This window comes from Cupressus sempervirens, chromosome 1 (assembly GCF_028749045.1).
Source record: "Cupressus sempervirens isolate cs-2001-9-10 chromosome 1, ASM2874904v1, whole genome shotgun sequence".
NCBI lineage: Eukaryota > Viridiplantae > Streptophyta > Pinopsida > Cupressales > Cupressaceae > Cupressus > Cupressus sempervirens.
The window spans coordinates 789,848,232-789,920,320 of NC_143118.1; positions in this window are offsets into that span (position 1 = coordinate 789,848,232).

The following is a 72,089-nucleotide window of genomic DNA, read 5'->3' on the forward strand; positions in this document are numbered from 1 at the left end:
GTTTTCACACACAAACATAAAATTAAATTTTAAAAATTTATGCACACATTATCACTAATATTTTTAACATGGAAACCAAGTTAGGTTGAAAACCAATTGGAAATTTTTAGCCAAAAATTTGTCACTCTTCTCGAGTGAGCTTTGTTAAGAGCCAATCCTGATAAATATTACATGTACATTTTCTAGATGTGACCCTATTAGGGGATTTTCACCAAAGATCTTCTAGACCTTGTCACCTTTCAATTAGTTTATTATTTAAAGGACATACAAAAATTCAATGGAATGTAACCTTACTGAAGGATTTACAAATAGAACTATTAAATTTACTTAGTTAAACAATTTTATGCTATAATTAATAGAAAGTAACATTGAAATAATTTCATTAATATGTAACTATGCTTTCTTTCTTAAATCTCCATTCCACTCATATATTTCCTTACTAACTAACTATTAGACTAACTTCTTTAAACCAATTTACTTTGCACTATAGATCTATTTGATATCAACTCTTTTAGTAACTTCACCACTAATTGGACTATAAAATAGACTGACACCATTTTCCTTCTTGTCCTTTCTTTACATAGATAATTTTTTTCTACTTAATCACATGAATTAGGGTTTCCATAAATTCCCTTCATCCACGTGATCATTTTCCAACTCATCTTTAATGTATCTTGCACTAGGTAAAACATTTTTTGAATCTTGCTAATTATATCTCCACCTTGGAACTTGAACTTTTCTTAGATCTCAAAAAAAATCTCAAATATTCACCATCATAATTTACCTTTCTAATTTCATTCAGTAATCTTGCTAACTAACTTCTTTCTTATCTTAAAATCTTCTAGAATAGTAAAGATCTTTCCTTGATGACATCCTTCACTCGATCTTTCATAAACTATTCTTCTTTACTAAACTATATTCATACTTTCCCAAATGCCTCCATCACTCAATTAACACTAAGCCTGGTTAATATTAAGCTCACTCACTAACTTCTTTTACTCATTAATAATTGACTTACTTAACCTTTGTTTCTCTTTATTTAACAACCATCATTTATAGCTTGGTGCAAATTCTTGATTTCAGACCTTTTTACTTTCTAACTTTATTCCTTTCTTTAATAGACAAAATAACTTGCTTGTGCATCATCTTAACACTTGATCAAATCATATGAAAAAATAAAACAAATATTATCTTTCTATATAGTAATTAATCAATTTCCCAATTAAGTTCACATACTTAACAACACCTCTTCATTTCATCTGATATCTTTACCATCCACTTCTCTTATTCAATACCACATCCTTTAGCTGATTTATAATTTACGTGATTTAATGGTATCAATCAATCTGACATCAATTACAACATAAAATCCAATTTAACTAATATAGATATACTTCATATCTTAGTTATGTGACCTTAGTCCTCATCATCATCACTTTCATTCACCAACATTAGTTGTGTCCATCATAGACATCCTTTTCATAGAACTTAAGAAGTAAAAAATAGAATTAGGTTTAGACACTATTAATTAGGATCATATTTCTTCTCCTCTTGTGTAAAATCAATCCTTGCTAAGGAAAGTTGACTCTACTAGACAATCGCATAGTTTTTGGGTTTTGTAGATCTCACAATTTTTGGTCAAGATTGCTAGATTTAGCACTTTTAAAGGTTGTTTGACAATGCACTATTAGATTTTTATCTTAAAATGTAGATCCTATTCCCTTTTCCATTTGAATACACTTTGAAAATTCTTTGTATTTTCATTTTATGTTGAATATCTACTTTCCTAAAATCCTTTTAATGAGGAGGTGAGAGGGAAGTAAATTGAAGTAATATGTCATTTGGCATTAGGCTATGAATAAATTCTACCTTTTGTGTTGTTTGAACCTATCTTAAGAGGTGAATAATGGTTTTCCCCCTTCATTAATTATTAGGGTGGATGATTCCATTTTCCCCTTAAACATATTTGGTAAAATTGATAGGAACCCAACCCTTCATTACTTGGGACACTCATAGGTAGAGAAGAAATACAAAGGCTTATGATAGGATTAGATGGTTGAATAGAATTATTCATAATAAGATAAATATATGTAGAAATGTTAGAGATAGGTGTGGAAAAAGGAAAGACACTTTCAATAGTAGTGATGGGTGAAGCCCTTCCTATTTTAGATATGGCTTAGGCCAAAGGCCTAATATGAGAACGAACAAGGTGAGTAAGGCCATGCCAAAGATTAAAATTGTGTTCATTATTATGTATCACTTTCTTAAGGTAATCAAAATAAGAAATAATATTGGTATTGTGATTCTGTTGAAGAAGTCAATCATTTTGGAAAATGCAATTGAAATAATTGGTATGTTGTCATTATTGTCAAACGTATTACTAAAATGATTTTCTATATTATCTAAGTGTCATATCTATTTTGATGAAGAGGATTTGTGAAGATTGTCTTAAAAGAACACCAAGAGGAAAGATTGAGTTATGAAGAGGAAACTCCAGAGTATGTGCAAGATCATGGTGTGCTAAAAAGTAGCGATATTCAAAATAATATGTAGTTTTGAAATTCCTTAAAGCATTTCAAAATATATTCCAAATTTGTTCCCTCCCATCTTGATACCAAACCAAAACATTAATATAGTTTTCTAAGGCCTAATATATCTTTGTATACCAACCGTACATGGTCAACTTCAAAAACTCCCCAAAAATGTGTTCTTGCCTTGTTGTTGTGTGTGTTTTTTACTTCAAACATGTACCTAGGGACTTTTTCTTAACCCAAACTAGATGAATTGAAAAGGGTTTCTTAAGAATATTCTTATCTTTCCTTAAATGTAATGTCTATAAAATTATGAGTTTATTAAGTAATTATTACTTATTTTCTAATGGAGTCACATATAAAATGTTGATTGACACACCGATTGAAAAATAACTTTAAGCTTCAAATGGTACAATATTTTTGAAATTGAAAAGATGCATCACATTCTATGCTTCTTCTTCCAGAAGGAAATTTTTTTAATATTTTGTAGAGTTTTTAATTAGTTAAGGTGGTTAGACATGAGTTTTCTTTATTCCAAATATAGTATAGTAGAAATTCATAATTAATTAATTATTTAGAATAAAAATATCTAAAAATATACATCACATTTGGACATGAGCCCACTTCTTATATCTAGAATCCAATTAAAAAATATTATAATTTTATTTTGATTAAGGTGGTCAGACATACATCCACTTCTTATTTTTGTACTATTGCATTAAAATTAAAAATTTTGACCAATCAATTTTTATTTGTTTTTAGATAAGGCACAATAGTTTAGAAACTAAATTAAATTTCCTAGAGATTCTTTTCTCTCAAAATTTTGATAGAAAGTTCATAAAAAGTTGAAAATTGCATGTCAAGTTGACATAACCCTGATTTACTTTCTTTTTATTGTCACTTAAGGGTATAGTTTGGTTGACCAGGATCCTTCACACACCCTACAAATGGATAGTTTATTAGTTGGACTTTGACAAGATGTATTGATTGTTTAAAATTGTGTTACAAGAAGAGAAGATAATAATGTACCAGACTTGAAAGTGTGAACAAAGATAGATCAAATGTATAGGCTTGACCAAGTAAGAAAGTAGAAGACTAAAGAATTATGTTTCACATGCTAGGTGATTCTAGTGCCAACCGAGTCATAGTAAGTGCCAAGCAAAGTTATTTTTGACCAAACATCATTATCAAATGAGTGATAGTTTATGTGTCAAGAATGAATTTTAGTAGCGAGCAAGAATTATAGTAATGACTGAGTGTCAGAACATAGTGTTGGTTGAGGACCACCATTTTGACTATTTGCCGCTAATCTTAATTTCTAGTTGACGAAGTTGATGTCTTGGTGTATGGAAAGCATTTTGAAGATAGGATTGATGAGTTAGATCATTTAATTCAATAAGAGGATTAGGTAAACTACTTAAGAGATGGATTCCAAGAGAAATTTCTAGTAAAGAAGAGATAAATAGAATGGCGATCAGATTCATTATATTTGATGGATCAAATCATAAACCCTAAGAAATATAGTGTCGACTAAGTGAAAAAAGATTAGAATTACCTATTCAAATAGGTAAAAAAGAAAAAAAATTATTTTTGTGTGTATATAGAGAGGCTTTGTAAATGAAGTTCTAAAGAGTTTGAGTTGTTATTGATGTTGTTGACTAGAAAATCTAAGTGAAAGGCTTAATTGGGTTGAAAAGAAGTGAAGGGTGATTTATTAAAGAGTTGCCAAGTGAATTGGAGATTGAAATGACAATGGAGACCTGATAGTGAATCAATACATGTAAGTTGAATATATATTTGTACATTTCAAGTGAGTTATACTTAATATATCAAACCTATTGTTACTTTCTAACCATTGTGAATAGTATTTAAAATCCATTAATTAAGGTTGACTAGATAGTAGTAAGGACCTAGCAATCTATGTAAATACTTTAAAACTAGGTGATACTCTAATGGAATATTCTAAATTCCTTTGACAATGCCACTCCTAATAGGGTGATTAAACCCTTTAACAAGGTCACATTTGACCATGTCTAATAGGGTTGGCTCCAAACAAGACTCACTTTAGAAGAGTGAAAATTGGTGACACGTTGCTGGTGTTTTTTTCCAAATTGGGTTTCCACATTAAATCCTAGTATCAAAATTGTGTTAATGTTATTAAGATGTATTACTAATTAAAGTTTACAATGTGCAAGCCTATTATTTTAAAATAGTGAATAGCCATCTAATGTTACTAAAAGTTTATAGTAGAATTTTATCAATGAAATGATAAGATGAAATTGTTAAGTGTTTGATTGTTCAATTGGTACATCTAGACCTTGGATAACTAATTCTCCAACCCCCCCACAATCCCTCCTTTCTATACTAAATGTTCTTAAAAAAATACATTTTATTGATCTCATTAGGAATCTTATGAGCTTGTTCCAGAGAAATCCTTAAAGAATCATCTTAGGCCACAACTAGTGCTTTCCTTCTAACCTTCTAGACTTTTTCTGTCAATGGCATGGCTTATTCAATGGGTCTGTCTTGTAGGAAATTAGCTCTTGGATCCTACCTCATTTTTGTTGGAGCATATGGAAGGAGAGAAACAATTGGATTTTCAAAGATAGGGAGGAGCCGACTTTAGTTGTTGGGAGAAATATTTTCAGTAACATAAAGGAAAAATTTTCTGTGAGGAAGGGGCGAGAATTTGAGATAGGAGGCATGAAAAAGGACAAGGTAAAAGATAGACCAAGGAAAAGACAAGAAGCCGAGTGGCTCCTCCCCCCTGAAGGCTAGCACAAAGCCAACTTCGACGGAGCCTCCAAGGGCAACCCAGGGTCCTCGGGTAGTGGAGGTATGATAAGGAATGAAAATGGAGATAGTATTGTAGCTTTTTTTCTCCCGCTAGGATTCCAAACCAATCATTTTACGAAAGTGAATGCCGTGTGCAATGTTGTAATATTGGCATTTGAAATTGGTGTTACCAATTTATGGCTTGAAGGGGATTTGAACAACATTATAAAGTGCATCATTGGCAACTCACATCCATCATGGATGATTGAAAATCTAATTGATGAGACACATGAGACCCTCACCAAATTTAATAGAATCCATGTTACTCATATTTTTTGGGAAGCAAACCCGGTTGCCAACAAGTTTGTGAACATTGGGGTCAGCATAGACCAAAAAATGACTTGGCATCCCAGAATTTGTTTGCCAGTGGATGTTAAAAGTTTGATCAACTTGGACAAGATCCAAGGAAGTATGGAGAAAATCAAGATATAATTATGATTATGAAGGTTTTAAGAAATAAGGGTACTTTTCAAAATGGAAGCATGGGAAATTGTAAATGTAGTGATTCATTATTGATTAATCGACACACTTTGTGGGTTGTTTTTTTCACTCACTTTTGGAGCAATAGCAAGGCTATTTTTCTCTATTTATTGCTTACTCTCATAGGTCCCTTTCATTCATAGATTGAGAAACACATGAGTAAAGAGGGTGTGCAGTGTGCAAAAATGGTAGGCGAAAGGTGCAAAAAGGAGACGGTGGGAGATTTTGAGAAATGGAGAAGTAGGGAGAAAGTGTGGGAAAAGCTAGAAGAGGGTGGGGTTACCAATTACATTATGAAGCTGCATGGATTTGATTAGGATGTGACCAAAAGTATGGTGGGGTCCTAGAAGGATGGCAGGGTGAAGGTGAATGGGGTCTACTTCTAGATAACGGAGGAGGTGATTGCAGCTGTCACCGAAATCCCTATCGAGGGTTTTAAATTCTTCAGCGATGAGAAAGATTGACACCTACTATGTCCTCGACTTCATGAAGAAGTGGTGGAGATATGTATTGAGAACTATTATTGAGTACATCATGTTGGACCCTAGGTTTGATAGAGCTTGTACCCATCACTTTGTTATATTGAATCATTTTGGGCATAATGCTAATATTTCCTTTCCATATTATCTGTTAACATCTATGAGCAAGGCAGTGGAAAACTTTAAAAAAAAGCCCACCACAAACTCAACTCTACATGAGGGGCTGTTATGACTTATCCACACGCACTTCAAGGCTCAGACTATAAGCATCACTCCCCCTCAGGTAGAGAATGTGGAGTCTAGTAGTTCTAGCTACTCCTCTGACTTGGATGAAATTTAGAGCCTCATCTCTGAGGAAGGAGGGATCTCTTCTTCAAGGAAATTAGCGACTCACCAAGCTTAAAAATCACCCTCCCCCATAACCCCTAGCAAAAAAAAGCCCTAGGGATCTTGGGAAGAAGCCTCCTGAGAAGGATGAGGAGAGAGACAATGATGATGAGGAGGAGCTGGAGTCTAAGGAGGTGGTTAAGTACACACAAGAGGAAATTAAGGATGAAAGTGGAAGGAATAAATGCAAGAGGGAGAGTTTGGAGGAAGTGCACTCTTAGTTTGAGGAGGCGTCTGTGTTGCCCCTATCTCCTGTCCACCTCCAAGCCCAACCTAAGGAGTAGAAAGAAGAGAATGCAAGGTATGTAGAAGGGGAAGTGTAGGTTAATGATAGGAGGAAAGCTTGGATAAACTTTAATGTCAAGACTTCAAAGATGGGCATCTTCAGGGAGGAAATGAATCCCCACATCCTTGTGGAAAATCAAGAGGAACAATAGCTAGAAGAACTCCTTGACTCGGTGATAGTGGCTATTTTGGATAGAGCCAGGGAGATAGGGATGAACCTCTTGAATAATTCTCATAATAGTATGATTGACAATTTTAGATCAATCAAATGGCTTTTCCATGAGTTGGAGGAGGTCAAAGAATAGGTGAGACATATTGAGGCAACAAGGAATGGGATGGATGCTAATAAGATGATGGATTCAACTAATAGGCTCAATCTAGCAGAAAGAAGGATACACAACTTGGAGAACTACAATCACAACCTTGCGAATTAGATGTTCTCTCTGTTAAGCTTGATTAACAACAACATCATCTCTCTTATAGGTTGGATCAAAGATAGAGAAATGCAGGATGATGAGGAAGGAAAAGATGGGGATGAAGCCAGAATGGAGGATGACTCTACAAAGAACAACACTATTCTTGATCAGGACTAGGGGGATCAAAGGGCGCAATAGCTGGAAGCAGAGGAGAATCAACTAGCCTCTGATGCTACACAAGTTATGCAAGAGATGGAGCGAAAGAGTGAAGAATAACTCTCAGCTGTTCTTTTGTTTTTCTTTTTCTTTTGGCTTTTGTTCTAGCTTTAGGCCATGGTATTACTTGTCTTTTGTCCTAGTCTTTTCTCAGAACTCTACTTTTTTGCTAGGCTTTATGCTTATTATTAGCCTCTAAACTTATACTCTTTTGGCTAGGCTTTCACATTTATTATCAATCTTTTATGTTTTAACAATTGGGTTTCAGGATCCCTATAAAACCTATTTATCTAATCAAAAACATAAGATGAATAAGAAAATCCATATTCTATTAAAAGATTATGATCATAAGAAACAATATTCCATCACTAAGATTCCTAAAGGTTTGAGAAGAGGATTTTGAATCAAAGGTAGCCATGAGTCTATGATTTCTACTAATGGGAACACTATAGGTAGGTCTTATAGTAATGAATCTAATATAGAAAGAAAGGAAATATAACACAAAGGATTATAACCTTAAAAATAAGAAATCATATAATTCAAAATAAATAGATATTTTTAAACACAATCTAACATACAATTGAATGAAATAATCTAACTCCAAAGTAAGTGGGAGAAAAGTTATGGACTATTTATTTCACATTCATTAGACATAATTTGTGAACCTATTCATTTGACATCTCTTATTTGGTTTTGGAGTTAGACTACTACATTTAATTATCTGTTCATCTTCATTAGGTGAATCACTACTTTCATGTTAGATTGTAACTTACTATTTTGTATTATGAATATATTTTACTATATGGTTATCTTTCTCAATATCCTTTCTCTTGCATCTCTTTATAGAACTTATAATTTATATGTGATTTTTTGAATTTTATAGGCCTTGTGGCTTTTTTTTACTCTACTTACTTATGGTATTGTGAGATTAATGAGTATATCTCTCCTCCTTTCAAATTTATTATTAGGTCATTGTGTTGTTAGTGTTGGTGTTTTAAAATGCACTAAAACTACTAAGCGATAAAATGCCTAATACCAGAATGACAGTACATACACAATCTAAAGACTAGCCAATTCTTATTAATAATTGTATATGCAAAGTATTTGGACCCAACTTCAACAAAACCATAGATGGTTTTCTACTCTTTTGGCTCTGCAAAACTAGGATGGGTATACCCAGGGATGATTCAAAATTGGAACAACTATATGAGGATTATTCTTAGTTTCATTCCGATTCTCATTTCAAAATCCTCAAACACATACATAATTCTTACTAACTTGATAAACACATCCCATAAAATAGATATGGCCAAGAAATCTTCTATAGATCTACAGATGTTCTTAACAATAGTGGCTAACTGAAGCTAAAACACTCCATGCGGACAAGTGTTGGCCAGCTTTGAAGTTCTATAGGAAATAAAAGTAAATTTTGATTTGATACTGCATTTTGATAATCATTTATGATATATTTCTCCTTTCGCTATATCAACTTGATCAATGCCTAATCCATTGGGGTTCAGAGTCTATAGAAAGTTCTCAGATCTAGTTTGTTTCCTTACAACGAATTCTATTAGCAATTCTTATTAGAATTCATCATTCAAAACCCTTTCCACTACTAAAGAAACCTTATCACATTCATCAAAGCTTTTATTTAATCCATTGAATTAACAACAGTGATAAATAGATATACAACCTAACTAGATTGCATTCAATTGCACAAGCCTTTACTTATACAATATCAAGACAACCAAGTAATTGAAAGGAGACAAGATTCAAAAAGAACTAATATGGGGACAGTTCACAATTTGTATTAATTTTCTTTGAAAATGGTATATCCTTTACAATAGACTCAGAATGACCTTCAGAAAGAAACACAACTCATTCTATATTCATGTATTCTCAGAGAATTGACAGAAAAAATACATTATAAATTTGTTCTCAAAATTTGGACCAAAAATAGACTAAGCATAGTACTTAGAAAATAGAATTCAGATCGTTCTTTAGCCTTGGGATCTCACTTAAATAGTGTGAGATGCAACAAGCTTCAGGCTAAAGACAATGACAGGTGTCCTTTAAAAGACACTTACATATACTTGTAATAAGATGATAAAAATGTGAGTAATAGAAAAAGTTTTACATCAGACATTCCTTTTGTGGGCCCTTTTGTTACACGCTCCTCTGTTGCTAAGTTGGTTGCTATTCTGATCCTTCCTTGTATGCAGTAGCCAAATTAACCAACAATGAATTTTTTTCTGATGATGGAACGTTAACCTCCACCTGTGGGCTTTCACCATCTTTATCTTGTATGGGGGAAATAACTTTTACCTTTTCCCTTTCTTTAGTTGTATCGGCATCCTGTGGTCCCGGGTCTATAACTAAAGGTAACAGATTATCCTTGTCTTCTTCTTTTGGTTGGTTTTGAGTAGTGATAGGGTCAGTGATTTGGATCTCCTCACCTTGCATTTCATCACTATCATCTTCATCTTCATCAAACTACTCAACATGAGCCATATCTTCCATCCATTTGTCAAATAATGTATCATCTAGCCAATTGAACTGTAAAATATCCCTCTGTCTTTTTAGCACATATTCAGCATCCTTATTAATGGTAAAAAATTCTTGCTTTAAAGAATCAAAGAATATTTGGGCCTTCACCAGTTCTTCTGTTGTGGTGGCCCACCATGCATGCCCTAATTCATTAATGACTTGATTCATTCTTGAACAGAATAAATCATCAAGTTCCTTTGCCCATTCATCTTTGCTTTTCAAATTGTTCTCTTTATCTAAGGCATGAGGAAACAAATTGAATTTTGGGCTTTTGTACTTTTCAAGGTAGCCTACTATTACTTTTTGTAAATGAACCCTTTTATTATTAAAATCAGTGAGATCAAAAACAATATCAAATGTCTTTTCAATTTGATCAAAAGAATTATCTATGATAGAGAAACACAAAAGTGTTATTTCTTTCTCCCTTGTCACCCATTTATTCAAAATAGGCATTAGAGCCTCATCATTAGATTTCAAATCCTCCCAGATACTAATCACCCTGGCCAACTAATCATAAATTAGCGGCCATTCAATCTTGTCCCCCAAATATGTGAGAGCTTTTCTCAATTTATCTTCATATTTGGATTCCAAATCTACATGTAAAGCCCACAGTATTCCTTTTTCTTCTTCAAAATCCTCAATAGTGTAGTATTGTGGCCTTTGGGGTGTATCTGGTATTTCTATGAGGGGTGGATTTAAAAGGTTCAACTGGGGGGCGAGGGTATGTTATTTTTTGCCTAGTGGTTTTTCCCAATAGCTTGTTCTCAAGCTCAATTCTCTTTTTTACTTCTTTATTGTAAGCATCCACCACTATTTCATACTTTCTCTGCAAGTCAATCATTTCCTTTTCTTGCTTTTCTATAGTGGCCAAGGCAAATTTAGAATAGTCCACATTCATGTGGGTTGCCTATACATGTGAAGTATCAGTGACCCTCCTCACAATGATACTCCCTATTAGTCTTGAATCATCAGGTTGTGATGGAGTAGTCCTGGATCCTCTTCTTAATGACCACATAACAAGAGTAGCTTGGTCATTACTGAATGTTGTTCCCAAGAATTTCTCTTTATTTGGATCTTGTAATCCGAAATTATTTGACACATAATTAAAAATTAAGGCATCAGCAATATCCCAATTGGGCAATAATAAAATGTTTGCATCTTTCACCATCTGTCTACCCTCTTCAGGGGTTAAATTTTGGAACTCTTGTATCATTTGTTCCTTTATTTGATTTTGAATAGAGGCTTCATCTATTTTTGGATGCTGTGTTTTCATATTCTTACATCTTTTCTCAAAAATGTGCATGTTTGCCCTCCATGCGAATTGATGGAAAGCCCTAGATTTTACAAAACTATTATCAGACAAAAATTGCTAACTGGCTTGTTCTAAAATAGGATCTAATTCCCTTCCCCTAAAATATGCTATAGTTAATTCAAAACTTGGCACAGGAGGCTCCTAGGGGTTCCCTTCATCAATTTCTGTCTGAGTAACAAAAAATCCTCATTGTGATCCCATTTGTTCAATTTTCTCATTGGTGAGTTGCTGCTCCTCAATTCTCATTGGAGTTTGGGAAGGTGAGTAACCTTCATCATGTGATTCCTCTTCCCTAATTATTTTTCTTCTTTTGGGAGAGGGTTCAGGGGGTCTTTCTTCAAAAACAGTACTAGTAGATTCAATTTTCTGCTTTCCTTTGTTTACAGTGGGCATCTGATCCCGAATGACAGTATATCCTATCCTCTTTTGTACAACCAATGGACCTGTCCCTATGTTATGAGTGAAACCCAATTTCCTCATTACTTCCCTAGCTTTATCTGGAAAAGAATCAATAAAATGTTGTTTATTCTCATTCATTACCTCCATTATTTCATGGAATGTACTAATAAGCTTATTTATTCTATTTGCATTAGTTGCAGCATTACTAAGCGGACTGTAATCCTTGTCAAAACAATTAATAAACTCCAAAACTTTTGAATAGACTCTCCATTTCTCTTTCTTCGTTTCTTGCTCCTAGAGAGAATATTCATTCCTTATTACATCTTTAGGGAAATAGAATTCATGCTGAATTGGACAAAGCTTGATCCTATGTCTAAGAGTAGAATTAAAGAAATCTTCTACATCACAAAAATGAGAGTGAGATACTGCCATCTTATATTGATCCAAAAATTTATGGAGGAAGATCCACCCCTCTTTAGTTATTACAAACTAGTGAGCTACAATGCAAGTAGGAAAAATTGATCCTGTTCCCCTTTTGTGCAAAAAGGTCTCCTCCACTCCTCCAAACTGCCATAAAAATTCATCTACTCCTACCTTTAAAGGCACCTGATAGGGTAGTACATGGGGTGTCCCTTTCAATCCATAAACTCTAATGACAGTTGAGACCGGATATGGGATGATATCTCCCCAATTATGTGAAACTTTTAGACTATGGGGTCTGTGCATAGGCCTAACAAAGTGCATTAGTGCCTTAAGAATTTTGGGATTGTCACTCAATATGAGGCACCTTAGTTTGGAAGCAAAGTGCCTATCAAATCTAACAAAACTAGCATTTTCTACTTCCCCAATCATGTCTGCACTCCATAATTGAACTGGTAGTGCTTCCCCCTCTTGTTCCCTATTTAAAACCATTTCTTTACCGAAATATGTAACCCCTTTAAATAGAAACATATGCATCAATAGGGAGTACTGACCCCAAACCTTCTCCACCTTGCCCTTTGCAATCCCCACCAATCCATTGTGAATCTCATTAGCCAGGTAAGATGCAAAATCAAAAATTATTTCTACACCAAAAGAGGAGATTTGGGTGATCATATACATGAAGCTCATAGGAATAAAATCTTCTTCACCCTCTCCAAAGACTCTGCATAGGGTCCTATATATCTCTACTGCCCTGGCATTAAAGCATGATTTCTTGAAAGGTTCTTTAGAAGATGATGTTATTGCTGGTAGGTTTCCAATTCTGCCTACGTGGGCCTTCAGTGCACCTTGTTTAACTACATCCCTTTTTGACATATATTCTTTTTCTAATTCTATCAAATCAATGGGCACATGATACCTAGTGAGAGGTCCCAAACTGAAAACTTCCCTAATCTCTTTTGGACCAATGGCAATTAAAACTTCACCATCCATTCTTCTCACTACCCTAGTGGCTTGATCATAACTCCTCACCATGGCCTCAAGAAGGTCATAATCCATAAACACACTAGGAATGGCTAGCTTTCCCTGATTAAAATTCCATATATTGGCATGTGGGGCATATAATTTCCTTTCTACAAACCATTTTTTAAACAAACTGAAACTAGTTTGAGAAGTTTGAGCATCCTGGACCCAATTACCCTTATCATACAATCCATCAGCAATCCTTAGCCTAGGGATCAATGAGGTTAACCTTTTAACTTGCACTATCTCTACAATAGACTCAAGGAGCAACTCAAGCAAGTCATCATGCACATTTCTATCCAAATAGTTTATTTGACCTTAAAATCCCTTCTTTGAAGGCATCTTGGATTATTTTTTATAGAACTAAAAAGCCTATAGAGATTATGGTAGTACTACTTACTTGAATTATGTCTTTGTTTTCCTCTGTATTCTTGCAAGCTTTCTACGAACAGACAATTTCACAAATTCTGCCAGACTTCAGCACACTTTCCTTCAGTAATTACTTCTATACAGGAATGACTCAAAATCTTTCCTCACGTAAGATGAAACTGATGAAATATTTCTATATTATACTCTATTTTTCTCACAAATGATGCTTTCATGTCTAATTAATATAGAGAGTGGCATCACATTCTTTTTTTAAAGCTGCACCGTCAATCTTCAAAAATCCTATGATCAAGTGATACAGAGAAAACAACTAGGTGTTGCACTTGACATGTTGGTCAATTTATCCAATGAAAATTTACCACGTACATTACTCTTTCCTTGATGGCACTTATGTTCAGACTCACTGGCAACTGAGGAAACGTGTTAGCAGGTCGCTACTTCATTATGCATAAAGAATGAGCACCTTGCCATAGCGAAGCAGCGACAACCATTTATTTGATCTAAATTCGGCAGGTGATATGTTACTGGGCTTGCTCAAAAAGATGATGGTGGGCCCGTATTCGCTATGTCACTATACGTATCTCCCTAACAACTCTTCATAGTGAGAAGACAATGGTCGTTGATCAAAAACCTAACCAAAGGCGAGGAAACTGCAAGCAGTTTTTTGACTTATACTCACTACATCGCATAGCTTAAATAACATGCAACTTCTCAATGTGAGATAGCGAGGACTATTGATTCTATTCTAATCTGACACTCAAGATCTCTTGCACATTTAATTAGAATGGCATTGATGAAGTATGGAATTTTGCACAGTTGGCACCCTTTAAGATCTTACTTTAGTCCTAGTCATCATCCCACATTAGTAAAGGTCCCATCGGCTCTTGATTTCACAGGGCCTTGCTACTTCGCTAAGGGTGAGATGTCAAATTTTTTTGATAGTGAGGTAGCGAGCTCTGGCAACTTTAATGAATTTTGGCACTGTGAAATGAAAGGGTCCATCAAATTATTATTGCTACTATTAACTGCTTCTAACAACAACAGTTATTACTTATCATGCCACCTGGATTAGTCATGGTACTCATGAATTTCAATGTTACCGACTCTTCAATTTCACGGGCCCTCGCTACTTCGCTAACGGTGAGATGTCAAATTTTTCTGATAGCAAAGTAGCAAAACGTCAAAAAAATCATCATTCTGGCACTGACTTCAGACTACTTCTGCTATTTCCCCTTTTTTTTTTGACGTTAATTGCAATGTGTACTTGACTAATAAATCAGCCAGAAAACAAAGCTCCAACTGTCGTATCTTCATTTTGCGATCCCATTTTATAAAATTTTCAACACTTGCTACCTCGCCATACATAAAAAGTGCCCATGTTTGCATAGCAAGGTAACAATAATGGTGGATCTACTTAGGTTGGATGGTTGGGGAATATGAGAGGAAAGGTATCTCGGGGGCACGGAAGATAAAAAGACAATAGAATATTTGCCCTATTTGAAAATTCAAATATTTTGCACTTGACAATTTATGAATATGAAGAAACATAGGGTTTCCACAAAAGTTTTTCAAAGGCTAGCAAATGGATGAATTATCTAAAAACCCTCTTATCCACTAGAATGAAAAATCTAACTTTTCTACAATTGGACAAAAGACTTCTATCAAACAAAAAGTTAGGCCAACAATTAGCTTGTTTCTTCTTAAAATTATGTGAGAACCTTACTTGATGATCCTCCTAATAACCCTCCTAACCCTCATAATATTTTTCCTAACCCTCCTAACCCTACTTCTTTGTCTTCATTTCCTATCACTTCTCAAATATATATTCAAGCTTGAAGCTTAGTTCATGATGAGGATTTTAAAGACTTATTTGATTACCATTCGTCTCCTCTTCCTACTAGTGATTATATTAAGGGGAAACAAAAAGATACTTTCATCTCTCCTCGTATTATTATTCCTTACACAACATTTTCTCACATAATTTTGGTGAAAATCTCCTACTATTGAAGATTTTAAAAATAGCTATACTAGAGGATGTTTTATGATTACTAAACAAGGTTAAAAGGTCTTAGGATTTGAAATTAATGAACATGGTCTTAAAAACCATATTCATGTTTATCATAAATAAAATAAACATGTTATAACCTATTCTCCTTCTAAAGAATTAGTGAATCATCCTATGTGACCTCCTCTTAATCTTCTATTACCTACTCCTATTCTTAATTATTTGGATACTTTTCAATATTTATCTATACTAAAGGTGTGTATTCAAGTTGTAATTTCTAAACTATATTTTTTTAGCATTACTCTTAAAGAGACACTTATCAAAATTTAATATCCTTTTCATTATGAGTATTCTCACTTGCTTTCTGATTGTATAATTTTTTATTTGCAGTTAAAGGAGAAGGTATTTTAGGAATTACCCCTTCTACATGTGAGGTGTTACAATTTCTTCATAATTTCACTTATCCTTTATTCTCATCTATTAGAATGGAGGTATGTGGAAGATTATGATCAACCAAACTATGCCCTAAAGTAGCAATAAAAAATTAGCAAATCAAGGTTATGCCAACTTAACATGCAATTTTCAACTTTCTATGAACTTTATATCAAAAAGTTGAGAGAAAAGAATCTCTAGGAAATTAAATTTATTTTCTAAATTATTAGGTATTATTTGAAAAAAACTAAAAATTTATTGGTCAAAATTTTGAATATTAATGCAACAATACAAAATCTCAGGACAAAAATAAGTAGATGTATGTGTGACCACCTTATTCAAAATAAAGTATATTTAAAAAAAATAATATTATAGATATAAGAATTAGACTCATGCCTAGATGTGACACATGTTTTTGCATATTTTTTTTCTAAATAATTAATTAAATATGAAATTTTTATTATAATATTTTTAGAATAATAAAATCGTGTGTTTGACCACCTTAACTAATTCAAAACTCTACAATTTTTTATTTTATTTCCTTGTAGTAGAAGAAGCATAGAATGTGATGAATCTTTAGGATTTCAAAAATGTTGTTCCCTTTGAAAGTTATAGTTTTTTTTTTAAATCAGTGTGTCAATCAACACTTTATACATAACTCCATTATAAAATTAGAAGAAAATTAAGTACTGAACTCCTAATTTGAAAAACATTAAATTTTAGGAAAGTTAATAAAATTCTTAACAAACCCTTTTCATTTCATCAAATTTGGGTGGAAAAAAGTTGTCAGTTTGAAGTAAAAAATCACATAAGAATAGGCCAAAGACATGTTTTTAAAGTTAGTCATGTATGATTATTATCCAAATATATACCAAGCCTAATAAAGGTATAAATCTTTTAATTTGGTATGAAGATGTGTAAGAAAAGAGTTGGAATATATTTGTAAATGCTTTTAGCCATTTTAGAACTACAAATTTTTCACATTGCCACTTTTTGACACACCATTATCCTACACATACCCATGGATTCCATATTATTCTACATAATGAACATCAAGAATCTCACGATAGGTTTCTTTTCCTTTTCTTTTTGTTTTCTTTGCGGGGGGGGGTAGGGGGGTAGGGGGGTGGGGGGGAAGGGTTCTTCATTTTCTTTCCTTGAAGGCATATCTCTATCTTCCTATACAAAGGTATTTTTATTTACAAACTCTTTTGTTGAAGAAAGGGTTTTTTATCTCTCCTTTTTTGGAATCATTTTCTTGCCATAGGATTTATGTTTCTTTCTCCTCATTTCTTCTTGTAATTTAATTCTCTTTCTTCCAAGTTTCTCAATAGAACCTCCTTGTTACATGATGACACTTATCTTCCATAGTTTGGGATAATTATCTCTATACATTATATGCTCTTCACATTACATGAGTGTTGATTCATTTCTTCACAATGTTACTTATGTTTTTAATATACTCTTTGGGTGTTATAATGGGATCCTTTCATATCTTTACTTCATTTCTCTATAGGTTTTTATTTTTTTATGATACAATATTATTTATGGCTATAGATTTCATGTTTATATGCATGACCATGTGTTTTTGTCTAGGAAATATCTGTTCATGATGTTTTTTATTTTAGTGCTTCTTATCTAATTAACATCTCCAATTTACTTCATATGCAATATTTGGAATTTATTATCCTATAATTATTTCTTGCTTTAATTTTCTCTGTAGTGAACTACATTTTTTTATACTACTTCTTGGAAATGGAGTGTTTATGTTTTGCACAAGACTATCAATTTTTTCTTACAAATAATCCTTATATATTCCAATATTTTCTCATATAATACACCATAAATTTCCTTTTCTTGAATTATTATTTGTGGTAAATAGGCTTTGTATATTCTTTATCTCTTTTCTGAGGATCTACTTTTATTGGGCTTGAGTAGAACTTGTTTATTATGTGGGTTTTCTTTTGTTATGAAGGATCATGTCCTATCTATGGATTCTCCATTTTTCAAGAAGTTCATCTCATATGTCATAACCTCTTCTTTATAAAGTAAGTCTAATTCCATTATATATACATTAAATTTCTTGGAGTTTAAAAAATTGATCTCTCATCCAAGGATCCTTGTTCCACCAATACATAGGGGGTTGAAGAGGTGCATTCTTGTTGCTCTTCCCCAAATCTTAGAGATTTTATCTTGATCAATCACTCCTTTTAGGAAGATTTATTATCACTAATATTTATCCCTTTTGAGGTCCCTCTTTACTTAAGTGATATATCATTTTCATGATTGTTTGTGTTCTTAGATTGTAAGGGTTAAGGATCTTTTCTATGAATATAATCTATGTTGTTTATTTAAGGATATCTTTTTGTGTGAAGAATCCTCTTTCTCGTTATTCTCATGTATATTATATATACATGATAATAAGGGAGGAATATACATACCCTTCTTGTACATAGTTTCTACTAATACTCATGGGTAGAAAATAAGAATTCTAAGTATGTTTTAAAGTATTTTAGCCTTAGACACTCAATATGCTTTATATGTTATTCTAAAATATATGCATTGTTACTTCATCTCTTTTATGCACACAAGCACATATGCTATACCTTTTATAAGAATAACATAGAATAATTTTTTATATATCATATATGGATAACACATAAAAGCTCACTAAATCTCATATATGGATAATGCATACGTGAAACATATGCTAAATCTTATATATGGGTAACATGTACAATATTTCTAAATGTCATATATAGGTAGCACATTCAAGAACAACATGCTAAGTCCCATGCATGGGTAATGTTTTTTCATAAGACCATGCTATGGTGATATAAAAGACATTTATCTTTGAATGAAACTTTGGTGGGGTGACTATATGATTACAACCCTATTAGACCATTCAATGTCATCTTTTAAAAGATTCTCTTCCTATGATTCATAGTACAGTGGCCACACTACTAGGAAAGTTAATCAATTTTCTCTCCCTTCTCCCTTTTCCTTTCATGCTAGTAGAGATAAGTCCTAAACCTATGATGTTAATGATGTTTCTCTTGCATTTCTTATGTAATCACTTTTTCTCAAGTTATAATAGATATTTAAATCTTATATTAGTGGGTGAGATATTTATTTAGGTGAGGTCTCTGTCACTTCTAAGTTCTTTTAGTTTATTTTTGTAATCACCTCATGCTTTCTGTTTTTCTTTTTTCTTTTCTTATGCAACGTTAAACATGGATTTAGAGTTAGAACCCTTTTCCTTGCAGGGTTAGTCCATTTTACTAAGTAGTCTCCTATCACATTGTGATTTGTTTGATTTTTCTCCTCTCTTCTCTTCTCTTATCTTTTATTCTCTTCTATCTACTTTATTGTGAGAGTGGGTTGACCCACACTCTCACTAAAGTGTGGGATAAATGTACGATGTTAAATTTGATACACATCAATATAATGATGGTTTACTACCCATTTAATGTGATTTCATCATTCCTCCCTTTCCTTCTCCTTTCTTCAAGGTAGAACTATTCTAGTACCTAATAGATCCTCTTTAATTCTCCTATTTACATGGAATAAATCTTTGGGTATGGTATAATCACTTAGGTCATCTCTTTCCTTTATCCAATCAGTTAAAATCCATTTTTTGCACCATAATAGTCATATCTTGAGTTGTGTTCCTGATTTCTAGGATCTATGACCTATTTTAGGTCCATGTGGGATTTGTAAGGGTTATAGTCCCTGATTAGTAGGGACATAGTGTGTCCCTTATCAACTAAATATGTATTGTATCCATGCCTAGATGTTATTTTAGGTCTACTTCTCATATCCCATGTCAAGATTGATCTAGGGTGTTAACTTTGAGGTAAGTTATCAAGTATGAGAGATTTAATTCTAAGGCCTTTATAAACTTATTAATTCACTCAAATTTACATCCATTCATCATATGCATAAAAAAAATCCATTTAATATCCCAAGTAATCAAGCACTCTTCAAGAATTTCATGTATTCAAGAAACCTCTCCATTGAACATAAAGAATTCAAGAATTCAAGTAATTGAAGGATTTAATTCAAGATATATCATTTTCAACATTCAAGATCTCCCTTTATAAATTTCACCTCCTTTCTTGCATCATCTACATTCATCTTTCCAACACCTACATTTATTTCCAAGGAATATTTCAAGTACATTCATTGATGAAGGTTTTGGTTTCATTTTGATATCATTTCCTAAGGTTTTCTAAGTTGATTCAAGGATATTGCATCATCATACTTTATAAGATTCTAAATTCAAGAGCATATTCATAGATTTGCATTGCTTCTATTTAGATTTATCTATATTAATTTCTAACATTCATAATTTTCTATCTCAATTCAAGGCTAACTCCTAAAGTCAGGGTTGGTTGAGGAAAACCACACCCGCACTCCCCCCACCATCATGAAAAAACTAAAAACCCTTTATTTTTTAGGTTACAGGTCTAGAGAAGATGAATAGATTATAGATTCATATACCCTTTGTTGATCTCAATTTGGTTTTGACAAGTGAGTGTCAACACACTTAAGCCTTTTACTTAGTTCATTCCAAACTAGTAATACATGTTGAGAACAACATATAAATATTAGACTATGCAAAGTTGCAATGAGTGTCAAGTCACTCATGTGCTGAGTCACTAAGATGCCAAGCAAATACACCATGCCGAGTGATTCAAGAGCCAAATATATAGTGGACATCAAGAAATGTAGGAGCCAAGTTAGAACAAAGATACAGTGCATGCCACGCATTAGTAACTTCATATGCTGAGTGACATAGTTTTAGCATACTTGTTTGTAATGGCAGAAAAAGACTATGCAAACCATTTTCAAGCTGACCTAAGGATAGATTACAATCTTTTGGAGATAAGGATGAATCTATATGTGGATTCCCTAGGTAATTGCATGTAGGTAATCAAAAAATGGGAAGGATTAAGTGGAAAAATGGACGAATCTCAACTGTAGATTTATACCTAACTCTAAGCCACCTAAGCTTCTTAAGGAGGATGAAGCCCTAAAATCTTTATGGGTGAGCGATCAAATTGGAGAAGTTAATAGGATAGTTTGCAAAGAATTCAAGGTGATTTAGAACTAAGAATGAATTGTAGAATTAGTTAGAGAAGAAGGATAGAGAGAAGGATACATCACTGACATAGTTGATCATGAAGGATCAATTGGACATTGTGTAGAGGTGATTTGTTATTAGGCAAGAAAGTGTCAATCACAAGACCTATGCTAAGACATTCTAACAGGTGATTTTAGTCAAATCTCTTAAGCAAAGTAGTCCTAATGGGATGTATGAAATCCTTTAATAGGGTGCTTACTTAATTTTAAGTTTAAGTCCTCTAAAAAGGCATACTTCTGATAGGGTGTTGAAATCCTTTAATAAGGTGGGACTTAACATTCTTTGTAAGCCTTTAACAAGGTAGGCCTTTCACAAGCCAGACCATGATTCATGGTCAAACTATTGTATCCTTAATTGGATACACTTTAGTGCTACAATAGTGAATATTTTTGGGTGTCATCCCCACCCCAATTTTACCTTCCCACTTGGAGGGTTTCTGGGTAATCATATCTAGTGTCATGTGTGTGATTGATTACATGTTTATATGATTTCTATGCATATTCTTTACATGTTATTTTAGTTTATATATTGAATACATATGGTGAATGAATAGTGAAAGTTTTATGGGTCCAAGTTTAAACTATTGATTCACAACCCCCCCCTCCCAACAAAAGAAAGAGTTTACTTTTCTCACTTATAATTCTAAAAATTGGTATCAGAGCATTGTTCTTTGAAAGAGAAGCTTTGCACCTTTGAGCAAAGATCTTGAAATGGAATTCTACAAGTTAGGAAAGACTATTGAAAGCCAAGAGATTAAAATGCATCTCATACTACATCAATTGAATGAGTCAAGAGAGGAATTAAAGAAATCCTTGAAGAGAAGGAGAAATTTCTATTGCAGAGAATGGCACACTATACAAAGAGATAGACACTACCAAGCTATTTTCAAATGGAGACTCAAATGAATTTGATGCAATAGTTGTAGATCTAATAGAAAAGAATAGAATCCAAGCTGAGGAAATCATAAATCTCAAGTTGGAGCAAGAATCAAAAGCCATACTAGTATGTGAAGTGGTTGAGCAAAAGAAGAAAGCAATAGAAGACAAAGCCATGATTGAAGAAGACATAAGAGATTTGGCTAACAGACTAGAAGAGAAGTCAATATAACTGACCAAGATTTCCAACATGCAATTAGATACTCTAAGTGAAATGATGAATGCCAACTTTGAATTAAATGTGAAGGACATTGAGATAAATACATTGAAGTTATAGAATGAACAATTATACAGTGACCTGAAAAGAGAAAAGGAATTTGTTGAAAGTTTCAATAAGCCAAATGAAGCCATCAAATACTTTGAGTAATTATTGAGATCCCCTAGATACAATAATGATACATTAGGATTGGGCTACACAAGCACTAAAGGAAAATCATCCAAAGTTGCTAAAGAAAGGAACATCAAAGATAAGAACTCCAAACCTACTTGTCATAATTGTGGTAAGAAAGGACATACTGTTAATATGTGCAGGAATAAGAATAAAAATCAGAATGTCAAGCCTAAATACATGACTCATTGTCATAAGTGAAAATAAACAAGGTCATAAGGAACATGAATGCAGAACCCAGACCATGCATAAACAAATATTTGAAGGATATTGCTACAACTATTAGAAGTATGGACATAAAGGCTTTGAATGAAGCTCCAACTCTATGTGGTCATCAAACAAGCCAACAAAGGTAAGAAGCTATGGGAACTTTTATAATTGGGATTATAATACAAGATATAGTTTTCATTACTATCAATAATATGGACATGTTCCTGAGAATTACATTAGGAAACACTTCAGTGGTAACTACAAAAGGTGGTTTAGTCAAACCACATGTTTTAGCTATTTAAAGACTAGTCATATCAAGAAGGATTGTCCAACTAGGTCAAAGGCACCAAGTTGTGAATTTGACAAAAGAAAAGGAAAGGCAGATGTTGAACACAGATAAGATGGGCAAGACATGGAAAAAGAAGGATGATTACAATACATCAAATGGAGAAGGGATCACATCACCCAATGGGTCAGGCGATTACACCTCATCAAACTAGGCAACTAAGAGGTATGTGGGACTGATATTTAAGTGATATATCATACATTAGTTCTAAAAAGGAGATAGTAATGAAAATACTACATTAGCATGAATAAAGATGCAAGATGTTGTTGAAAATTCAAGTTAAATCTTTGAGATTTTCATGTTGTTGCCAAGAATAAAATGTTTCTTGTGTATGCTAAGTGGAATGCTAGTTGATGTCAAGTTGCTAGACTAGCCAGTAGATGTTAAGATTGTAGTAGTTTCTGAGTGATGGAAATATCAATGAATGTCGAGTAATTATGAAAATGGTTGATGTTGAGCTTACAACTATGTAAGCACTAAGCATTAAATGCAAAGATTTTGAAAGAGTATATGATCAATTTCTTCTCATTATTCATCACTTCAAATACAAGCAAGAACAAGTAGAGTGAAAGGTGATTCAAAAACTTGTCCAAGGAATTTGTAGAGAATACATCAATGATCTCACACCAGCATATAGATTTCACAATATATTTACCATAAGTCAAGCTACATAGTCTTATTTTACACAAACCCTAGTTTGATAGAATGGCATCTAGCTCAAAAATTGTAGAAGGAAAGGAAATTTTAAATGTCTAGTTTGTTAGTAATGAAGTGAAACAATCTATATTTAAGGCCATCCCTAATATAACATATAAACAAGATCCTTCTAGCACACTTTCAATGATCCTACTGAATGTTATTATGGTGCAAGATGTTTTTGCTTAGATAAATGGGTTTTACAGGGACCCTAAAACCCAAGAGTTTAAACATAAACAATGCTGATAATAAGCATTAAAAGCCCAGCCAAAAAAAGAAGTCTAAAGGCTAATAATAAGCACTAGGCCCAACTAAACAACAAAGGCCCTAGGAAAGGCCACACTATTTTTTGAAAAATAAAATAGATAAAAGCTAAGACAAAAAGCTAGACAAAAAGGAATAGCTAGAAACAAAAGGACAAAAAAGAGCTAATCCTCATTCTTTCTTTCCAGCTCCTGCATGACCTAGGTAGCCTTGTAGGCCATCTGGTTCTCCTCAACCTCTTGCTGATGAGTCCTATGAACATCCTAGTCTAGACAAGTGTAAGTGATACATGTGGTAGTTTCATCATTAGATCTAGCTTTTCCCCTATCTTTTCCTTCCTCATCCCCCAACATTCCTCTATCTTTAAGCAAACCAATAAAAGATAGGATATTGTCATTTATCAAGTTGAATAGTGAGATCATCTAGCTTGATAGATTGTGGTTGTAATTTTCTAGGTTAAGAATCATCCTTTTCGCTAGGCTAATTCTATCATCCTAGTCTATCCCTTTCTCAAGACCCGTTAGATTCTTGGCTCCTTCCATTTGACCCACCTTCTCCTTAACCTCCTCCAGATCATGAAAAAGCCACTTGATTGACCTAAAATTGTCAATCATATTGTTGTAGGCATTTTTCAAAAGGTTCATCCCAGTTTCCCTGGCATTATTAGAGATTGCCACAATCGTAGGGTTAATTAGCTCTTCAAGCAGCAACTCCTCCTAGTTCTTGACTAGAATCTAGGGATTCATCACTTCTCTGAAAATAAAAAATTTCATTGTCCTCACATCAAAATTATCCTAGGATTTCTTTTTGTCTTTGGCAAGCACTTCCCCCTCCTTATCTCCAATATTGTCCTTTTTCTACTCATCTAGATTGGCTTGAGGATGGATAGGGGAGAGAGGTAGCAAAGACATATCCGGTTCCTGCTGCATCCTCTCATCCTCCAATCCCACCTAGTTGCATTTCTTCCCACCCTGGTCTTCCATTTTTCCCTCCTACTTCTCCTTATCATCATCTTCAGTCTCCATGTCTTCCTCTTCATCATTGTAGTCCTTCTCCTCATTCCTAAGCATCTTCTAACAATGACCACTAGGGATTTTTCTACGAGGGGTAGTGGGAGAGGGTGACTTCTTATCATGTGGCATAACTTATGGTGCAAGATGTTAGGAAGTGTTACAATTATAAAATTGGTAGCATTGGGGACTAGAGATGCATATGATAGGTTATGTGAAAATGGTGTTTTGAAGGAAGAGTATAAAATTTTTGAGAAGAAGGGTTTAACATGTGCCTAGATTTTCCTACTGCATTTAAAACTGAATGGATTAGAATTGTGTTGAATCAAATACATGATAGAGCTTAATGGCTAGAGGGTGGACTGATTAAGCTTACCAAAAGAATAATTCATAGGGTTACTAGCTATCCAACCCTAGATCAGCCCAAGACTCTGAGAAGTGATTCCAAGGAAGTAATAGAGAAAATCACTAGAGAAAAATGGAACAAGAGAGGCATGACAAGAGATACCATTACTAATCCACTGCTAGACTTTGTTAGGGCAATCTCTCATAAATTATATCAATCTAGTAGATTAAATAGTGTAACCTGCATAACTATGGATGTGGGTTATAAAATTGTAAAGAAAGATCCTACATATGATCTGGCTGAGCTTCAATTACAACAATTGATTAAATTTTTTGGAGCTATCAAGAAGCTAAAGAGTAAACAATGTAAATTTGGTTCAATCCTAGTTTGCATATTCTTTTATGTATAGAATACATTTCCCTCTTTTGGTACAATAGGGTGGATGAAAAATAGGTCAATTGTAGTGCAGATCAATGAATACATTGAATAGATGGGAGAAAACTTTGAAACATTGATGACTAGTCATTTTGAAGACTTTAAGAAATCAACAAAGGAAAGAATGAGGATACTAGTTGCATTGGTTGAACAACATTATAATGATATATGTTTTCTTGTCAATGCTGATTACACCTTTGTGCAAGCTTCCACACCAAAGGTTAGATGGTTAAGCCCACTTGGGTACAAAATCAATGTTGACGAAGCACCAGCAACCATCATTGCACTCCTAGCAAAGGAAATTGACAAAAGTGCAAAGGTACTTGACAACTATGAAATGGTAAAGTCAAAGATTACTATGGAGTTGAAGACTACCTCAACACTTAACAAGAAAGATAGGCTAGTTAAGAAGATAAAAGCTAAATTTGGAGAAGCTGTAGAGGAGGAAGAACAAACACAAGAACCTCTTACATTGACTCAAGGAATGGGAGAGGAAACAAAAAGTGTCAAGGGAGAAATATTGAGGAAGCACCTACACATGCCAAGCCAAACAAGAGGAAACTAAGGAAAAGAATATTGCAAAACCTAGCCTAGCTAGGCCAAGTGCACCTACCACTAGAGCCAAAACATGAGCAACAACTTAGAAGGCCAAGGAGAAATCCAAGAAAACAAAGTAAGGTGGCCAAGTGCAAAAGAAACAGAGAAGAAAATATGTTGCATAGTCTGATTCAGGTGGACAAAGGACTAAATCAGATGACATAAGACAATTCAAAGTGGTAAGTCACAATCCACTCTCTGATCTTGAAAATATATCTAAAAATGTCAAAAATAATGTAGATTTATCTAGTTTAAAACACATTGATTTTGACCACATTTTCAATGCCATTCTGAAGAATGTTGAAGGCTCTATACTTAGGTGTTAACCTAATAGCATATCTATTTATAGCCTTAGGAATCTATCCCTTTGTTAGCTTTGGCATCACTTGATCTAATGTTGTTTCTCTAATCTATTTCTCCAAATTTAAACAATAATGCCACTTTTTCTCAACAATATCATATGATCCTTTTCGTATAGTGTTAGTAAATTCTAGTGGAGTATTCTTAAATTTAGACATCATGGCATACAATACCTCTTCCACTTGATTCTTCTCTTCTTTCCCAAGTTTATCAAAATCAATGTGTTTTAAACTAGATAAATCTACATTATTCTTGACATTTTTAGATATATTTTCAAGATAAAAGAGTGGTTTGTGACTTAGAGGAAGGCTAAGTCACAACTTGTGGCTAAGGAAAAGAAAATTGCAAAACCTAGCCTAACCAAGCCAACTGCACCTACCACCAGAGCCAGGACATAAGCAACAACTTAGAAGGCCAAGGAGAAATCCAAGCAAACAAAGTAAGGTGGCCAAGTGCAAAAGAAACAGAGAAGAAAATATGTTGCATAGCCTAATTCAAGTGAAGAAAGGATTGAATTAGATGACATAAGCCAATTCAAAGTGGTAAGTCACAAACCACTCTTTGATCTTGAAATATATCTAAAATTGTCAAGAATAATGTAGAATTATCTAGTTTAAAACACATTGATTTTGACCACATCTTCAATGCCATTCTGAAGAATGTTGAAGGCTCTATACTTAGGTGTCAACCTAACATCATATCTATTTATAGCCTTAGGAATCTGTCCCTTTGTTAGCTTTGCCATCAATTGAGCTAATTTTGTTTCTCTAATCTGTTTCTCCAAATTTAAACAATAATGCCACTTTTTCTCAACAATATCATATGATCCTTTTGGTATAGTGTTGGTAAATTCTAGTGGAGTATTCTTAAATTTAGACATCATGGCATACAATACCTCTTCCACTTGATTCTTCTCTTCTTTCCCAAGTTTATCAAAATCAATGTGTTTTAAACTAGATAAATCTACATTATTCTTGACATTTTTAGATATATTTTCAAGATCAGAGAGTGGTTTGTGAGTTAGAGGAAGGCTAAGGCACAACCTATGGCTAAGGAAAAGAAAATTTCAAAACCTAGCTTAGCCAAGCCAAGTGCACCTACCACCAGAGCAAGCACATTAGCAACAACTTAGAAAGCCAAGGAGAATCCAAGCAAACAAAGTAAGGTGGCCAAGTGTAAGAGAAACAAAGAAGAAAATATGTTGCATAGCCTGATTCAGGTGAAGAAAGGATTGAATTAGATGATATAAGCCAATTCAAAGTGGTAAGTCACAAACCACTCTCTGATCTTGAAAATATACCTAAAAATGTCAAGAATAATGTAGATTTATCTAGTTTAAAACACATTAATTTTGATAAACTTGGGAAAGAAGAGAAGAATCAAGTGGAAGAGGTATTGTATGCCATGATGTCTAAATTTAAGAATACTCCACTAGAATTTACCAACACTATGCCAAAAGGATCATATGATATTGTTGAGAAAAAGTGGCATTATTGTTTAAATTTGGAGAAATAGAGTAGAGAATGATGATACAGTTGGGGAGGAAATTGAGAAAAAAAATTGATGACATAGTCAAGTGTACTGACACTATTATTTTTAAGGATGTCTCTGATCTTTCAGCTCAGAACATCAATCCCTTGACTATAGATGACTTAAAGAAGATATTGGACCAATCTACACTGGAAGCTAAGCTATGTGAAAACCCAATTTTGGTTAGTATAGATGAGATCCAAAAGGTAGTAACTGATGTCATAAGAGACAAGGTGAATCCATAAGAACCACCTTTTATCATCCCTTCAGTTACTCAAGTACAAACTTTGAATCAAACAATAATAGATACATCAACTAAAGTTGATACACTTGTTAGATTTGACACAGTTGAGTAGAAGTAGACTGCAAAAGAAGAGAAAGACACTACTGGATAGTAAGAAGTAGGACATACAGACTCATCTATACCTAAAGCACAAGGACAAGGTGCTATTCAAAGTCATTGTAATAGACAAGAGCACATATAAAGAGAGTAAGAAAACACCTAAGGTAAAGGAGCAAGAAGCCATCCAAGTATTGGTAACTCTACCAACATCTAGCACTTCACCTATAGAGACTCTTTAAAAGCTGAGTACAAAAGCTATACCATTGCAAATCTAAATACTAGGTTCTAGCTCTTCAAAAGTTGAGAACTTAACTCACTTTGGAGATATCACTCTTGATGAAGAGATAGTTATACCTAAGTTTGATTATGATTCAATGACATTAGATCAAATAGGAATTTTTCAACAAGCCTTATAGAAGAAAAATTATCAAGAAATTCTTATAAGAGAACACAAGAAGAAGCACACACTTCAAGACATTAAAGACATCTTTCTGGATGCATTTAGTCTGCCAACTTTTGAAGAGACCAAGCCACTACTAGAAAAACTATCACATATAGTGGAAGAGGTCAATAATGAAGGTATTGATACTAATGCTAAACTTTTATAGTGGTCTAAAAAGAAATTCTAGAGCAAGGTAAATAAAAAGATATCTAGTGATATAGCACTCACTCAAGTTGCATTGGCAACAAAGGTTAAGGATGTGAAGAAGGTACTTGAGAATATATTCTCATTGCACACCAAATTGTGTAACCCTACACTCTTCACTCAAGAGACTAGACATCATATTTTGAGCTTGGAGAGAAATATTCACATATCAGGTACAAGGTTACCTCAGAACCCGCTCAATTAGTTGTGTTAACAACAAAAGAGGCTACCATAAGAGCCAAATTGACATGTATACAAGCATCCCTTACCCCACACATGGAAATATTTGCACAAGAAACTATGTTATGTAGAGACTCTACTGAAGAAAGAACCCAATCTCTCTACCTTAGATGGCCTAGTACACCTTGCTATAGAGCTTGTAATCTAGATCAAGCCATTGGATGTTGCATGTGACAACTAGGATGCAACTCTCAAAATAATAGTGGAGGTCCATAAATCCTTTTTGGACAAACACACCATACATGTATAGACAATTTGACATAAGTGTTAAAAAGAGGGAGAGAGAAAGAAAGGGAGATAAAAATACCATCGGGGAGTATGAACAAAGGGGGAGCTAGTAGTAAAGTGTAAATTTTTTAAAACATCAAGCAACAGATACAAATATCAGCTTTGACAGAGTGTTAGTGATAGAATCCATAAATCTAATCTATAACTTGTAATAGCACTTATAGATATTTATGTGTCTTCCAAGTTATTATATGAATGAATATATATATGAAATAAAGAGCATTTCCCTTTAAGAGACATGTCTCTTTAATATATTAACCTACATTAGTTATAGTTATAATACAAGTAATATATTCTCAATATATATATATATATAACATAAGTTAAATTATTCCATATATAATATCTAACATATATTATTTATATATCTCATATATATAATATAATTTATCTGACATAATTATAATGTTAACACTCCCTCTTAATGAAGAAGGATAAAACACATAGATATTATACCATAGGTAATATTCCAAAAATAATACATATAGCAAATCTTTGATCAGAAAATTTCTAGAATATGATATCATGTAAGTATTGGCCTATCAGAATATCAACATATGATATTCACCAATTACTATTTGAAATCATATTTGGTAACATGAGCGTTGGCCTATCAGAATACCAATCAAATGATATTCACCAAATACTCCAAGTAATGGCCTATCAGAACATCAACTAAATGATATCCACCAAGTACTCAATGTGGTAATGGCCTATCAAAATATTAGTGCATGATATACACCAAGTACCAAAAATATATCTATACAAACAACTTGTAGGTAATCAAATTAATGATATCGACTACCTAGTTGTTGATTTACTAGATAAAGCCCTTACAGGAAACACTTTCACAAAAATGAATCATGCTACAAGTTATTGTAAGGACATCACTTTACAACAACTTCTCCTAATACAAGTGATAATCATTTAGAAGTTGTCACTTCTTCATGATGTACACAAGTGACAGGCTCATACATGTATGACATCAAAAGTTCCCATGAAGTCTCCATGGATATTGTCATTTGGTGTTGTCACAACATTCACCATAAAACATGTCAGAGAATAAGGTTTCTCCCTCTTAGTTTTATATCACCTTTTTTGACCTCTTAACAAAAGGTTCTTTTTGATGAAGTATCAAACTTCCTCTAAATCTGTTATCATCCTTCTAACCTCTTGGTAGCAAGTCATGTAATGCTTCCCTAGTTCAATAGGTATCCTGATAGCATAAGGTCTCTAGCCTACAAACATGAGACTTTATCCCATGAGTCATAGTCCTATAGCTGTTATAGTTTCTAACTAGTGGAGAATCCATCAACAAGGTCTACTCCTTCTGAACCAAGATCATCAAAAGTTTGATTGAAGCATTTTATTTTTTGCTCCCTCTCTTTCTCCAAGGTTGCCTCTAGTGAACTATTAGACTCCCTCTCATAATGTCAATTATCAAGGATATTCGCTTCAAGAGACTCAAATTATCCAACCTAATCATCAAATGATTAATGAATCCTAAATCAAAGCTTCTTTGAAGCTACTATCATAAGATTGAGTCTGCACAATATTTGGTAGCATGCCTAATGTACCAATCTTCTTTTCCTACAAGAACATCCTCAGAGACAAAGGAAAAGATCAAGGCAAATAGCTCTTTATAGTAATTATAAAAATACAAAATAAGAGAGAGACTACAATGAGTAGACACATGCAATACCAGAGGATAATAAATACTTATCTACAATAATAATATAAGTTGCTCCAATGAAGGTCCATATGCATCAAATCAGGAAATGCCTCCATGTAAGAATTAAACAATTTGAGTACATCTTTTCTGCTCCCATATAAGGATGGATCAAATGGGAATAGAATATTGGTTATCATTCCCCCTTATAATGTTGGATTCCCACTCTTATATTATTGAACATATAAGAATGCCAGCAATGTTGCATATATATGGACATACAACCTATCTCCTTGTAACTCAAGCACATTGGTATAGCTTTTGCAATGTGTCCCATGTCCATGTATCAAACAATGCTTGCTTACCATCATTTCTTTCTCCATTGCCAAGAAAGAAAATCATTATATCAATATGCACACCATCTTAACATCAATGTTGTTCGACCAAATACATCAACTCCTTCAATGCAAAGCTTATTACTTATTGTCATCTTTAATTCCATGTATGTGAACATTTTAGATGAATTTCTTGAGGAATCCTCAGATGGTAGAAATTTATTGTCGATGCCTTCTCCACAAGGTCTCAACATTTCATTGTTTATTAGTCTTTATTTACCTTCTAAATGTTGTGGGACGTAGTGGAAAAGTTTTCCAGGAACTTAATTTTCAAAATACTCTTTGAATGTTTCTTTCCTACTCGAGTATTTCTTTAGTACTATCTAACCAGGATTATTACCTCCTCTCATTACGTCAAATTCATTTGTTTGTCCAACTCTCGTGATGTCCACTTCATTTGTTTGAAGTCCTACCCATATAATTTATGTTTATTGTACATTTTACTAATGTTGATTAGTTTACTTTTGGCACCCTTCACATTCAATGTTTTTCTATTTCTGTCCTCGATTAGAGAATTTGATATTTTATATCTTTTACCATATACTTCTTCTATGTAGAATCTTGTAGGGGCAATTGTACAATTAATTATGAATATTATTTCATAGCATATCACCAATAATATGTGGCTTGCATATCCCTCACACTTCATCTCTCTCCATATGAATCTGAGATTAATCTCTCAGCTAAGCCAAGTCCATTCATTTCCAAAGAACTCAATCAAAGATTAAATGTTGAAGTTCATGCTAAAAAAAATTGTCATTGCCATGGTCGTTGTTCCCCTGACTAGATTTGGTAGAGCCTTAAGGTTGGATTGAATGTAAATATTGTGCACGAGCAATTTAGGAGGCATGCTTTCTGGTAGTCTTTCTTTGTGGTTGTAGGGTACGACGATGTGGATTCAACATCAGACAAAGTGACGGTGGGTTCCATGAAACTATCTGTGCTACCATTTTAAGGTTTGCAATTTAAGGGGCTTTCTCAAACACAACTGCCCACCCATGACTCTCGCGGCTCCTAGGAGAGCTTCTCTTTTGGAGTGAAACCATCCACACAATTGCACAACTGGAGATTGTTGGAGTTGCATCTTTTGTAGGTGTTGTAGAGACCATATATGGTACACTAACCCCTCAGTTAAGACCAAAACATGTTCCATGATTTCCCGTCAGTGAGTAGTGAAAATTATTGTAGTCCTTTAGACTTGACTAGGTCAAAACATGAGAGGCCATTCTGATAGTCATCACTGTACATGTGGCATACAAACCAGACTTTGTATCGTCGATGTTGAGATTGATGAAGCCCACCTTGCTCGACATTTCTAGAACTTGACTAAAAAACATTGCCATCCCAAGTTTTACTTTCCTAGTACTACTTTGAATTGTTCCATGTTAGCACAAATTTCTTGTAATCCATGTGATAGGAGAAGAGCTTGGGTGCAGGATGGAAGGAGTTTTTTTTTTCTTTTTTTCTTTTAACAGACCAGTTTCTTTTGGATTGAGTGGCACCAACAGCTATAATTATCGATGCATGGATTTGATATCTCTTTATTGAATGTCCTGGAGGTTCCACCTTCTAGTACTTGGCATGCATCTAAGTGTAATGGTTTTTTTTTTTTTTTTAACTCTATGTCTTGTCTCTTTGTATATTTTGAATTTGGGAATATCTAAAACTTCATAGATTTGGTCCCAAACTTCACTCTCCCAATATCTTGCAATCGAGTACATGTCATGTTTTTTATTTGTAGTGAGGCTCTTTTATGCAAATATTGTTATTTGATTTGGCCATGTCTTTATTTTTTGAATGCAATTTATCCTATGTTTTCTTCGAGTTTCACATTGCTCAATTTCTCCATATGCTCTAAACCTTTTGTTTCCAACATCTCCCCACAAATCTCTTTCCAATTTGTAGAGAAGTTGGTCGTTCAAATCTCAAAAGCATGGCTAACTTGGATCACTCAATATATTTACGCATTCAAGGTTTATTCACCTGTGCTTTGATCTGCGTTAGTTTCCTCAATGGAAAGTTTAAGATCAAGTCACGGATACAGCCAAAGACTAAATAGCAGATGGACTTGATAGTGATCTATCCATTTCATATAGACACCAATTTGAATTGTATTAGAGTTCTAGTTTGGATATTTTCCTTGATCTTCAACATCTTTATTGAGATATTCATCCCAACCTGGCTCTGATACCATGTTAGTGATAAGATCCATTAAATCTGATCTATAACTTGTAATAGCACTTATAGATATTTATGTGTCTTCCAAGTTATTATATGAATGAATATATATATATATTGAGAATATATTACTTGTATTATAACTATAACTAATGTAGGTTAATATATTAAAGAGATATGCTCTTTATTTCATATATATATATATATATGAAATAAAGAGCATATCTCTTTAATATATTAACCTACATTAGTTATAGTTATAATACAAGTAATATATTCTCAATATATATATATATATATCATAAGTTAAATTATTCCATATATAATATTTTCCATATATTATTTATATATCTCATATATATAATATAATTTATCCGACAGAAATATAACATTAACATAGAGCATACCAAATAAAAGAGTATCATATATAGCACATTGAAGTCTAAGAAAAGCATAGATTTTGGATACAAAATAGACACATTAACTTAGGGGGAGTTATCAATTTTGAGATATATAGGTAATTGCAAAATTTTGTAAATTTTGAAGTTTTGTATATAAGATGAGTCATGGATATATTATGCTCATGAAGATAAGATTGATTATGTATATTCAAGTGTTTTTGATACTCATGTCAAAGGGCAAGATTGTTGATCTCAGATTGATTTTGGTAACTGAATGTCAACACACTTAAGCCTTTTACTTAGGTCATTCCGAACTAGTAATACATGTTGAGCACAAAATATAAATATTAGACTATGCCAAGTTGCAATGAGTGTTGAGTCACTCAGTTGTTGAGTAGATAGACCATGCCAAGTGATTCTGGAGCTAAGTAAATAGTGGATGTTGAGTAGTACAGGTGCCAAGTCAGAAAAAAAATATAGTGCATGTTGAGCATCAATAACTTCATATGTTGAGTGACACAATTTTTACATACTTGTTTGTAATGGCACAAACAACTATGTAAACCATTTTCAAGCTGACCCAAGGATAGATTACGATCTTTTAGAGATTAGGAAAAATCTATATGTGGATTTCCTATGTGATTGTATCTAGGCAATCAAAAAATGAGAAGGATTAAACGGAAAAATTGATGAATCTCAACTGTAGATTCATATGTAACCCCAAGCCACCTAAGTCTTCTTAAGGAGGAAAAAACCCTAAACTCTTTATGGGTGAGTGATCAAATTGGAGAAGCAAGCAAGATAGTTTAAAGAGAATTCAAGGTGACTTAGAAGTAGGAATGAATTATACAATCAGTTAGAGAAGAATAGAGGATAGAGAGAAGGATACAACATTGACATATTTGATCATGAAGGATCAATTAGGCATTGTGTAGAGGTGATGTATTATTAGGAAAGCAAGTGCCAATCACAGGATCCATGCTGAGACATTCTAACAAGTGATTTCATTCAAATCTCTTAAGTAGAGTAGTCCTAATAGGCTATATGAAATCCTTTAATAGGGTGCTTAGTTGATTATAAGTTGAAGTCTTCTAACAAAACACACTTCTAATAGGGTGTTGAAATCCTTTAACAAGGTGGGACTTAACAGTCTTTGTAAGCCTTTAATAAGGTAGGCCTTTCACATGGCAGACCATGATTCATGGTAAAACCATTGTAACCTTAATTGGATACACTTTATTTCTATAGTAATGAAGATTTTTGGTTGTCATCCCCACCCCAATTTTACCTTCTCACTTGGAGGGTTTCCGGGTAATCATATCCGGCGTTATGTGTGTGATTAATTACATGTTTATAAGATTTAGCTGCATATTCTTTACATGTTATTTCAATTTATATATTGAATTCATATGGTGAATTAATGGTGAAAGTTTTATGGGTCCAAGTTTAAACTACTGATTCACTCCCCTCCACCCTCAAAAGTTTACTTTTCCCACTTGTAATTCCAACACCCTTTTGCAAAACCTTATAAGTGGGAAACAAGAATCAGGTTCAAATACTACTAATTAGGGACTATGCTCATGGAAAATTAATCCCTTCTAAGGAATGATAACTATTCCATACAATCAAACAATTTTTTGGTTTTATAGATCTCACAATTTTTTATCTAGATTGCAAGATTTAGCAGTTTTGTAAGTCGTTTGGTAACCCATTTTTCAAAATTGTATCTTATGATGTATATCATCTTCCCTTTTCCACTTCAATATTGCTTATCATATTTTTATATTTCATTTTTAAATTTCATATCTAATTGCATGAAAGCCTCTTAAGGTGGGTGTTAGAGGGAAGTAAATGAAAGTAATTCATCATTTTGTATTAGGTCACAATTTGAAACTTCCTTTTGTGTTGATCGAACCTACCTTAAGGGGTGGAACTTGGTTTTATCTTTTCATTTTTTTTTAGGGTGGATGATTCCATTTTCATCATAAGGAGCTAGCATAAATAATTATTAAATGGGTAAGAGATAATGGATCCACTATAAATAACTCTCCAATGTAGTTTAAATAACTCTAAAAAGTCTATCTCAAAATTTCAACAATAACCTAGGCAGAGGTACCCATAAAAGGATAGCATTTTGGACCTATTCTAAAGGAGAAACTTTAGTCTCCGAACATTTGAGAACTAAGGATTCCTTTCCAAAAATCTAATGGGATCCAACAAGGACTTCTAACAAGTTATCGTCAAACATAAATTGCAAAGAAAATAAAACATTTACCAAAGAAAACACATCAACTGAGCCCTTCCGCTTCCATTTTTGAGAGGCTAATAAATGGACCAAGTCAACATTATATTTGGGCCAAATAAATTTATCCACTAAATAAAAGTCACCATTGTAACCTTTTTATGTTTTAAGCTACTCAACTATTCATTAAACATGCACAAAACCCTTCACCAAGGTAAAGATGAGAAAAATAGCCTTTTCTTTTATTTCCAATTTTGAACCAAATAGGTTTGACCATGTAGTATTCTCTAGATAGGGATGACCATCATAAATAAAAGGAAAATAACACATACCATTGTTCCCCACATTATTAATTTTGCATCTATATTCAACTAAGGCCATCTAACCATAAGTTTGAGGCTAATCAAGATCCCTAACATTTTTTGTTGATCCATTTTCATATCCTCTAGAACCATTTAACTCTGTAACACTATTGATTCCCACCTTGGAAAAATTTAAGCTATGTCTTGCACTCTAATTATAGAAGCCTTGATGATATCATATTTTTTGATGTAGCCTAAATTAGGGGAGCCACATTAAAAATTTGGAATTTTTAAAAAAAATATTGTAAAGAAAATTGTAACAAAAATATAATCATTTCCACATTACCCATAACATATCTAAAATAAATATGTAATTGAAATCCACATGGAAGAGAAAAGACAACATACCCACAAAAATGTGACATGAGATATACCCTGAGAAACCCTCAGTGAGTGAATAAACCCAACCTCCAAAACCATCCATTACCATGTATTATTAAATAAAATACCATTGCAGAAAAACTATGGAATCCTTCAAATCCAAAGCCACAACCAAGAAATATATGTTAACAAGCATGAATCTACACATCTCATTCCATGCTTCCAAACCTTCACAAATTCTATCTTGGCTAACCTATCAAGGGTTGTCTTTCTTGACTTCTTTTTTGAACTTTTTGCCCTTTTGTCTTGTCTCTATAACTACCCTTGTGGCTACTTATATAGTAAAAAGTCCCACAAAACCACCAAGTCATATTACATAAACCATGTGCTACATAACCCCTTGACACTACATTTAATATTGGACATTTAATTCTTTTCCCCAATATTAAAAAATTGTATCAAATATTATCACAATGTTACAATACAACTCATCAAGTCTATTCAATGAGAATCCTTACATGTTGTATTTCCATCTAGATTCTTTGAGGTGCAACATTACATAATAAAATAAAATAATGCAATATAGCAATATTGTGCAATGTGTGCAACACCCATTGTTTCAACAATCTCCAACTTCTTGTCTACATTGCATAGGGTCAATCTGTAGCCACATAAATGAATAAGAAAAATAATCCCTCCTAGCACAAACACCACCATGGATAAAGCTACACCATGTGCTTCATCCTGGTACCTACAACATAATTAAAGTGTCCAACATCTCAAACATGAATGATCCCACCTCCTATTATGGCACTGCCACTAGACATACATAGAAGTCATCCAAAGAGAAAGCCACCCAACCTATCACATTAGAAGATCATAAAATCTTGTACCAACTAAAATGCCAAGCACAAACACCTGATCCAAAGGTAATCACATGTATCTATAGCTTTCAAATATGCATAGTTGAAATACCACCCATAACAAGTGCCAAATTCATCCAACTATTTATACCTCTAGATGTTTACCAAGTGAATCTCACATCATCAACATATCTAATGTGTAACCTATAATCACAAGCCTCAAGAGTGATACCTACCACATGTATACCAAGAAGCTCCCACTAAAAAAGATAATGTCAAATCTATAACCAATTCACTCACAAAATCTCAAAGAAGTGAATCCATGTAGTATGAAGAACATACACAACACATAAATTGGCAACCTACAAGAATAACTCTTATAAAAAGTCTCCAACACTCTCCCAAGTTCTCTACAACCAACAAAGAAAAGATATAAAGGAATAACCATGCCATCTCTCACATGAACACAAACTAGTGATCATAATCTCCAACCAATCCCAAATGCAATGTAAGTGAAACCAAACATCCAAGAAAATAACCAAGACTAAAGAGAAATCATCATAACTTGTATCAGTATCCTTCTACACACACCTCTAGATGTAAACTATGCCAAGTAAGAATACCTCTATAAAACCTCAACCATTTCATATAACTAATAATGGATGTATTCCTCTCACAAGAAGATCATACTCATAAACCATTCCTAATCCAAAGAACATACCCAATCTAAAAGCATTTCCCAAACTCAACCAACATAACAAAAAATTATATGCGCAAGGAAATAACCAATGGTAATCTAGATTTCAAATGAACCCTCTAGAACAGACTCATTTACCACAACTCAAGATCCATATCCATGAAATACAAGCATAAGGATAATTCGCACAACATAAATAATGGGCTATAGCTCTCAAGTAGTAAATTGTCGAGTACAGCAAGAGTGTGGAATGAGAATTATCATCAAGATATCCAAGTCTCCAACAAAGAATCATCTAAGAATAATCTTCTCTCAAGAAATATGAGGTGAATACCCCTTATACTTTCTAGTGAAATAATGGCATTTTACCAAAAAACACTTCTCTAATCCAAGAGAAATCAGCATCACCACCATCTCTAAGTATGCATGTGAACCTATAACCAGCCAATCCATGCCAACTCCAAATGAAACATAGCAATATCATGAAGTATCCAACAAATGATCAATTTACTCAACACCAAGAAACTAAACCAAGATCAATGTAAAAGTTCCAACTTATTGGAAAAAATTCTTCAATTGTATGTTGTCAGTGATGTTACACAAATATTAGTATTAACTAAGAAATGAAGAATTTATAGTATTAACCTTGCATATCTTAGTACTGACCAAGTAGTGGGGCAATGAAGACCATTTAAATATTAATTGAGAAGTTGGTTAATGAAGGACATATTGCTTGCAGTGTTAACCAAGTGGTCAGATAGTAAAAGACTCACAGTATTAACCTAGAGCTCAATATTGGTATTGAACAAGTGACAACAAAATGTAATTGTCTAAAAATTAATTAATTGAGGCCAACTATTTTGAAATTTCTTGATTATTTAGAATGGTATTCAACCTAACTTTTCTTAACTCATGATATATAAGAAAGCTCAAATTGTGACATCAAGGAACAAGTTATAAGATGTGGAATAAGATAGATATATGAGTAAAGGTAGAGTAAGAAATTGTGGAAGATGAGTTATAAAGAACATCTAATCAATAAGGATCTAGAGGTCAACCCAAAAAAAAGCTCTAAATCTGAAAAGGAAGTTTCTTTATAAATTAGGTCAAATTTTTATTACCTTTTAACTATTGCAGCAATAAAGAAATCTCTTAATAGAGTTGACTTAATAGTCATATTGTAAATTCTCTAACAATGTGACATTTGAAGATTGAAGTTTTGAAGACCTCTAACTAGGCCCCTCCTAACATGGTGATCCAAATGCTCTAATAAGGTCATACTTAATAGTATGTTTTATCACCTTTAACAGGGTTGGCTCCTAACAAGGCTCACTTTAGAAAAGTGAAAAATATTGTGACTATTTGGAAGGTGGTTTTTCCTGAATTGGATTTACACATTTAAATCTTAGTGTAATCTATGTTCATGTTATTTCCTTATGCTTTATGTTTTTGAAAATTTTTTTCTAAAGGTTATACCATTTTAATATTCATAAGATTAATATGTTAACTGAGTTATAGCATTGATTTAGTTATAAGCAAGTTAGGTTGAATTGCATGATCAATATAAAATTTGAATTGACAATTAGGGACACGGGAATTATTTTCATGCTAGCTAATTCACCTCTCCTCTTTTAGTTACTCTTTGTATTTATAACAATTATTATTGGATCATTTGGTGCTTCTAGGAAAGGTTTGGAGGAACTAAGATAAAGATCAAGATGTCTTATAGAAAGGAGATTCCTAGACTTAATAGAGACAACTTTTTAGCATGATAGGTATCAAGTATTAGTGATGTTTTTTTATTCTTCTTGGAGAATAAATATGTATGATTGTAGAAAAAGTGAAAGAACATAATGATCACAATATATTTATTATTGATATATCTTCCCCTCTAAACTATTCTAAATTTGATAAGGTTAAAGATTCTCCTATTGCATTTGATATGCGGGAAAATATGTAAAAAGTCTACGGAAGTGATCAAAATGTGCAAAGAGACAAGGTAGAAAGCTTGAGAAGCAATTTTGATCCAATGAAAATGAAATAAGGTGAGAACATTGTTCAATATAGTGAAAGAATCAAATAACATGCAAGCGCAATCATAGCTTCAAGAGGAGATATAACTAATGAAATAGTGGTCAATAAGGTACTACGAACTCTTCTTCCAATTTATATAATTAGAGTTTCACTAATTCATAAGATGAGATGAGATCCCGCAAATGATATAACCTTAGATGTACTTGTTGGAAGATTGATTACTTTTGAATTGGATAACTTTGATAACCAAGCTCTTATCTCTAGCAACTTTCAATCTCAATTCAAAGCCAAACTAATTCTTGGTAGAAAAGGAGGAATATAATAAAGAAAATAGGTTGACAATGAAGAACAAGATGACTCAAATGAAGACCTTGAAGTCATCAAAATCCTAATAACAAAAATAGAATCAGAAGGGAAACAAAAATTTAGAGCCAACATTCTATTGATTTGTTTCACATGCGAAGAGGTTTTTCATATTGTGACAAGATCTCCTAACAAAGAAAATAAAGATGAGGAAAGATATATCAAATTCAAAGGAAATAAATATTTCAAGAGCTACAAGGACTATAAAGAAAAAGGTAAGGAATCTTGTTACATTGCAAAAGATTCTAATAGTGATGATAATGAAGAAGTAGTCTATATTGTTGTTAAAGATGAGTCTGAAAATAAGGAAAATGAAAAGAGGGCACTTATCTCTCATGTTGGCAAAAATGATACATGGGTAATAGATAGTGGTTGTTCTCATCACATATCTAGTGAAAAAATTAAGTTTGAACATTTAAAACACTATGATGGTGAAAGTGTGAGATTTGAAACCAATGAACCATGTTATCTACAAGGAAAAGGAATCATAACATTAACTGAAGGAATCAAATGTGGAAATATGGATTGAAGTATTAAGACATAATCTACTCAATGTAGAAAAACCAAACAATATAGGATACAAGGTAGACTTCATGAATGAAAAAGATAAATATTGGATGAAAAAGGAAACCTAGTTGGTATTGGTAATTGGACAAAACATAACTTGTTTTACCTAGATCTCACTAAAAGTACATGTTTGCTGGCTTAGATAAAAGAAAGTTGGCTCTGACATAAAATGATGTGTCATGTTAACATTGATAACCCAGTTACATAAGCAAGAAAAAAAGAGTAGGAGGCATACCTTATTTGAAGAAACCTAATATGGGAATGTACAAAAGTAAAAGGAATTTCAAAAGTAAGCCTCACAAGTTTGAGGAAGTTTTGGAACTAGTTCATATAGATCTTTGTAGGCCAATAGGTATAGAAAGCTACTGTGGAGACATATACTTCATTATATTTTTTGATGATTATTCTAGGATGGTGAATATAATGGTTTTGAAAGAGAAATATGATTCTTTTCAAATTTTTGAATGGTGGCTAGAGTTGAGAAAGAAACAAGGAAGAATCTGAAATGTCTGAAATCATATAGAGGAGGTGAATTCATCTCAAATGAATTCAATGAGTTCTCAACGAAAGGAGAATCAAAAGACATTAGAACCTAGAACTCCAAAGAAAAATGGAATAGAAGAAAGAAGAAACATAACCATCATGGAATGTACAAGAACACTAATGACTGAGAAGAATGTTGTACCAAAATTCTAGAGAGAAGCAATTGACACAATAGTTCTTACATTGAGTCAAGTTCAATTGACAAAATGTGCAATAAAAACACCTTATGAATTATGGTATATATGCAAGACTATTGTTTTTTATCTCAAATTATTTGGAAGAAAATATTATATCTTGAAAGATGTAAGGAAATTAAAACTTGATGAAAAAAGTGATGAAGGTGTATTCCTAGGATACTTTAATATAAGTAGGGCATACAAAATGTTTGAATCTTGCTACTCACAAAGTCATAGAAAGTGCACATGTGAAGATCAATGAGTTTGTAGAAAGAAGTAAAGAAAAGACTAGCAAGGATTGTGAAGACTGTCGGGATTCAAAAATGTATTCCTAATTTGAGTACCATTTATAAGCTTTTGAATCATCTTAAGCCCCTATAAATGCATTCTATGCATGTTTACCTGGCTATCCTTTTTAGTCCTAAGAAGTTTTTTAATGCTTCTAACCCCTTTAATTCAGCATATTCATACATCTTGTATTGCTAAATTGTCATTTTGAGTAATCCTATGAAGTTTCATTTTAACCAATGTTTAAATCTGCATTTTTTGTCTATGTCAAACAATGATAGGAAGCCTAGTTTGCATTTGAATATCTTGTACCTGGTTATGTTTCATGACTTACAACTTTGGGAGTGCATAGTAAGAATATTGAAGAACCTATGTTTCATTTTTCAAGTCATTTCAATTTATTTTGACTAATTTTTGAATCCCACAATGTCTATTGTTTAATTTTGTCATGCTGATGTAAATTGCTTAGAACTCTAAGAGGCCCTTTTTGATCATTTGAGACTTTGACCTAGTTGACCAAAATGAGAAAATTCTTTTTGCATTGAATTCTAGGGGTCACTTGTTGTCTTTAAGATTTGAGCTTATGAAAAATTCATTTGACTAGTTTTCAAATGTGACTCCAAATGCAATTTATGATGTTTTATTGGTATCAAGAAGTACAGATTGATTAGTACACCTATTCAGGATGTCATAACTCTAAATCAATGATAGATAAGATCAAATTATTTTAATGTTCTACTCTAAAAATTCTTTTTAAGTGCCAGTTTTTGAGTCTTGGCCAATCTATTTGCACACTTTCTTAGGTTCATTCTATTTTTGAAATTCATTTTTCTATCATTATTTATAGTCCTGCAAATCCAATCACCCCACTTTGAACATTTTCAAAATGTGCCTCATTATTCATCACTCTAATTGCAAATTCATACTCTCATCATGATAGTGAACTAATGCCCCAGTTTTCAAGCCTCCAAGTGTCAGTTTGACCTATTTTTGAAGCCAAAACCAAACTCATTTTATTGTTTTCTAACATGTTTTCTTGCAGGTACTTCCACGAAGGAAACTTTGATGGTCAATATATTTTGACCAAGGTGTTGTAATGACATGAGATCTAAAAAGGTTAGAGAATGTGGAATAAATAACCATTATATTTGGTTTCAGAGTTTACTCAAGTGTTTAAGTCAGATTTTATGGTATTTCAGTTCAAATGTTTTTTTACCTAGATCCACTTTGGGAATCAACTAATCCCATTAGAATAATATAAACACATGTGGGTGTTGTTGTGGAAGCTCTTAACTTTATCATCAATTCAACATTTCTAAATCAAGAAAAACAAAGGAGCATTTACTTTTGGAAGCTTTCAGAAGATGTAATACTTTAAGACGCCTCAACACTTTATTCAAACATCTAGAAGAGGGATCATTTGTCAAGATAGATTAGTGTGTGATATTTCTATCAATATTTAACTATGTGATTTTAAGTCAAACTCATTGATCAAAGTTTCATGAGTAGTGATTAAGCATGAATCCATTTCTCATGAGAATAAATGGAACACCTAGCATACATTGGATCTAGGTGAGAAAAATTTGGGTCAATCAATTTGACTCGAAATCATGTAATTAATCCTAACAGTAATATCATAATTTGAGTTGCTGTGGAAATTATCTCCAACTTATCAATAGATGAGTATGGCTAGTTGATTGTTCATGACATAGTCTGAGCAAGAGGAAAAAGGATGTCAGAGGAAAATAAAATCATACACCTTGACACTTTATAAAAATTAATGAAAGATGAACATAAAATTTATATTGTCTTGTTCATTTCATAGGTTTGGAAGCTCACATAGGACTTCGAGTGGTACATAGCTACTGGATATGTAGAGTTCGAGAGGATTGAGATGTAGAAAAATAATTTGAGCAATGGGTAAAAGCACAAACCTGTGTCACCTTTTATGAAGAAACATGATATCAGAATGCGATAGTTCAATATTAATGACAAAAAAAATGGTATTTGTGTTTAGAATTTGAAAATGATGTAAACTAATGAAATGTGTATAATTGGATGAAATTTATGCCTATCATTTTTTTAATTTTTTTTGAGTAATAATTTATTCATTTCTTTTATTTTGAAGTCCCTTTTTAAACTATAAAAAATATAGGGTATAGTTCCTGTCAAAAAAAAAAATGCAAATCATCTTTTTTTGTTTTGATTTGAAAATATCTTATAGATGACATGTATATCTAGTGCACAAAAAAATTAAAAATTATTTTTTATCTATATTTTCTTTGTTATAAGTACTCAAGCTCGACCTTCTCAGAAGCCAACAGTTTTTTCCTCCTGTCAAAACATCCCAATCAAATCTACATCTTCTTGTCATGAAGAGGACTCTCTCCTCTAGAGATAAATATATATTTTTTGTTTTTTTGGTATGATTTACTATTTTTTTCCCTTTTTTAAGTGAGCATCTTCTAAAATGTTGAAATATCGACTTATAATATTTTGAAATTCTAACATATTATAACTAATCAAAACACTCAAAAATTTATATAATGATGATATTGAATCTAAGATCTATAAAAGGGTATTTTTAGTTTTTGAATAAAATTGAGTTTTGATAGAGAAATGAAATTTGACCAAAACATGTTTTAATATCACAAACGATGACACAGATCTATGCTTTTACCCCAATGCTTGTGGTTGTCACTAGAGTGAGAGAGCTCCCTTTTATTTGACCTTCCCCAGTCTATCATGCTTCATAGGGAGCCTCAAGATGAGACAATATTATTTTCTTCAGCATTCATAATTTTGAGAGTTAGGTATACTCACATATAATGAAAACATCAAATTGTACTCTCTATATGTAGTGTTTATAACAAATACAAAATTGTCTCAATGCTTGACAAAATGGAGCCCTAAGAGTCAATTTGATAGTTAAGACCAAATAGAGAGTATTTTGATGCAACACAATTTTTCCAAGTTGGATTATGAATGAAGAAGCCTGTGGATGCTAGTAGCCCTAAAATTGTCTACTAAACAGACACAAGAAATTTCAGAAGATGCCCACATTGTGAGAAAGAATGAGGAAAACATAGTTCCATTTTGAAATATTGATAGATTAAAAAGTCAAATATAAAAACAAATTCTAAAATGCAATGTGGGAGTATTGTTGAGTAGAGACAAATTCCATGAAATGGACCACTAAAATTCACACATGTAGCTAATATTTTTTATTGTCTCTTGAGAAATGAAGGGTCACCTTTGTCGGCCTTGTACTCTCAGCTAATATTTTGCTTGGTATTGTATAATAGTCTTGGATAAGGGGAAGATATGAGGATCATTCTAAGAACTAAGATCTAATGTAGAGGATGAGTTTTGCAAACTCTTCAAAATTGGTGATCGTGTGATCAACATGAGTGGGCACATATAGTTTAGAGAATCCCATGGCAATAAAGACCAAGGATCATTGCCCAATGTGAACTTGAGGTGTTTAAAGCTCCCTCAAATGCTCCCAAGTATAGGAAATTTTATCCAAAAGAAAATATCTCCATGTTTTGAAAATGGATGTTCCTTAGTGTAGATTTTGAGAGAATAGACTTAAGGTTTTAGTGCCACATCCATGCTATAGGGACATTAAAAATATTTTATAAGCACACACACAATCTTCCTAGGTGTCTCAAAGGCTCATGGCTTTTGGAGACAATCTCAAGTATGGAGTGCCCCACTGTGGTTGGATTGCCACTTGTCAACACTTAAAGCAATATTTTGAAGGAAATCATAGGAGCTCAAACTAAAGGTGAAATGATGATGTAATCAAACAAACATGTGGCATGAAATAATTCTCTCATAGGCTGATGCAGTGTAATGTAGGAAAATACCCAAAAAAGATGTTCTAGCCCCCAATAAATAACCACATAATGAAGATAAACATGAATGCAAGATTTGAAGCCCAAGTCACAATAATTTATTCATAGATATAACTAATTACATGCAATGTGTTAGGCTGTAAGGCCTTCTCAGTAACAGCCAAATACAAAGGAAGTAATAGTTCTACAAGATCCCTCAAGATCCAATCCAAACCCTAACTAGTCTAGATCCACACTTTGGTACAAACCTCCAAGGATGATCCAACTAGTACTCGTAAGCCCAAGTAATATCCTTGTTTTCCAAGCCTCGACTACTAGCCTTCTCAAAATTTTGCACAGTCTCTACCACCTCCTCTTCTCCAAGATGGATGAATAATGACTAAAGACTTCACCATAACTACTACTTGTACCAATCTAAGTCACAAGTCAACCTAGGAAGCTACAAATTAAATATGCCTTACAATAACTACTTGAAGAGCCACAAATTGACCTCCAATTGAAACTGAATACCAAATACCTTTAAAGTATTACAATACTTATTAAATACATCAACATTAATTACCCAAGACCTAGATAGGTCCACTCAACCCCACCAAAATTTATTAATCATGTAGGATAGCTAACTACCCAAAGATACTCTTGCATTAGACTCCCTAGGTGTGAAAGATGGTCTTAGTAGCTAGAAGAAGATCTAATGGTATTAAACACACAAATCCAAAACTAGTTCTTCACACACATGTCCTCCAAGTCTTCAACTTGTATGCTTTTTCTCTTACTCTTCTTCTACTTCTTCACCTCTATCCTTGATGTTCTACAAGTTTTCTATCCACACTGGTCACTAACCCTTTTAGAATGTGCCAACTCAACTTGATAATCAATACTCAGGTTCCTTCTACTGACCTCTCCATTCTACAATAGAATCATGGAATCCTTCCTACCACTTTTCTCAATTGTAAACACATTTTTGACACAATCATGCACAACTCTACAATCATATTGCCAAGGTCTACCAAGTACCATTTGACAATTGTTCATGTCCAAAATATCACACAACACTAGATCCTTATACTACCCAATATGGAAATCAACAGGGCACTACTCCCTCACTTTGAAAGCATGCTCATATTGCAACTAGCCAATCCTATAAGGATAAGTATTTCTCACTCTCTTCAATCCAAGTTTTTGAACCATCTCCTCAGAAATAAGGTTATCAATACTACCACAATCAACAATCACATTGTAGACATTACCACCAAACCTATAATGATTCTGCAACAAGTTACTCCTTTGACAAGATTCCAGTGTCCTCTGACCAACTAGTACTCACCGAGAGAGAAAAATCTCTCCTTGCTCACGTTCATTATCTTCAACCTCATTTGTAGTAGCATCTTTTTTATCACCACTCTTCTGTAGACGATTATATGATTTATGTCCCTCTTCATGACAGTTGAAACAAGTACCCTTAAACTCACCTCTACCTATCCTTCTCTTCTACTCAATAGGTTTTGGTTCATCTTCTACACTTGGTTTAGCCTTTGTTGAGTAGTCTTGCCTCTCTTTCCTTTGAGAACTACCTTAATTCTTCCTCTTCAACTTCTCTTCTACTCTCAAAGAATACTGATAAGCATCCTTGACTAAAAAAATATTCAGCATACTAACCTCATCCTAAATATTGAATCTCAAACCATTAATATACTGAGCTACCTTCTCCTATGACAATTCTCTATGCCTAAACCAAATAGTCAACTTGTAGAACTGCTTTGTATAATATTTCATAGTCATATCCTTCTACTTCAAATTATGCAACCTCTTAAACAACCTAAGTTCATAATAAATATGAATGAACTTAGCCTTCAATTTAGTCACCATCAACCTTCATCTAGTGATCTTCATTTCACCTTCTTCTTCTCCATCTCTTTGTAGTTCTTTCCACAAAAGAGCAACATGTCCCTTTGGCTTAATTTGTACCAAACTTTCTCTAAGTGAGACCTCAATATTCTCAAGATAAAAGTAGTCTTCCAATCCACCAATCCAATGAATTAGGTCTTTGGGATTTAAAGTACTTTAGAAATTAGAAACCTCCATCTTATGCTTCAACTTCAATTGAGATCTAGGTCTAGCAAAGTGACCAACCCTATTTCCCATAAGTTTCTTCACATGATTAGTTCTATCCTCACCACTCAATTCACCAACTTTAAAGTATTCAAAAACTTCCTCATAACCATCTTCAATTTCCATATGCCAAGGTATACCACCTATAGCACTTATGATCTCAGTGATCATATCACTCTTCATCAATGCCATATTAGATCTAAAAGTGGCTTTAACCTCCTCTATTTTAGATCTTAAATCTTCTTTAACCCTCTCTAAAATCCTTCCTTCTATGACATCACTAAGTTCATCAATCACCCTAGGGTCCAATCTTCCTAGAGGCATCTTCCAAGATTTTTGTAAACCCTAATAAATCCACTTCACAAGACCCTAGTGCAAACTACCTCAACTCTGGTGCTCAGTCTACACACTTAGGAACAACCTTTTCTCTAATACCACTTGATGTAGTTTAAGGTAATAAAATCCCCAAAGCAGTTGTCCTAGTCCCCAAAAAATAACCACATAATGGAAGATAAACAACAATCCAAGATTTGAAGACCAAGTCACAATAATTTATTCATAGATATAATTGATTACATGCAATGTGTCAGTTGTAAGGCCTTCTCAATTATGACCAAATACAAAGAAAGTAACTATTCTAAAAGATCCCTCAAGATCCAATCCAAATCCTAGCTAGTCTAGATCCACACTCTAGTAGAAACCTCCAATGAAGATCCAAATGGTACACACAATCTGACCAAGCAATCTCCTTGTTTTCCAAGCCTCAGCTACTATCAGTCTCAAAATTTCACCCCTCTACCACCTCCTCTTCTCCAAGATGGATAAATAATGACTAAGGACTTCACCACAACCCCTACTTATACCAATCTAAGCCACAAGTCAGCCTAGTAAGATACAAATTAAACATCCCTTACATTAACTACTTAAAGAGCCACAAATTGGCCTCCAATAGAAATTAAATACCAAATGCCTTTAAAAACTTACAATACTCATTAAATACATCAAAATTAATTACACAAAACCTAAATAGGTCCACTCAACCCCACCAAAATCTCTTAAACGTGTGAGATAGCCAAATACCCCAAGATTCTCCTACATAATAGGTTTAACCTCTTAGTTGGAGGTTAACCACATGATGGCATGAAAAGATAAACCTTAACCACCTTGTGAATTTGTTAGAATTAAGTGATAAGTTAAAAAATTGATGCGATGACGCGACAATGCTTATTTCACAATGTTGCTAGAGTTAACCATAGCTATTGGGGTTAAGAATGGTTTTGAAGATTCAAAATGCTTGGTTTTACATAGTCATTGGGATTAAGATCAAGTTAGGAGTTAGGGTCACAATGGAGTGACGTAGTGACATGTAGTAGGGTACTCTAGTGAGGCAGTGAGGTGGTAGTAATGACAGAGTGAGTCTAGCCAATGGGAGGTTGCCACGTGGTACTTAGTTAGAATTCAACTAGGGTTAACCTAGAATTAGGAATAGGGGTAAAATATGAGATTAAGGAAAAATATATTTTTATTGTTTTCCTTTCAAAATTTTGAACATGTAGGCCATAGATGGAAAAATTTAAATAATTTTCAAGATATTCTATAATTTTGACCATATGAATTTTTAAAATTTTCAATTTTAATCTCTGAACATGAAATGGGGTCTAGATTTTAAAATGAGCACTACAGGGGTATTTATTCTCAAAAATATTGTGCAATATACTATTGGAACTAGGAGAAGATGAGCTATATAGATTTGTAGTCAGAAAATACATAGGTTCTCACTAGCATAGGCTATAAGAAGATTTTTAAAATGGGGGTGTTCTTAGTAGAATGGGCACATTTCATGATCAAGCACCAAATTCAATTGAAAGGTAGGAAATGAGGTTTTTTTACTCTAGATTCAGAGAAAAATGATTCTAAGAGTTATATTTTGCCTCTAGAGGTCATGTGATGGGATTTTTTCCCTTGTTATAAAATTAGATCTGGCATCAAAATTAGTTAGAGGTTCCATCAGTTTGAAGATATTTTAAAAGTATTTTTCAATAAAAAGTAAAGGGATCTAATTTTAAGTTACAAAGAGAGAATATAGATATGTTCTTAATCAATAGATTGAAGTTTTCCAAGTGGACAAATGACAACATTTGATTTGATCTGGGAATTCTTCATGTCTTCTTAATCTTTTCTATTCTTTCTATAGGGTTGTTGATGGTTGGTTATTTTCAAGACTATTGACCAGATCTCTAGTTGTGATCCTACCATTCATGCCCATCATTTCTCTCATGTAATAAATGACAAGTGGTAAATAGAATAGTAGTTCTAGTCTATTCTATAGTTTTATATTTTAGTTTCATGCATTCTTTATGTATTTTTTAAAATGAAATGAATAAAAATGTAGCAAGAAGTTAATTTTTAGTCTAAATCTTGTCTCATGTTCATGTTGTCTTTGATCTCCTATGATCTATGTAAAAGGTGCATAATTTCTAGTTGCAATATATTTTAGATTATATGTGTTGATATGCATTTCTTATGATTCAAGGAGTCATGTAAATACTTAGTCTATCCTCATAGGGTTTCAGGTTTCATGAAGGGATAGGCTATGTATGAGATTCAAGAAGATGTAGATGTTTAATTCACAAGGTGAATGGATAGATCAAGAATTCATGATACATGCAATGTGTAAATTATTTCCAAGGATGTATGTCAGTGACTTGTGAGATTTCCCAATAGATAAGGCACTAATTAGCTATATGATCAAAGTGTTGTGTTGTTCATTTTTTATTTTTTATTTGAAATTCAATATTATAGTCAAAATCATTTTTCCTTTCTATATAGGAGCTGAAAAGGGTTACCCTTACTTAGATTATCTAGTACATATGTCATGATTCTAGCTATTTTATGTCTATGCTATATTTATAAGTGTTAGAAGATTAAGGGTATTATCTACTTTTCTAGATTCAAGCATATGCTTTGGCATTGGTACTATATGAATGAATCTAAGGTACACTCTCCTAGGTTTTTCATAGCCTAAAGTGGAAGAAGTGTTTCACCTTATAGTTGGACCTAGTGTCTAAATAAGTATGTTGAATATTGGAATTAGCTGCCCCTAGATGTATTCTATTCTTGTTAATTAGTTTTTGAAATATGATGTTTTGAAACACCATCAAAGACTACAAAAAAATTGTTTACTATGAAGAGGGGCATGAGACTCTACCACAAATAGTTGAAACTAATTAGTAGAAAATTGAACCTAGCAAGTCACTAGCAGTTCAACCCAAGTCACAAACAAAGGCACCTATGTCATAGATAGTTAAACTTGAGTTATATTTATAGATAATGCAACCTAAGTCATAGGTAGTACAACTTGATTTACAATGAGAAATGCTAGAAGATCCCAAGAAAAATGAAGAAGATCATGAAGAACCAAGTGAACCAAGTTTAGAGTCAAGAGAGAAAGATCCTAGACTTGTAAAATTTGTTAGAAGACATCATGCACCTAAAAAAATATTTGGAGAGATAGAAGGCATAGTGACAAGGAACAAATTAAAAGGTACATATTTTCTCAGTGAATTTGAACTTAGGTTTGTAAAAGATTCTTTAGAAAATGAAATTTTGGTAGAGGCAATGAATGAAGAAATTGAGCAAATAGAAAAGAATGAAACTTGGTCTCTTATACATATACCTAAGGATAAGAATTTAATTATTACAAATTAGACATGTATAAATAAGTTGAATGAGAAAGAAGATGTAACAAGGAACAAGGAAAGGTTAGTATTAAAAGGTTATTCTCAAGAAGAAGGTACTGGTTATGGGGAAACATTTTCCCCTATCATAAGACTTGAAGGAGTCAAAATACTTATAGCATATTCTACACAAAAGGGATTCAAAGTATATGAGATGGATGTAAATTTAGTTTTCTTAAATATGATCTTGGAATAAGTCTACATTGAACAACCTAAAAGTTTCATTGATCAAAGAGAAAGAGACATGGTATGTAAACTTTAGATAAATTTATATGGATTGAAGCAAGAACCTAGAGAATGGTACAAAAGACTATATGGATATCTGGTAAGAATTTTTTTTGATAAGACAAATGGGGTAAGTGCACCAAGTTGTGGTGCCAACATGGGGGTATAAGTGGACACCTTTTTTTTGAAATTGGGAATTTCTAAACTTCAACAAGAATTTGAAGATAGTTACACTCGAAATTTTAAGATATGACAAAAACAAAAGTAGTAGTTCTCTGAATCTAGTTTCTAAACTACTATTTTTTTTCAAAATGGTTTAGTTTTAGGTCCTCAAAAATGGGGGCACAGAAAGTGGTACTATTTATTCAAAAAAAATATAACACAGTACAAAGTGTGGCCCCCCTAAAATTTTAAATTTTCTTTCGAAATTCTTTAATCGCTCTAGTCAAAAGTTGCCTATCACTATGTAGTTTATCCCATATTTTTTGGGTAATTTTGTAATGTGTATTTTTCTTTATGAATTTTTTAATTGGACACATCTCAAAAATGTGAAATATCTATGTTCTCCCCCAGAAATGATTGAAAACTAGTCTAAAATCAAAACCTCTATTTTTCAAAGTGTGTAGAATGGAGTCTAGTTTCTAAAATACTAAGTTGTGAAATTCAATGAATGAGCTAAAATATACAGGCCAATTAGTACATGTCAGTTTTTGACAAAAAATGGACATACATTCAAAATAAATTATAGTTGAAAAACTTAAAGTAGTTCAAATAAAAAATTAATTATATGGTTAAATAGCTACGATAGAGATGTACAATGTCATGTAACCTAATTTTATCAATAACCATGAGAAAAATAGAAGGAGAGCACACAAGAAAAATAAATATTTTTTTTAATGTTTGCAACAAAATACATCTCAAACCAGTTTAGAGACTCCAAACCTTTGGGTTGGATCCCCAAGGAAAAACCAAGCCTTAGGCTTGGTAGAATGAAAAGATTTACATAACACATGTGCACTATAGCTTGTGCAGACTATTTAAAGGTTTTTAAATTTTGGTCTTAATAGTGTGTGCACGCTTTGGTGCGCATACACTATTAAGACCTAAATTTGGAAGGAGAGAGGTATAGTGAGAGTGAGAGAGGGAGAGAGGAGAGGGGGGATGGGAGTGTGTGTGTGTGTGTGTGCGAGAGAGAGAGAGAGAGAGGAAGTAGGGGATGGGAGAGGGGAGAGAGTAGGGGATGGGAGAGAGAGGAAGTGTGAGAGAAAGAGTACAGGGTGGTAGAGAGAGTATGGGATGGTAGAGTAGAGAGGGAGAGAGAGAGTGAGAGAGTAGGTGGTGGGAGAGGGAGTGGGAGAGGGGAGAGAGAGAGAGAGGGGTGATGGGAGTGAGTGTGTGTGAAAGAGAGAGAGTAGAGGATGGGAGAGAGGAGAGAGAGAGTAGGGGATGGGAGAGGGGAGAGAGAGTAGTCCAAGAGAGAGAGTAGGGGATGAGAGAGGGAGAGTAGGTGGGGGGAGAAGGAGTGGGAAAGGGAGAAAGAGAAGGGGGATGGAAGTGTGTGTAAGAGAGAGAGCATGGGATAGGAGAGAGTGTGAGAGTGTGAGAGAGAGTAGGCGGTGGCAAAGAGAGAGTACATGATGTGAGAGAGAGATTGAGAGTAGGGGATGGGAGGGAGAGAGAGAGAGAGAGACATGAGGATGGGAGTGAGAGAGAGAGAGAGAGAGTAGGGGATGGGAGAGGGGAGAGAGGGGGGATGGGAGTGCGTGTGAAAGAGAGAGAAAGTAGGGGATGGGAGAGGGGAGAGAGAGAGTAGCCTAAGAGAGAATAGGGGATGGGAAAGAGAGTAGGAAGTGGGAGAGAGAGTGGGAGAGGGAGAGTGGGGGGATGGGATTGTGTGTAAGAAAGAGTAGGGTATGAGAGAGTGTGAGAGTGTGACAACGAGTAGGGGATAGAAGAGAGAGTAGAGAGGGAGAGAATGTGAGAGGGAGAGTAGGAAGTGGGAGAGGGAGAGAGAGAGGGAGGATGGAGTGTGTATGAGAGATCTAGAGAGTAGAAAATGTGAGAGGAGAGTGAGGGGGGATGGGAATGTTTGTCTATGAAAGAGAGAGAGTAGGGGAGAGAGAGTAGCCTAATAGAGAAAGAGAGAGAGTAGGGGATGGGAGAGGGAGTGTGTGAGAGAGAGTAGGTATTTGGTGAGGGAGTGGGAGAGGGGGGGAGAAAGGGGGGATGGGAGTGTGTGTGAGAGATCTAGAGAGTAGGGGATGGGAGAGGAGAGAGAGGGGGGATAGGAGCGTGTGTCTATAAAAGAGAGAGTATCCTAAGAGAGAGAGTGGGGGATGGGAGAGAGAGAGTGTGAGAGAGAGTAGGTAGTGGGAGAGGGAGTGGGAGAGGGAGAGAGGGGGATAGGAGTGTGTGTAAGAGAGAGAATAGGGAATGGGAGAGAGTGTGAGACTATGAGAGAGAGTAGGTAGTGGGAGAGGGAGTGGGAGAGGGAGAGAGGGGGATAGGAGTGTGTGTAAGAGAGAGAATAGGGAATGGGAGAGAGTGTGAGACTATGAGAGAGAGTAGAGGGTGGTAGAGAGAGAGAGTATAGAATGGGGGAGGGAGAGAGAGTAGGCATTGGGAGAGGGAGTGGGAGAGAGAGAGAGATAGAGAGAGGAGGATGAGAGTGTGTGAGTGAGAGAGAGAGAGAGAGTAGGGGATGGGGGAGAGAGTGTGAGAGAGAGTAGGTGGTGGGAGAGGGAGTGGGAGAGAGAGCGGGGATGGGAGTGTGTGTAAGAGAGAGAATAAAGGATGGGAGTCAGCATGAAATAGTGTGAGAGAGTAGGGGTGTCAGCGACAGAGTATAGGATGGGAAAGAGAGAGTGAGAGAGAGAGAGAGAGAGAGTAGGCAGTGGGAGAGGGAGTGGGAGTGGAAGAGAGAGAGAGAGAGGAGGATGAGAGTGTGTGTGAGAGAGAGTAGGGGATGGGAGAGGATAGAGAGAAGGGGGATGGGAGTGTGTTTTTTTGTGTAAAAGAGAGAGAGTAGGGTATGGGAGAGGGGAGAGGAAGTAGGGGATGGGAGAGAGAGAGAGATTAGGCAGTGGGAGAGGGAGTGGGAGAGAGAGAGAGAGGGGGGGGGATGGGAGTGTGTGTACGAGATAGAGAGTAGGAGATGGGAGAGTGTGAGAGTTTGAGAGAGAGTAGGGGGTGGCAAAGAGAGAGAGTACAAGATGGGAGAGAGAGAGAGTGAGAGTAGGGTATGGGAGAAAGAGAGTAAAGAGGGAGAGAGTGATAGTGAGAGAGAGAGTGAGGGAGAGAGTAGGAGATGGGAGAGAGAGAGTATGCGATGGGAGATGGATTAGGGGAGGGAGAGCGAGTGAGAGAGGGCATGGGAGAGGGAGAGAAAGAGAGAGAGAAGGGGATGGGAGAGAGAGAGTGTGAGAGAGAGTAGGTAGTGGGAGTGGGAGTGGGAGAAGGAGAGTGAGAGAGAGTAGGGGATGGGAGAGGGAGTAGGCAATTGGAGAAGGAGTGGGAGAGGAAGATAGATGGAGAGAGAGAGAGAGATAGTAGTGTTGGTAGAGGGAGAGAAAGAGAGAGAGGGGGGATGGGAGTCTATGTGTGTGTGTGTGTGTGTGTGTGTGTGAGACAGAGAGAGAGAGAGAGAGAGAGAGAGAGAGAGAGAGAGAGAGAGAGAGAGAGAGAGAGAAAGATAGTAGGAGATGGGAAAGAGAGAGTGAGAGAGAGTAGGAAATGGGAGAGGGAGTGGAGAGGGAGAGGTAGGGAGAGAGAGAAAGAGAGAGAGAGGGGGGGGGGATGGGAGTGTGTGTAAGAGAGAGTAGGGGATGGGAGAGAATAGAGGATGGGAGAGAGATAGTGAGAGAGGAAGTAGGAGAGGGAGAGTGAGAGAGAGTAGGGTATGGGAGAGAGTAGGTGGTGGGAGAGGGAGTGGGATAGAGAGAGTAGTAGTGGGAGAGGTAGTGTGAGAAGGAGAGTGAGAGAGAGGGAGGATGGGAGTGTGTGTAAGAGAGAAAGGGATGGGGGAGAGAGAGAGGGAGAGAGAGAGAGAGAGAGTAGGGGATGTGAGAGAGAGTGAGAGAGAGCATGCAGTGGAAGATGGATATAGAGAGTAGCGAGAGAGAGAGAGAGAGAGAGAGAGAGTATAGAATGGGAGAGGGGAGAGAGAGAGAGAAAGAGAGAGTAGGGGATGGGAGAGGAGAGAGAATGAGAGAGAGTGAGAGAGTAGGTAGTAGGAGAGGGAGATAGATAAAGAGAGGGTAGGGGATGGGAGAGGAGAGATAGAGTGAGAGAGAGTAGGGGATGGGAGAGGCGAGAGAGTGAGAGAGTAGGGTATGGGAGAGGAGAGAGAGGGAGAGAGAGAGTAGGGGATGGGAGAGAGAGTAGGTGGTGGGAGAAGGAGTGGGAAAGGGAGATAGATAGAGAGTATAGTGATGGGAGAGGGAGTGTGAGAAGGAGAGCAAGAGGGAGAGGGGGGATGGGGAAGTTTGTAAGTGAGAGAGAGTAGGGGATATGAGAGAGTAGTGGGTGGGAGAGAGAGTGAGAGAGAGTAGGTGGTGGGAGATGGAGTGGGAGAGGGAGATAGATAGAGAGAGTAGCCCAAGAGAGAGAGAGAGACTAGGGGATGGTAGAGGAGAGAGAGTTACACAGAGTAGGGGATGGGAGAGGAGAGAGAGAGTAAGGGATGTGATAGAGACAGTGAGAGAGTAGGGAATCAGAGAGAGAGTGAGAGAGAGTAGGCAGTGGGAGAGGGAGATAGAGAGAGAGTGGGGGATGGGAGAGGAGAGAGAGAAAGATAGAGTAGGGGATGGGTGAGGAGAGAGAGTGAGAGAGAGTAGGGGATGGGAGATGAGAGAGAGTGAGAGAAAGTAGGGGATGGTAGAGAGAGTAGGCAGTAGGAGAGGAGAGAGAGTAGGGGATGGGAGAGGATTGAGAGAGTGAGAGAGAGTAGGGAGAGAGAGTAGGGGATGGGAGATGGTGGGATAGGGAGAGATTATTCTTCACATAGTGCATATGCACTATATGAGAACACCAAAAAATGGTCCTAACGCAAGTTTGGGTCCCTACTAATCCATATTCTTCTTGTTGTCTATTGTTCATTCTATAGTTCGAATAGAAAAAACAAGTTTCAAGCTATTGGAAGTTAGCAAATACTATTTGATGGCTTTCTGAATATTCTTTCATTCTATTTGAAGTTAGAAAACACTAAATTCAATCATTGGATACACTATTTGAAGGCTTTTTGAATATTCTTTCTATAGAAAAGTTTAGTGCAGTCCTTTTTAAATATTCTTTGTTGTTATATAAAGATAATTTTTATTATAATTTCACATGTTGTTTAATATATAGTGAATTCATTGAAATTTGTATGTTTGAATGAATTGCAATTTGGAAATGGTTATAAATTTGACAAGGTGTTTAATATATATTGTGTATTCATTGAAATAATTATAATTTGTATATGTATTTGAATGATTTGTAATTTACAAATTGTAAGTAATTTAGATGTTTGAATAATTTGACATATAGAAATCATCATAATGCCAACAAAGAAACCAAAAACTCAAACAATGGAAGAAAGCAAGAAAGATTTGGCAATTAAAGGAGATAAAATGAAACTACTACATGAAAAAAGAAAATTACAAAGCTATAATAAAGAATTCACTTTTGAAGAGGAAAAAGAACCACTAATACAAAGAAACAAAAAGGAAGAATTGGAAAGACAAAGAGAACAAATGAGACTGTTATGCTTAAGAAGATAATTGAATTGTGAAGCTACACCATCTTCCAATGTTGGAGTCATATCATCATCTCATGTTGAAGAGATGCTAATTTGTAGATCTAACAATGTATGCACTCCATCATCTCATGTTTAAGGCACAACATCAACATATCAAGTAGGTGATATTCCATCTTTTGCATCTTATTGCCAAGGCACATCATCTTCAGTTCAAGGTACATAAAGCACTCACCTTATGTTGATGTTTAAAATGTTGAGGGAATGGAAGAGATTATAACACCTTCTAAAATTCATTTTAAAAGACAAAAATATTTGATTGATATTGATACTAACATTTTGAAATCAATGCTTGACAATATTAACATGCATACTTGTCAAAGAAAATTTAATCATATGTGAAGATTATTCTTTCAAGAGTTAAATATTAAAAGTCAATGCCAATTATTTGTTGAAATGATGAGGAATTTGAAATTTAGGCCTATCATGAATATTCTTAGGCTAAGAACAATGGATGATTCAAATAAAAAAAACATTGTAAAGAATCTAATGAGTGCTTATGGTGAAGTGGGTTCTAAATCAAATACTAAAGATAGTAATATCACAACATGAGTACTTACATTGACAATAGTAAGTACCTAAATGAATAAAGCTCAACTCATGAGAAAGAAAAGAAAAACATTGAAAATCAGTAGAGGTACTCTAAGGAGAGCCATGCTAAGGTGTGAGAGATTGGAAGATCCAACAAAAAATGATTTATGGACATTTAGCAGTAGACTACTGCAAAAGGATAAAGAAATTAGTGAAGCTTTGAAATTATTGATCAAAGATTTTTGAAAAAATAACACGTGTTTCCCCTAATCAAAGAGATGTTGTGAGAAGCAAAATTGGTAGTCAAAATCGCAACCCACATGCAAAAAAAAATTTGGACTCAACTCAGACACAATTTTTTCCAAAATTTATTGGTATGTATCCTAAAATTTGAATAAGTCAAATATTTTTTGAGATGGGTAAACCTTTTTATGTGAAGATAAATCATACATGCACAACTTGTTATTGTAGGATACATATTTAATTTTCTAACCATTTTGATTTTTTTAGGCATATGTGTGTGTTTTTGCATTCTAAGTTTGTTTTGCAAGATTGTGACACAAATGAGCCACTAAGATCTTCAAGGGAATTCATATCTAACATTTTATGTGAAATAGGGGACGACCAGCAATTTTACAAGACTTCATGCTCAAATGGTACATGCTTATTGTGTAGTTCTTTGCAACTTTTATTAACTTGTGAACATATGGATAGTACACATGTAATTAGAAATGAAATAGTAGATTACAAAAAATATAAGACAGTGACATATGCTCTAAAAGATGGGAAATATGGTAAAAGATGTGATTTAGTCATTGAAAAGATTCTAGTGTATGATTTCATGAAGATTTTTTGTGAAAAGATTATTTAAGATTATGCAAGGTATACACATAGAGCTCGATGGTTGGATTTACAATTCAAGTTGTGCAAGGATATGTTTCCACTAGATACCATTATTTTGGTTGTAGACTTCACAGAGAACTACACAATACAACCAAAAAATAAGGTGCAAGAAAAGTATTATTCTTCTCAATAGGTTTCCATATTTTTTCACATAACATTCATGCATTCACCTAAAAGTACAAAAGATGATAGAAAATTTTTGAGGGAGTACCATTTTTACATTAGCGATGATCGATCACATTCTATAGTATTTGTACATGGTTTTTTTCAACTATTTTATGTGGATTTGGCTAATAGGGGCATACCATATTGTCAACACATTATTTGGTTAGACAATTGCACATCTCAATTGAAGAATGCATGGATATTCTATTGGTTGAGTAGGATCCACAAGTTGTTTAGAATTCAATATATGTGCAATTTCACAGAGGTTTGTCATGGAAAGGGAGAGCACAATAGTGTAGGTGCATGCATCAAAAGAGCCTTAGCTTTTGAAGAACTAAAGTACAAAGATACAACAATATTAACAAATGCAAAATCCATTGTCCAATGGTGTAAAGCTATAATGGATTTAGGTAAGGAAGGCGAGTCTATGGTTTGTAGATTTTTTTGGTTGATAGATAACACTAACATTACACCATTTGAGGATTGGTGCACACTAAAAGGATCAAGCTAGTTGCACTCTTTTAGGAGCTCTGATGTAGGTTCATGGAGTATCCACACATGAAAAATGGCATGCTATTGTCCATCATGTGTAGAGGAAAATTGGGATGACTGTGAAGGATCATTAATATATTTTGATGAGAACGTTGAGGGATCATATCCAGCTTGACTATCTTGGCTTCCCAAGTCCTATAAATGCAAGGCCATTTATCAATATAAATTTCTAATTGAAACATCTATGGTTTTGGAATGAATTGCATGACTAGATTCTTTGCCTACTAATGAGCCAATTTGAGGCTTCACTTCACATTGCTCTATGGACAATTCTATAGCACTTGTTACTTCTCTATCTAAATTTTTTGTACCTGGTAGCGAATTTCATATTCATTTCCTTTCAATATTCATGGGAAACTAAGGTATTTGGTTACCTAATAGGTCCTAGGAATGTTAACTAGGGTGCTAGAATAGTCCTAGATGGACCCATTTGACCTAAATATATAAAGAGCAAAAATCGCGCAAAAGTTGCTTGAGCAACTTTTACAATTTTTTCAAAAAGTTGTAAATGGAAGTTTTAGAATTTGTAACTATCCATGCTTGGGTACATGAGCATGGGAAACATTTTTTTTGAAGGTTAGAAGGTTTCCATTCAGATTTGCATTTTTAAGCAACTTTTACAACTTTTACAATTTTGCATAGAAAGTGCAACTTTTGTATAATTCACTAGATTTCACTTCTAGGACTTGGAAAAGGTTCCAAACTATTAAAAAACAACTCAAAAAACCTAATCCTAGGCTATCTTGACCAAAAACTCAAAAAGACCCAATTTTTCCTAATTAGCGACTTTTGCTCATATCTTGCATAAAGTGGCCTAAGCATAGATATCTTGCTCATATCTCTCTTACAGTTCATCATAGGATTGAACTGTCTATTCCATTAGCTCCTAGTGGCTAGGTAAACCCTAGCAATAAGCTCATCCTATCCTGTTGAGTGTGTTACTATTTTAAAACTATCAGACAACAAAGGCCCAATACCAAGCTGATAATACTTACAAAATCTAAGGATTAGCTATTTCTTGTCAAAAATTATGTATGTAAACCAGTTGGAACCAACTTCAAAAAAACCGCAATTAGCTTTCTACTCTTTAGCCTCTATAGAACCAATGTGGGTATACCTAAGGGATGATTCAATTTGACTATTGTTGTATGAGAACTATATTAGTTTCATTCTCATCCTCATCCTCGATCCTCAAATAGACACCTAATTTTGGCATTTTAAACAAAATACATCCCATATAGTAGATTTGGTCATAAATTCTTTTGTAGATTTGTAGTTATCCTTAGCAATAGTGGCTAACTAAAGCTAGAACATTCCATGCAAACAAGTATTGACCATCTTTGAAAATCTTCATAAAAAGAAAGTAAAATTGATTGTGACTTTTGACTTGATACTGATTTATGATATATCTATCTACAGACTGGATAAATTAGATCATTTCCTATTCCATTGGGATTCAAAGTCTACTCTAAATTTATGGATTTGATTTGTTGCCTTACAACAAATATGATAAGCAATTCTCACTCAAGTTCATCCTTACAAACATGCTTTCTATTACCATAGTAATCTCATCAAATTCATCAAAGCTTTTACTTAATTCATTGAATTAATAGCAATAATGAACTGACATACAACCTAAATGAATTACATTCAATTGCACCAACTTTACTCACACAATCTCAAAATAACCACGCAATAATAAAGGAGACAAAATTCAAAAAGAACTTATATGGGGACAACTCAAAATTTGTATCAATTTTTTTTGGAATATTTTATACAATTGCAGAAACTTAGAATGACTTTAGAAAGAGACACAAAGATCATTCCATATTGATGTATTCTCAAAAAATATACAAAGAAGACATATCATAAAGTTGCTCAAAGATTGGACCAAAAACATCTTGAGTGTAATAGTAAAATGCATTAGAAATCAGACCATTCTCTAGCCATAGAATCTCACTTATATAATGTGAGATACAACAAGCTTTAGGCATAGAGAAATGATAGGTGTCTATTACAAAAGATATTTACATACACCTATCACAAAAAGACAAAATTGTGAGTAACAAAAAGATTTATACATCAAACATTCTTTTTGTGGGTCCCTTTTTGTTACATTCTTTTATACTATTGATTTTCTAATTGGCTATTATTTTGATTCTTCTGTGTATACACTTGATATGCCCACCAATGATGAAATCTATTTTGATGATTGCAAATTAATCTTAACTCGTGGGTTTTCACTATCTTTATCCTGTACTATCAAAGTTACTTTTACTTTTCCCCTTTCCTTGCTTGTGTCAACATCTTGAAGTTCTGGGCCTACAATAGAAATTGATTGGTCACCTTTATTTTCTTCTTCCTATTGGCCTTATGTGGTGGCATCAGTGATTTGAATATCATCATCCTGCACCTCATCACTATTAGTTTCAACTTCTTCAAATTGTTCATCCTGGAGAAATGTCTACCATCCACTTGTCAAACAGTGTGTCATCTAGCCAATCAAACTACAGAATATCCTTTTGCTTCTTGATAACATATTCTACTTCCCTACCAATATCAATAAATTCTTGTTTCAAAGAATCAAAGAATATCTGGGCTTTCACTATTTCCTCCATTGTGGTAGCCCACCATGCATGCCATGTTTCATTGATAATTTTATTCATCCTTACACAAAATAAATCATCAAGTTCCTTAGCCTATTCATCTTTATTTTTCAAATTATTCCTTCTATCTAGGGTATGAGGAAATAAACTAAAGTTTTGGCTCTTATATTTGTTCAAATAGCCAACTATTAACCTTTGTAGATGAATTCTCTTATTATCGAAATTTGGGAGATTAGTAACAATATCATAGGTCCTTTCAATTTGATCATGTGATGACCTTATGACAGAGTAACACAAAAATGTTACTTCCTTCCTCCTCTATTTCTTTCCTCATTTATTCACAATATGCTTTAGAGTGTCATCGTTTTCTTTCAATTCATTCCAAATACTTAAAACCCTAGCCAATTGGTCATAAACTAGTGGCCATTAAATTTTATCCCCCAAATAAGTGAGACCCTTTCTCAATTTATCTTCATATTGTACATTTAATTCTACATGTAAGGCCCATAGCTTGCTCTTTTCTTCTTCAAAGTCTTCAGCAACATAATATTGTGGCCTCTATGGGGTATCCAACATCTCTATAAGAGGAGTGGATTTAAAAGGCTCCACTGGGGGATGGGGATATGTTATTCTTGGTCTTGTAGACCTTCCGATTAATTTATTTTCAAGTTCAATCCTCTTTTGAACTTCCTTATTGTAAGCTTCCAAGACACTTTCATATTTACTCTGCAACTCAAACATGGCCCTTTCTTCCTTTTTAGCAGTGGCCAAAATAAATTGAGATGAATCTACATTCCAATGTGCAACTTGCACATGAGAGGTATCAACCACTCACCTCACAATGATATTTCCTATTAATCTTGAGTCATCTAGCTATGATGAAACAACCCTAGATCCCCTTTTCAATGACCACATAACTAGAGTAGCTTGATCTTCACTACATGAAGTCCTTGTAAACTCCTTTTTACTGGGGTCTTGTAATTCCAACTTATTCAAAATGGAATTGAAAATTAATGCATTAGCTATATCCCAATTGGGTGACAATAAAATATTTGAAGCCTTAACCATCTACCTCCCCTCCTCAAGGGTTATGTTTTGGAACTCTTGAATCATTTTTTCCTTTATTTGATTTTGTAGGGCTACCTCCTCTAGTTTAGGATGCTTAGTTCTTAACTTGTTGCATCTTTATTCAAATTTTCTCATGTTAGTTCTCCATGAAAATTGGTAGAAAGCTCTAGATTTGATAAAATTGTCATCTGATAAAAATTGTTGACTTGCTTTTTCTAGTACAGGGTCTAATTCCCTTCCTCTATAATCTACAACTATCAACTCAAAACTTGGCATTGGAAGCTCCTAGGGGTTTCCTTCATCTATTTCTAATTGTGTAACAAAAACTCCCCATTGGGATCCCAATTGTTCAATTTTCTCTTCAATGAGTTGTTCTTCTTCAATTCTCATAGGGGTCTACAAGGGTGAGTATTCCTCAACATGAGGATCCTCTTCCCTTATTATTTTTCACCTTTTAAGGGAGGGCTCAGGAGGCCTCTCTTCCAAAACATCACTAGTGGACTCAATTATTTGTTTTCCTTTGTCCAAAGTGTTCCTTTTATTTTGAATAATAGTATACCCTAACCTTTTCTTGATAGTTAATTGACCTACCCCTATATTGGGAGTAAAACCCAATCTTCTCATTACTTCCCTGGCCTTATCTAGGTAAAATCTGATAAAGAATTGCTTCTTATCATTCATTGCCTCCATTATTTTAGAAAAGGTATTCATAAGTTTATTTATCTTATCTACATTTGTAACAACATTGTCCAAACAACTATAATCTGCATCAAAACAATGAATGAAATCCAAAACTTTAGAGAAGCCTCTCCACATTTCCTTTCTAGTCTCCTGCTCTTGCAAGGAGTATTCATTCCTTATTATGTATTCAAGAAAATAGAATTCATGCTCAATTATTCCAAGCTTGATTCTGTATCTTAAAGGAAAATGATAAAATCCCTCAAAATCACAAAAATGAGGGTGATAAATAGCCATCTTATAAGGATTCAAAATCTTGTTCAGAGAAAGCTAACCCCCTTTTGTGATTACAAAATGATGGGCCACTATATAGGTAGGAAAAATTGACCCCCTTCCCCTCTTTAACAAAAAGGTTTCCTCCACTCCTCCCAACTACCACAAAAATTTAGCTACTCCTACCTTCAAAATAACTAGGTAAGGTAGTATATGAGGACTTCCTTTAAAACCATAAATTCTAAATACAATAGAAATAGAGTATGGGATGACATCTCCCCAATTATTTGAAACTTTCAAGCCACTAGGATTTTCCATACGCCTAATGAGACCCATTAGTGCCCTAGGGATTCTGGGATTGTCACTCAATAAGAGGCATCTCAACTTGGAAGTGAAATACCTATCAAACCTGACAAAGCTAGCCATCTCTGCATCTCAAGTCATATATGCACTCCATAATTGGACTGATAGTACTTCTTCATTATCTTCTTTGTTCAACTAAATTTCTTTACCAAAATATGTTGCTCCCTTAAACAAAAACATGTGCATCAAAAAAGAATAATGGCCAAAAGTTTTTTCCACCTTGCCCTTAGCAATCCCAATCAGTCCATTATGAATTTCCTTAGCTAAGTAAGAAGCAAAATCAAAAATTATGTCCACACCAAAAGATGAAATTTGAGTAACCATGTACATAAAATCCATAGGCATAAACTCCTCTACATCTTTCCCAAAAACTTTGCACAGGGTCCTATATATCTCAACAACCCTGGTATTGAAGTATGCCCTTTTGAAAGGTTCCCTGGAGCCTATTATTATCACTGGTAGAGTTCCAACTTTACCTATATGTGCCTTTAGTGCACCTTGCCTAATGGCGTCCTTCTTGGACATGTATTCCTTTTCTAACCCTTTCAAATCAATGGGCACATGATAATCAATGAGAGGCCCTAAACCAAAAACTTCCCCAATTTCATCTGGGCTAACTATAATTAGGACCTCCCCGTCAATTCTTCTCACTACTCATAGTTATTTACCATAGCTTCAAGTAGATCATAATCCATAAAAAAACTAGGAACCACCAATTTCCCTAAATCAAAATTCTACATATTGCCATGTGGGGCAAATAGGTTCCTCTCTAAAAACCATTTCTTTAACAAATCCAAACTAGTTTGAGAGGTATTAGCATCCTAGACCCAATTCCCCTTGTCATACAATCCATCTGCTATTCTCAACCTAGGGTTTAATGAAGTAAGCTTTTTAACTAGTACAGTTTCAATAGTGGAGTTAGGGAGCGGCTCAAGCAAATCATCATGGACATTCCTATCCAAATAGTTCACTTGAATAGAAAACACCTTATTTGGAGGAATTTTTTATTGTAATTTTCATAACTAAGACACTATAGAGATTATAGTATAATTACTTACTTGACTCTTTGCTCGTTTCTCTCTGTAATTTTGAAATATCTCTTCAAACGATGGGAATCTGCTTCACACTATTGTTAAACTCAACACAACCTTCTCAGTAATGGCTTCTACTTAAGAAAAGGCCTCAAATCTTTGTTCACATGGGATGGAACTAAAAAAATATTCTATATTATATTCTATTTTTCTTTTGCATGTGAAGCTTTCATTCCTCATAAATGCACAGAGTGACACCACCTTCTACGTTCAAATTTACACCATTGATTTTTTAAAAATCCTACGATCTAGGGATGCAAGTAAAGATGAATCATGTTCCACTTGACATATTGGTAGTCAACCCAATGATATTTTTCCATATGTATAGTTTCTTCATTGTTGGCATTTCAGTTTGGACCCACTGATGACCGAGGAAATGTGTCATCAAGTTGCTACCTCACTATACATAAAGAGCAAGTATCTTGCTATACAGAAGTAGTGACAAACATTAATTCTACTTTGATCATGTGGAGGAGACTTCGATGCATTATTTAAGAGTAATGTGGTGGGCCCTTTATTTCTATGTCACTATACATTTCATTTGAGCAACTTATCATAGCGAGATATAGATGATCGTAGATTTGAAATTGATCTGAGGGTGAGGAAACTACATGATGTGGATAAGATGTGGTGGGTCCCCTGGTTGCTATGTCACATAGAGTAAAAAGTGCACATCTTTCCATAGTGAGGTAGTGACAATCACTGATCTAAGCTTGATCAAATGATCAGAATCTTTCATATGATTTATGAATGGGGCGTGGGTCTAGGTTATTGATGACATGAGGATATTCTATATAGCTAGTATTTAAAACCATATTCTAATCCTAGTCACATTGCCACATTTCCACATTGCTTGGGTCCTACCATGTGTTCATTTCATGGCTAGGAGCTATGTTGCTAATGGTGAGATGCATAATTCTCACAATAGTGACATAGCGACCTCCAATGCCTTCACTTTTCTTGGTGCATACATGTATCCCACTAGATGCCACCATGTCCCAAAAACTTCATAACTAATATCTAATGGAGAATGAATTTGGGACCCTCCTTCTAAAAATGTTCCTGCATTATTACTTTTTGTCAAGTTGCTATGTCACGAACGAAAAAGATCATGAATTTCCTGACAATGACATAGCGACCTCTGGTGTCTTATCAAAACTTGATTCCAGAAAGATAAAGGCAAGTCAAGTCATAATAACCCTCATTAATGTTTCTAACATAACAATAAAATCATTACTCACCATGCCACTTGGATGTCTTTATGATCACTAGGAAGTTTGGAAGCCATTGTGACATGTATTTCCCAGCTGGGCACTATGTCACTACTGGCAAGGTGCTTAGTTTTTCAAACAATGACACAATGACCCATTAGAGAAACTATATTCCAGTGACTTCTTTTTCCTTCAATGATACTTGGTTCTCTTTCTAGCTTTGACAGCACTAACAAAGTGCATGTGACTAAAAATTCTAATGCAATACAATCTCCAATCACTGCACCTCCATTTTACAACACCGCCCTTCAATTTCACAGTAGTTTCTATGTCATGTAGGGTAAAACACTTGCATCTTTACATAGCAAGATAGTGACTATCATAGATCTTACAAGGATCAGATAGTGAGAAATATAAAAGAAAAAGGCCACTTGGGGGTGTGAAAAACTTTGAAATGAATACAGAATATTTGCACATTTTTTTAGAAGTTTTCATGCTCAAATTTTTTTAAAAGCAATGAGACCTAGGGTATAAAAAATGTTTTCAAAGGCTAACAAATCTGGAGAACCAAAGACTAGAAACCCTATTCAACATTAATGAATTCAATTCTAATTTTTTGTACCTAGACTAGGGAAATTTTATCTTGCAAAAATTAGACCAACAGAGTGCTCTAATGTTCTTAGGTACGCCAAACCAAAGTGTCCCTAAGAGTCACTAAATGCCATAGGGAAATGATCTTTGATGAGGCACATATCAGAGCTCATGTGAGGTATGGATGTGATTCTAGGTGCTATAGGACCATGCTATAGAGACCTACAATAAACTCTCTCACTTTTTGGAGATCTTACTTTATTTTGATTTTGTGACACCATCTCAGGTGATACTGAAACTTGTAGTGTTGGCTAGTACAAAGTTGCCAACTGCCAAATCTCTATCACCATTCATCATGGCATCAAACTATTTATTCCATTAGCTCTAATTAGCCATGGAAGCCTTAGTGAAACACCACTAATGAATTGGTGTTGTGCTATAACTACCACCTGTCAGATCAATCAATAGATGTTTTGTGGCTTTTTCTATAAAAGAATGGCCCGTGACTCATATCTATCTCATACTCCACCGCTAAATGTAGAGACAGATATGATGATATGTTCCCAACCACCAAGAGCACTTGAACCGTTCTTAGGCATTCCAAATTGAAATGTACCTAAGAGTCATTAAATGCCATAGGGCATTGATCTTTGATGGGGTATATTTCAAAGCTTGTGTGAGGTATGGATGTGATTCTAGGTGCTATAAGACCATGTTGTAGAGATCTACAATAACCTCTCTCATTTTTTGGAGATATTAATTCATTTTGATTTTGCAATGCCATATTGGGTGATGTTGAAACTTGTAATGTTGGCCAGTACAAAGTTGCCAACAACAAAATATCCCTCATTGTTCATTTGGGATCAAACTATCTATTTCATTAACTCTAGGCTGCTGAGTAAACCCTAGCCCCAAGCTTATCCCATCTTGTTGAGCACTCAAACATTCTTGGGAATTCCAAACTAAAATGTCCCAAAGAGTTACTAAATGCCATAGGGTAGTGATCTTTGATGGGGCATATCTCAGAGCTCATGTGAGGTGTAGATGCAATTCTAGGTGCTATAGGACTATGTTGTAGATACCTACAATAATCTCTCTCACTTTTTGGAGATCTTACTTTGTTTTAATTTTGTGGCACCATCTCAAGTGATGTTAAAACTTGTAGTGTTGGTTAGTACAAATTTGCAAAGTACCAAATCTCCCTCACCATTCATTGTAGGATCAAACTATCTATTCTTTTAGCTCTAGGTGGCTATGTAAATCCTAGCCCCAAGCTCATCCTATCTTGTTGAGCACCTAAACAATCTTAGGCACACTAAACCAAAACATCCCTAAGACTCACTAAATGCCATAGGGAAACAATCTTTCATGGGGCATATCTCAAAGCTCATGCAAGGTATGGATGTGATTTTGGATGCTATAAGACTTGTTGAAGTGACCTACAATAACCTCTATCACTTTTTAGATAGCTTACTCCATTTTTATTTTACAATGTCATCTTGGGTGATGTTGAAACTTGTAGTGTTGGCTAGTACAAACTTTCCAACTATCAAATCCCCCTCACCACTCATCATGGGATCAAACTATCTATTTTTTAAGCTCTAGGTGGCTAGGTAAACCCTAGCCTCAAGCTCATCCCATCCCATTGAGCAATCAAACATTCTCAAGAATGTCGAACCAAAATGTCCCTAAGAGTTACTAAATGCCATAGGGAAACAATTTTTGATGGGGCATATCTTGGAGCTTGTGCAAGGTATGGATGCAATTCTAGTTTTTATAAAACTATGTTGTAGAGACCTATAATAATGGATCTCATCTTTTGGAGATCTTACTCCATTTTGATTTTGCGATGCCATCTTGGGTGATGCTGAAACTTGTAGTATTAGCCAGTACAAAGTTGTTAACTGCCAAATCTCCCTCACTACTTTTTGTGGGATCAAATTGTCTATTTCATTAGCTTAACATGGCTAGATAAACCCTATCCCCAAGCTCATCCTATCCTATTCAGTGCTTCAACATTCTCAAGCATGTCAAACCAAAATGTCCCTAACAGTTACTAAATGCCATAGGGTAGTGATCTTTGATGTGGCATATCTTAGAGCTTGTATGAGGTATGTATTTAATTCTAGATTCTATAATACTATGTTGTAGAGACGTAAAATAAACTCTCTCACTTTTTGGAGATCTTATTCTATTTAGATTTTGTAGCATCATCTCAGGTGATGTTGAAACTTGTAGTGTTGGCTAGCACAAGATTACCAACTACCAAATCTCCCTCGTCATTCATCATGGGATCAAACCATCTATTCCATTAGCTCTAGGTGGCTAGGTAAACCTTATCCCCAAGCTCCTCCCATCCTGTTGAGCATCCAAACATTCTCGGGCACACCAAACTGAAACATCCCTAAGAGTCACTAATTGCCTTAGTGTAGTGATATTTGATGGGGCATATCTCAGAGCTCATGCAAGGTATGGATGCAATTCTTCATGCTATAAGACCATTATTTGGATTCTTACAATAACCTCTCTCACTTTTTGGAGATCTCGCACCATTTTGATTTTGTGATGCCATCTTTGGTGATGCTAAAACTTATAGTATTGGCCAGTACAAAGTTGCCAACTATCAAATCTCCCACACTGTTCATCGTGGGATCAAAATGTCTATTCCATTAGCTCTACTTGGCTAGGTAAACCCTAGCCTCAAGCTCATCCCATATCATTGAGTGCTCAAACATTCTTAGACATGCCGAACCAAAATGTCCTTAAGAGTCACTAAATGCCACACATCAGCAATCTTTGATGGGGCATATCTCAAAGCTTGTATGAGGTATGGATTTAATTTTGGGTGCTATAGGATCATGTTGTAGAGACCTAAAATAACCTCTCTCTCATTTTGGAGAACTTACTCCATTTTTATTTTGCGGTCCCATCTCAAGTGATGCTAAAACTTGTAGTGTTGGTCAGTACAAAGTTGTCAACTACCAAATCTCTCTCACTATTCAATATGGGATTGAACTATCTATTCTCTTAGCTCTAGGTGGCTAGGTAAACCTTAGCCCCAATATTTTCCTATCCCATTGAGTGCTCAAATGTTCTTGGGCATGCCAAATCGAAACATCCCGAAGAGTCACTAAATGTAATAGGGCAATGATATTTGACGAGGCATATCTCAGAGCTCGTGCAAGGTATGGATGCAATTCCAAGTGCTATAGGACCATTTTGTGGAGACCTCAAATAATCTCTCTCTTTTTGGAGATCTTATTCTATTTTGATTTTTCTATGCCATCTTGAGTGAT